Raw genomic sequence first — 72,089 nt, 5'->3', positions numbered from 1 at the left:
GTGTGTGTGCACGCATACTCACATCTGAGTTCGTGTGGGATATGGTCAGATCTTCTTGAGAAAATCAAGCATTCCTATTTCAACATCTTTAACAAGCGATCTCTCATCCTCTAACATCTCCCAGATCTGTCAGTATTATTCTGAGTCCTGTTCTCCGGGATGAAATGGAATATCTAGCTCTTTTTATGATATGAGATAATAGAGATTTGTTACTTGTTGAATTTTGTACAGTTAACCTTAGAAGGGGGGGAAACGGTGGGGGGGGGGGGGGGATGAATGTTTTCAGAGCTGCAAACATTCCAGAAACAGATTCCTTTTTACTAGAAGTTTTTGAGCAAAATCTTATCTACTTGTCAAGTATACTAGACAGGGGCTTCTTACTCACATGTGGAGTGAACTAGATGGGCTATGAGGTTCCTGGTCATTCTGCAACTTTGCAACTGAAGAGTCAGCAGAGTATGATGAAAAAAGGAAAAATTGGATTTGGAAATGAGAGTTTCACCTTTGATCAATATTGCTTGTATAAGGTTACTTAATTAAAGAAGTCATTTAACCTCATTAAACCTCAGTTTCTTCATTACTAAAATGTAGAAAATAATATTGTTGCTGTCTATATTACAAGGTTGTTGTGATTAAATACTTTGGAAAATACTATACAAATGTGAAATATTATTAGCTTAAGATTTTGATTATGCCTCTCCATCTGTTGCAGAAAAGCTAGCAAGAGGCTGATGGCACTAACAAGATCTCCAGGCAATCATTACTGCAAACAATCCTATTGCATGATAGAAACTAATTGCTGAAAATGAAAAAGAATGATAATTGAAGTCATCTATGGATTTTTCAACTGAGAAGAAAAATAGGCAAACCCTAAAATGATTTGGTCATATAGCCATAAAGGTGTCTAAAATGTACATGACAGAGGTTTGTTCTTGTCAATGACTGGGAAGAATGCCCTAATTAACTTTCTGACTGGAGAAGATCCTCAAAGGGACTAGGTGATTCCAAACTTATAGTCAAAATCAGAACTTCCCTACCAAAGTACACATGCCAGAGAAACCTAGTTTATTGTCTAGAATTCTGAATTATTGCAAGAATTGTATTGTCCTCTTCTTGGCAACCTAACTCCCTTGCCTCCTGTTTTGATTGACTTGATGAGGGGATACTGATTCTTCAAACCTCTGTCTTTGTTTTCTTCTTTTTTTGTTATCAACTTCCTATGCGCCTGTTGACTCCCAGGACCACCTGTCCTCTCATATTCTGAACTTTTGAGTACTATGATTCTCCAATTAATCTGCAATAGAGTAATTAGAACCATCAATTAAAGTTTACCACTTTGGAAACAAGACATTTTAAATGACACCTGGAGAATATTCTGCTGTTCAGAAAAGCCTCCAGAATGGTACATCCAAAATCAGAAGATCATAAGCTTATCAATTTAAAATCAGAAGTGATTTCTGTGAATTTCAAAAGTATTCCACCCTATTCAGACCATTCTTTAGAAGATCAGATTTAGCTATTTCCTGATCAATAACAATAGAGATACTTGGAATAACAGAATCAGGTCTTAGAAACTACATTTTCCACCCTACTCAGTGTAACAAGATTAGGGAGGGCTGCAGCAAACTCAAGATTTAATTATTTGAGAATATGGCCTTCAACAGACATGTGCAAAAAAAGGACAGACCTCTGGGTGGTCTTAGATCAAGCTAGAGCCACCATTGGCACATGTGAGATACAGGAAGTGAGGTAGATAACAGCCTCTGGAGTTCTCGTGACTTCCTGGGAGGAGGGCGAGAGTCAGTTGGAGGCTGGCGCTTGGAGGTGGAGGAGCCCCGCAGACTGCTTTCCTTCAGATTGGTCACGTGAGTGATAAGGACTAATCCCTTTCCTTGCCTTGGCTATCCGAGGCCTTAAAGCCCGCTTTGGCTCAGCCTGAGCCAGAGTGGGTCTGGGTTAAACTTCTTTCCTTCTCTCTCTCTCTCTCTCTCTCTCTCTCTCTCTCTCTCTCTCTCTCTCTCTCTCTCTCTCTCTCTCTCTCTCTCTCTCTCTCTTTCTCTCTCTCTCTCTTCCTCTAATAATTTCTTCCTCCTGTTTGTAATTAAAATATCATAAAAATTTGGTAGCTGACTTGAGTGTTTCATTTAGGAATTACATAAGTGAATTCCTTGGCGACCTTAAATTAATATATATCAGTCTTTTAAAGTGATTTCAATATCACAGTTTAGAGGTTATCTAGTACAACTCATTTTATAGGAGGGAAAAGTGAGGCCTGTGACATTCCAAGGTATTTGGAGTAGAAATCAAGGGGACCTGGGAAATTTCAAAATTCACCCTCTTTGCCACTAAAATAATATGACTAGGGAAATCCATCACTTAAATATAATGCTTGAGAGAGAGAGAGAGAGAGAGAGAGAGAGAGAGAGAGAGAGAGAGAGAGAGAGAGAAAGAGAGAGAGAGAGAGAGAGAGAGAGAGAGAAAGAGAAAGAGAGAGAGAGAGAGAGAGAAATGGAAGAGGGGAGAGGAGGGGCACTGTCTCAAGTCATTGACCTGGGACAGATGCCCACCTCACCAAGGGTTTACAGAGAAAATGTGGGACACTGCCTCAAGTCATTGACCTAAGACAAATGCTCAAAAATTCACAGGAAAATCCCTTACTTATAGGAGAATCTTAATGCAATCAAGCTTCCCAGAAGGGATTATATCATTTTTATAATGGTTGGAGACAGAATGTTGAATGGCTTTACAATAGATACATTCAAGCAAATTAACATCTTCATGAAATTGGAGAATAGCTTCAGATGGGACACATTCAAGCCAATCAATATTTTAAAGACAAAGAAGGGAGTAGTTTGGGACCAATTATCTAGGAGGAGTTGATGGGAGGCTCAGTCAAGCCATTGGGCTTGATCTCTGAGAAGCTTCAATAGATATGTATATAATACAACGATACAATAGGAGATACTTCTTAGACAAAAGGGTACTCAAGATTGCTACAGTCAACTTGGAATCTATGTGGAAGAGGCATGAAGAAATCCACAAGGATGTACATATGTAAAATTGTATAGATATTATGTACACATGTAAGTACTAATATCTAACATGCTAACTTTATTAAAGTAAGTCATTAATATTCTAACTACTAACATTAGTGATAGCCTAGTGTATTTGTTTAAGGCATAAGAAACTAGAGACATAGTAGTTCTGAAGTATAGAAGTTAGATTTCATTATGATTGTTGGTTAGCATTTGTAAGTGATAGGAAATTTTCTTAGTGATTATATAGACAGTAGAACATAAGATAATAGCATGTTTTGAATGTTACTGAAATTATTGCATTGATTTGACAATTGTTATTTAATTTGTTATGATATAAAAAAATTTTTTGTCCTGTAAATCCCTTCCCTAAACCATTTTCCTGTCCTACTCTTAGCTTAGCATTTAGATAGATAGAATAGCTAAGTTGAGTTAGGATTTTGTTGTTTTGGGGAGGGTAAGGGTATATTTATAATAGAACAAAGTTAAGATAGATAGATGACAGGATTGTTAAGGTAACTATCACTGAAAAATGCAAGTTGCATTTTTTCCTAATAAAAGGGGGGATTGTGGAAGAGGCATGAAGAGAGAAAGGTTTTGAAGGACAAGACAAGATGCAAGAGACTAAGCTGGGGACATGTTTTGTCAATCAAGATGAAGATTCTAAAATGGAATGTTCCCAGGAGGAGTGGCAGTTGAGCTGATGAGGGGGAGGGACTGGGAGTGTCACTCTCTCTCTCTGTGGCAATTGAGGCTGGCAGTTAAGACTGGCTGAAGATCCTGATTATGCTGGCTTGTTTTTTGAGGCTTTGTGATCCAGGGGAGACCCCTGTGCTCTCTGAGATTTTGACTGACCAAGAGTTGGGGGTTTTCTGGCCACAGAGAGAGGAGAAGAAAGATAAACTTGGCTTTTGAGTTGGTTATCTCTCTCCGAGAGTTTAAGCTGGCCAGGAGAAACTGAGAGACTTTGATGGTGTTGTAAAAGAAGAAAGAAGATCTTAGCTGTTGTCCTCCATTTATCTAATTGTTTCTCTTCTCACCTTTGTTACTGGACTATTTCCATAACTCTCTCAAATTCTCCTTATAGATTAGGGAAACCCTCATCCCACTTTCCTCAGTTTCCTATCCTGTTATCCCAATAAACCCCTATTTGAAAAAGGAAAAGAAAAGAAGATCTTTGTAGTTCACTTGGCGGGGGGGGGGGGGGGGGGGGGGGGGGGGAAGGAAGAAGACAAAGGCTTCAAGAAGAATTGGGAGGTGAAGAGGGGCAGGGAGTAGAGGGTTGGAAAAGGGAGGGAATGAGGAAGGAAGGAGGTTAGGAAATAGATTGATCCATCAGCCATCAGTAGGGATCAGTAGTCAAACCCCAGAGTAAACCCCAGAGCAGTCCTCTGTGTACCAATATCCCAGTGTAGCAGTTCCCTTGTGTGGCAGCCTCAGGTTCCCCTGTAGCAGCTGCTTTCTAGTTTCAAGCCAGAGCATTCAGTCATTGCAACGAGTAATAGTGTCACCACAGATTCACCTCAGTTAATATTCTATTTCTTCTAGAAACCCCAAATTTGTAGCAACTTGAGATCTGAAGGCCCCCAAGTTTGACCTTGTCACTGGAGAGTTTCTCCCAGAGGGAGATCCCAGATTGAATAATAGACCCTAAAGTAAATGATAATCTTAGTTAGGTATGGTTAAGCAAATGCTAAATACTCTTAAGTATTTGTCTTAAGTAGTCTCCCCCATGGTATCAGAGAGCCTTCCCAGGAAGACCATTCCTTGGGCAGGGATCATCCTTTTAGTGTCCATTGTCAGTAGCCCCTTCCCTTACACCCTAGCCTCTGGCTATGATTCCTTTTCCATGCATGACTGTACCCTGTCAGTATAGTTTGAATTCCTAGTAGCTTTGGTCATGTCAATCAATCATATTTCCCTGTCCCTCAGTTCCCCCTGTTACAAGGAAATCACTTTAAAAGACTGATATATATTAATTTAAGGTCGCCAAGGAATTCAGCTATGTAATTCCTAAATGAAAACTCAAGCCAGCAGTCAATCTTTTATGGAGTTTAATTACAATAGGAGGAAGAAAGGAATTAGAGAAAGAGAGAGAGAAAAAGGGAGAGAAGGGAATAGGGCTTAAATACCCCTTCTGTTTAGGCTGGGCCAAAAGGCCCAAGCCCTTAGATAGCTGGGGCAAAGAAAAGAGATCAGTCCCTATTACTCACGTGACCAAAATGGAGAAACAGTCTCAGGGGCCCCCACCTTCAGCTTCCTTCAGAGCAAGCTTCTCAGAGTACACTGCCACCACTCCGTCCAACTCCTCAACAACCACCCCGAGTCTTCAGACCCCCCTGATCTTTAAGGAAACCATCCAAGTTGCCTCCCCTCAGTTCTCACATCTACCAATCACTGTCCATCAATTTCCCTGTGCCAATGGAGGCTCTAGCTTAACCCAGGACCACCCAGAGGCTTTGAACATGTCTGTTGAAGGTCATATTTTCAAATGATTAAATCTTTGCTCCTTTGCTACAGCCCTTTCTAAATCCTGTTAACCTGAGTAGGGTAGAGATTGGAATAATTAAATTTTGATCTAGGCTGCAGCCCTTACTCAATCCTGTTAGGACTGAATAGGGTGGAGATTGATTCCAAGTATCTCCATTGTATCAATTCTAAAATCAATCATGACTCAAAGAAATTCCTGTTCTATGCTTAAGCATAGGTCAAAGTCCTTTCCATTGTTCAGCAAAAGGTTTCTGTCCTAAAGTAATCTGAAGAAGGGAAGAGAAGGAACCTCCCATGCCAATGGGGTTCCCATTCCAATAGACTATCAGTAAGAAATTTTCCAAGTATGAAATATCCCAATGGTGAAATTTCCAACATTTATAAGTCTAAGGAATTTTGAGGTTTACCCCCCAAAAGTATATAGGCTTCCCAAATTCTTTTATTTTTTGGAGCTGTCAATCTAGCACAGTTGGCGAGTTCCCTGGGGTTAATGGCCTGAGCAGCCAGAATCTCGGGGCTCTGTGTGGGTTTGTAGTACACTGCTCTTCGTGGAGGCCTTGAGGAACTATGCCAAATCCCTCTCCTTAATTAAAGAAGTGGTTTTCCTGACTATTTAATAGTTCTGTGCTTTTTCTAGTTGAACAACACTAATTTCTCACTCCACACAAAGGCAACAAAGGTAATAACTAGTGGAGCCAAGACTTAGTTCCATGTCTTCTGACTGGAGATACAATGATTTTTATTCATTTCTTTTTCCTGTTGTATATGGATACCTTTAAGGTAAAAGAGAAGCTTCTGAAGTTCTTTGTTAGAAAGCTGTTTATTTATCCATCATAAGTTATCAACTGACTTACATTTACTTTCTTATTTGAGGGGAAATGTTCCCATAACTCTTCTCACCCCATGGAACTCTAGCCATTCAAATAGGCCCCAGATAAGATAGGAAGAACCTTTCTCTTTGTTTTTTGTGAATTTGTGAATGCCTCCACAAATGCTTGATTTAAAACTGTTTTGTCTTTGAAAAGATACCTTCTGTAGGGAACTAGTTTGCATAGATTCCTTAGAGATGAAGGACCTGAGAACTGAGGATCCTGGCAAATAATCTTACTTAGAGAGAAGCAGTGGGCCAAACTTAAAGATGCAAGTCCCAAGATGTCACCTCCATTTGTGCTCTTTTCTTAATTTCATGTTTTACTAAAGGATCTTACTCTGACAATGCCTAGTTTCAAAAATAGGAGGGGCCATCTCTTGGATCAGACTTGTGTGGGGTGGAAAGTGAGAGGGCTTTGGAAATTTCAAAATTCACCCTCTTTTATCACTTATTAAAATATATTACTGGGAATGTCAATCATTTAAAATATAATACTTTACTGAGAGAAAGATGGGGGGAAGGGCACTGTCTCAGGTCAAAGACACAAGACAGATGCCCAAAGGGGTTTCAAAAAAAATGTGGGGCACTGCCTCAAGTTTTGACCCAAGACAAATGCCTCAAAATTCACCCCCATTTTATAGGCTTATCTTGATGTAATCAAATCTCCTAGAAGGGATGATAACATTTTACAATAGTTGAAGACCATGTTGAATATTTTTACAGTGGCTTTATAATGAACACATTCAAGCTTATTAACATCTTCAAGAAACTGGAGAATTGCTTTGCAATGGATACACCAACAAATCAATATTTTATAGAAAATAAAATAATTGGGACAACTTTGGGAGTTTCTAGATTCCACATTGACACCTACTTGATGAAAATTCTTTCTGTTTCCAGTGCTTTGCCACCACAAAACAATGAGTTGCTATAAATATCTTTTTAACTATCAGTAACTTTTCTCTTTATGCTCTTTTTGCAGTATGGATTGTAATATTTATTGGGAGAGATAATGGAGGATTGGAGAAATGGGCGATAATGGGAGGTTTGTAGTAGGGTATGGAGGATTTAAGGGGAAAGAGGGAATATTGCTCAGTGAAGCAAAGGAGAGAGCTGCCCCCTGCCCAGAGGAAGCAACAGGGCTCTGATAAGGACTGTTTGTTGTTGAATGACTGAACTGGTTTTCAGCTTCCTCTATGCCCAGAAAAGATAGTCCACTTATCTGACTGCGAATTAAAATAATATAAAGTTTAATAACCAGTTGGGATTGGAGTTTTTTCCTCAGCTTATGGAGTTGAGGCCAAGCCCCACCGGCTAGTGGTGGGTTTCTCCCACTCCCATCTACTCTATGTCTGTCCTCGTTTTGTATAATTCAGAATCTTAGCAGTAGACAGAAAGCAAACAAGAACAGTTCTAACCTTCAGAAGCCTGTGTCTTCGGGCTGAACAAAGTAGAGGCACACCACACCAGACTGGGTTGAACAAGCTCCTTTCTCCTCCAACATCAGGAAGGAAATCAAACCCAGCAGGCAGGAAGTGCTAGGCACAAGACCCAACTGCCATTCCCAGTTACCCCTTACCCCACCAACTATTAGTCTAGTTTCCTTTCCACAGGATAGACCCAATAGCAGCATAGTTTACTAGCTTTGGGATCACAATTCCAAATTACTTTCCAGAATGGCTGATGAATTCTGTTGTTTTTTTTTTTTTTAATAATGTATTAAAATACCACAGTATTTGTAATTTTTCTTTTTTTTTTTTTACCAACTTTGCAAATCTGATAGGTATGTGGTAGAATAGTTGCTTTTAATGTGAATTTTGCTATTGATTTGGAACATTTGCAAAACATACCTATAGCTTAGATTTGGGTTTTCCAATTTCAACAGGTAGGAATTTCCCTGATGGTTTGTAAGGTCATATCGAGTCAAATCAATAACTATCTATTAGATATTTACTATGGGATAGGCTCTATGCTAAGTAATAGGAATAAAAAGAGAGGAAAAAAAATCCCTGCCTCAAGGAATGTATACTACAATGGAGGAAAATACATGTAAATACAATGAAAAATTTTATATAGATATCTTATTTAAATATACATACATATATACATAAATATATCAATATATATCATATATACATACTAGTTATAAAAAAGATATACATATATTTACATGAATAATGGTTCAAAACCACAAGTAAACATAAAACATAAATAAATTTGATATATTCATATATGCTAGGTATATATTATATATAATGCACTTAGTTATTTACATGCTGATGAAACTCTCAGTTTCCAATGTTTTGCCACCACAAAAAAGAAGTTACTATAAATATCTTTGTATTCAATATCAATTTATATTATATAAAAAGATATATAGATATATATTGAATATGTAGACATATATTGAAGAAACATGTTATTATGTGAACTTGCCCTCCAAATGACCCCCTAATGGATCTCTTATCCTAAGAACTAAGATTGACATATCTTTATTTATGTAGTTTCACAAGGATATGTTATCTCAGAACTTCAGGGTTCACTGACCTGACCTAGGTCACCATGACCATATGTTAAAGAGAAACATCTGGGAAGCAGAGACTAAGATTGATGTATCTTCCCTTTTGGTGCCTGGATGTCAGTACAACCCCCCTTCCCCTATCCCCTCTATATAAACCAGGTTCACACAATGCTTGGGGTCTTCCACTGCTTCTGGAGGCCCAAGCTATAGGGGTCTTCTACTTCTTGTGGAGACCCAGGCTATAGCTTGAATAAAGTACCTCTTGTGTATTGCATTACTGTGTGTGTTTCCTCCTTGGAATCTGAACTAGAACCAGACAGAACAATATCACATATATCAGACAATTAACATACAGTAGTAAATTACTATAGTAACCCAGTGTTTGACAAACCCAAAGATTCAAACTTTTGGAAGTATTCGCTATACAACAAAAACTACTGGGAAAACTGGAAAAAAGTATGGCAGGAAATAGGTACCATACTTCACACCACATCAAGGAAAATTCAAAATGGATACATGATTTAGAAATGAACAGTAGTGACATAAACAAATTAGAAGAGCATGCAATAGTTTGCCTGTAAGATCTATGAATAAGGGAAGAATTTATGTCCAAACAGACATAGAGAACTTTATGAGATATAAACAAAAAACTATGGCTACATTAAATTAAAAATGTTTTGGACAAATAAAACCAATATAAACTAGCTTAGAAGGCAGATAAATGGGGAAAACTCTTTATAGCAAGTATCTTTGACAAAAGCCTCATTTCTCAAATATATAGAAAATTGATTGAAATATATGAGAACATAAAGCATTTCTCAATTGACAAGTGATCAAAGGATATATGTACAGGAAATTCTCAGATAAGGAAAATGATAGTCATATGACAAATCACTATTTAGAGAAATGGAAATTAAAACAACTCAGAGGTACCACTTTACACCTATTAGACTGGCTAATATAACAAAAAATGAAAATGATAAATGTTGGAGTAGATGAAGAAAAATTGGGACTCTAAGACACTATTTCTAGAGCTGTGAATGATATAACCATTCTTGAGAATAATTTGGAGCCATGACCAAAAGGCCATAAAACTGCATGTCCTTTGACCCACCAATACCACTACTAAGTCTGTATCTAAAAGAGATAAAAGATAGCAGAAAAGGGCCTACTTGTACAAAAATATTCATAGCATCTCTTTTTATGATGGAAAATAATTGGAAATTGAAAAGCTGTCCATCAATTGTGAAATAACTGAATGAGCTATAGTCTGCGATTGTAATGGAATACTATTGTGCCATAAAAAATGACAAGCAATATGATCTCAAAAATAAAAACAAAAAACCTGGACAGACATATGAAGTGATGCAAAATGAAGTGAGCAAGACTAGAAGTTGTACACAGTAGCAACAATAATGTATGATGATCAGCTATGAATGATTTACTATTATGAACAATTTCAGGGATCCAGACAACTCTAAGGGACTCATGCCATAGGAAAACCAAGACAGTTTGAAGCATACCATTCCCCATTTTATTTCCTCCATTTAAAAATTTAATTTCTCCAATTTCCCTCTAGTATAAGTGATATGTGTCTTCTTTAGCCACATAATGAACATGGAAATATGTATTATATGTTAACACATGTACAACCTATATCACAATGCCTATCATTTCAAGGAGGGTAGAGAAGTGGAAATTAGGGTGAGAACATGGATCACAATGTTAGAAAAGTATTATTAAATATTATATCAACATAAAACTTGGAAATTTTTTAAAAGATATTTGGAGAAGGAAATGGTAAACTATTCCAGTATTCTTGCTGAGAAATCCCTAAAATGGGTTGACAAATTATCAGGCATGATTGAAAAATGACTAAATAACATTGCTCTGACTTAATGCTACATATTTTGGACACAAGCACAAAGAATAAAGCAATTTCTACTCATAAGGAACTTAATGAGAAGAATCAATAATACGTATAAAAATATACAGGTTAAAAAGAAAAAATATATATAATGTAGTTGTATATTATTATGAAAGAAAGAATATTAATGATTTAGGCTGCTCTAAGAAAGACTTTGTGCAGAACATAATGGATGAACTGAATCTGAACAGAAGAGAGGGACTCTCTGAAGTAGAGGTAAAGAGTACAATCTAGTTATGTGGAAAATCAATAACATTGAGTAAGGAGATAGAGCAGCCCATGTGAAGAACAGAAAGAAGGTTATTTTGGCCAGACAGCAAAGGGTAAGGGGTGGAAGTTAAAATTTAATGAGATTGTAAAGATAGACTGGAGGCAGGTTATGCAGAGCTTTAAAGGTTAAAAAGAGGATTTCTTATTCACTCCTAGAGGCCATAGGAAGAACCTGGGGTTTACTGAGTAGGGGAATCGCATGATCAGATCTGTGTTTAAGGAGAATTTCTTGGCCCTTAGTGTTTAGGATGGACTAGAATGAGAGACTTAAATCAAGTAGACCACTGAAGAAACTGTTGTAATAATCTGAACAAAAGTTGATCAAGACTTGAACTAAAAGGATTAATGAACTGGAGGAATTCCATGTGAACTGGACCAACCTCCAGGAATTGATGCAGAGCAAACGGAGCAGGATCAGAAGAACATTATACACAGAAACTGATACACTGTGACACAATCAAATGTAATGGACTTCTCTACTAGCAACAATGCAATGATCCAAGACAATTCTGAGCGACTTATGAGAAAGAGCCCTATCTACATCCAGAGAAAGAACTGTGGGGGCAGAAACACAGATTAAAAACAACTACTTAATCACATGGTTTGATGGAGATATGATTGGGGATGTAGACTCTAAATGATCACCCTAGAGTAAATATCAATAATATGGAAATAGGTCTTGATCAATGACACACAAAACCCAATGGAATGGCACTTTGGCTACAGGAGGGGGGTGCAGGGAGGGAAGGGAAAGAACATGAATCGTATAACCTTGGAAAAATATTCTAAATTAATTAATTAAATTCTTAATTTATTCCTCTAGAAAAAAATTGAAAAATAAAAGAGATACTTGAATATAGAGAATGAGACAGTTCATCAGCTATGAACTGAATACCATCATTCTATACAGGGAAATACTAAAAATCTCAATATACAATTAAAGCTTTAAATTTAGGCACTCAGATTTTTTAAAAATTGGTTTTGATAATCATACTCAGTTTTATTGACAGTTTCAACATGAATACAAATGAATATTTACTTATTCATTTGGCATTTTTTTATCTTCCTCTTCATCTTTCTGTGCTTGAAAGTTTTTGCCTCCTTTTTATCCCCTCAGTTCTTCTCACCTGTTCCTTTTCTGCCTCCCCTAACTACCTCCTCCTCCACCCCTCTTCCCTTTCACCTCTCCTCCCCCTCTTCTCTCTTCTCCTTCTCCCTCTCTTCCTCCTCTCTCTCATTGTCTTTCTCCTCTCCCTCACACTCTTCCTTCTTTTCTTCCTCCTCCTCTTCTTGCCTTTGTCCCTCCCTGTCCACATCCTCCCCTCATCCTTCTCCTCCTACTTCTTCTCTCCCACTCAACCCTGTCCCCTTTGCTTCCTCCTTCTTCTGCTCCAAGTATAAACAAAATAAAAGGTATTCTTTTAAAATTAATACTTTTTTATTCTTATATATAACATAACAATAATAAGATAGCTGTGTGAGAACAAAGAAGGGATTAAATGGAAGAAATACTGTGAAGGTAGTAAGAGTAAGATTTGGTAAAATTGGATTTGTGGGTCAAGCAAGAATGAGGAGTAGGTGATAATGCCAAAATTACAGACCTTGGAGACTAGAATAGGGAAGTTTGGAAGTGGAGAAAATTTAAGGGGAAAATAAAGTCTAGTTTGAACATTTTGAGTGTGAATTGTTTCTTAGACATCCAGTTTGTATGTCAAAACTGGTAATGTAGGATTCCAGTTCAAGGGAGAAACTGACACTAGATATACAAATTTTCCCCAAAATCTGAGTACCTAAATTTAATATATTTAATTTTATATTAAGATTTTTAGTAATTTCCTGTATAGAATGATGGCACTTAGTTCATAGCTGATGAACCATCCCATTCTCTACATTCAAGTATCTCTTTTATTTTTCAGGTTTTTCTTTTTCTTTTTTTGTTAAATCTGTTGTAAACTTAAAAGGAACAAGTTGTCATGGAATCATCTTAATGAACTTTAATGCATGATGCTTAATTGTCCCATACTTAAAATCAGAATAGTTCCTACTCTAAAAGAATTCATCCTATTGAATTAAAAAAATAAGACATACCTTTTATACTAAGGAAGAGGACAAGGGTTTGGAACAATAATATCTATATGGCATCAAAGGAGAAAAAATTCTGTGCTAGGTTGAATAAGAAAGAAGATGGAATTTCACCTGGGCCCTAAAGATTAAACAGAATTTGAAGGAGTAACATGCTGGAGTAGAAAGACAGACTCAGAATCAGAAGAGTTAGGTTCCAGAGCAGCTTTGGCATTTCCTATCTTTCTGTGGCCTTAAGTCAATGTAACCACTTTGGCTTCAATTTCCCTGACTATAAAATGAAAGGTTTGGAATAGTTTCTCCCTAACATAACTCTAAATCTATGCTTCAAGAATTTGAGAGCTAGGAAGATCTTAGATTTGGTCAAATCTAACTCTCTCATCTCAGTTTCTCCAGGAATCTCTCAAGGAGAGGTTAAGAGATATCTTCAAAGACACACAAGGAGAAAGATTAAAAAGAATCAGAATCAAATTCAGTGTTCCTACGCTAATTCATTTTTTGAGGTATGTGTGTGTGTGCATATGTGTTTATATGTGCGTATGTATGTGATGGGATTGGAGGGGTGTCAAATCAGCCTCAATTTTTCCCAATTACCGATTTATCTGCTACTATCCCTGGCTTCCAACAGCCCACTCCCATTCTTTTGGATCAATTCTGCTTGCTCATTATCATCTTGAATTCTTCCATCCATTTCCTTATTGTCTAACGACCACCACACATGTTCATTATTAATGAGAATGAATACCATCCTATGTTTAGCTTACAGGTAAGAAGTCTCTCTCACCTGTCATCTGAGTGCACAGGAGTAGCTTTGGCTTACTCAGATGACAATTCTGTTGAAGATGTTTGCAAAAATAAATCCTGTTTACTTGATTGATAGAAAGAGAACATTCCCTTCCAGGGATCAGCCTGTAAAGTGTCATGGGTTAGTGATGGAATGAATAAGGGACGAGAAGAATTGGGTCAGCAGGTATCCCAATAGGAATATCAAATCAGGTACATTGGCTGAGGTAACTACTTTTAGGGAATAAAAGTACTGCTACATGCCTCTGGCAAATATTTTTGGGCAGCAAGAGCCAGTTATCCACAGAAAGTGCATTTATTTGCTAATCTCTTTTCTATTTCCTCTTTACAGTTGGGAAAAGTCAGTGTTGGTTGTAATTTATTTCCTTATGTGAAGATTAAATTAAATCTTCCCCCTGATTGTGAAAATGAAATTAACTCCACTGCCCATTTTTAGATTTAATCACCAAAAGTGTAAATACCCCATTCATACTTGAGTGGGGTAAGGCTGTAACCTATGTGTACAATAGTGGGTGATGAATCAGAATTGACTGACTTCATCCTGGATGGTCCTAAACAAAGCTTTAGACTATGATTTGTCCATGTAAAAAGTGGAGAAAGACAAAGGAAGTGATGCAAAAGAAAGTGTCTTTAAAAGGGAGTTACAACTTCCTATGGAGGAGATTCATCTAAGAATCATCTGAGATCTTCAGAGAGGACTTTGACTTCCTCTGGAGTTCTGAGTTTGAGTTTGAGGCTGGTGAAGAATCTGATTACTGGACCTGAGACCCTGTATGTGGTGAGACTGTCCTTGAATCTCTCCCCTTATGACTGACACATGGCGAGTGAAAGAGCTGACTCCTTTCCTGGATATTTTCTGAAGAGACTAGCCTCAGGAGAGACCAATCCTCTTGAGAGAAGTTTCCTCTATCCCCAGGTACTTGGCTACAAGGGCCGAGTCCTCTCTGGTTAAGTACTAAACTCCCCTGCCTTTTTTGAGCCAGGGGTTTGAACAAAATACTTAGTGCTTAGGCTAGATAGCTTACCTTATCCTCTCTCTGATTTTCTAGCTTCACTTTTTCTATATTTTGTAAATTAATCTCTTTGGAATTAATTAAATTCTTAGCAACCCTAATTTTGAATAATCCAGCCCAACCTTTTTATAAAAAAACAAACATTTTCTCCTTACACTTAACATATTGACCCTAAGTTGTATGCCCCCCCCAAAATATATGATTATCACTGTTTTTATTGTTTCCTCAGATAATATCCTGCCTATATTTTTCTTCTTTCTTTTCAATTTTGAAGCATTTTACTCTTAGCTTTCAGAAAAAAAAATACCCAAACCCAAACTTCCCATGTGGAAATATGTGTTAAAGTATTTGTATTTCCTATGAAACATTTCTTAATCTTAATTAATTAACCATGACTTAATAAAAGGGCCACTATCCTTAGCATACAGACATGCAAGTTAAGAATAACAATGCCATTTGGTACGATGATGTGTAAAACAATGTGAAGAATCTTTTTTTTTTTCTATTGAAAGTTAGTGATCCAGTAAAAAAAAAAGCCACGGAGAGTTACATAAAGTAAAAAAATAACATATTCTTTGACCAAAATTATCCTATGGGCTATAATATGACCAATACAATTATTATCCCATATTTCAGGTGATGCAGTATATGGAATGTTGGTATTCAAGTCAGAAAATTTGATTTTGTGAGTTGTGTTGGTGAAAGCCTGCAAATGGGGACTCAGAGGCAGGTGGATCAAGTGAATCTAGGAGGTCTCAGCTGCAGTAGGGTGAAATCCTTTAGATGTCTACACTGTCACCAAAATGGTGAGCCTTTGGGAGTCAGGGGCTAACAGGCTCTATGTATAAAGGGGCTAATCATTGTAGGTCAGAAACAATGGAGTGGGCTAAAACTTCCATGCTAAATGGCACTGGGATCACGCCTATAAATATCTACTACTCTTATAACTTCCTTAAACCCAAGTTTAAAAAAAAAGACCTGGTTTCAAATCTAGCAATTACTCATGTGTGTGTGTGTGTGTGTGTGTGTGTGTGTGTGTGTGTGTGTGTGTGTGCGTTGTGATCTTGAAAAGTAACTATCTAAGGCCATTTGCTCTAGTTTCCTCCTCTATTTAATGGGAACATTTGTCTACCCACTTCAGAAGTTCCTGAAAATGATTTGAGATGTAATTGACAGAGGAGGGATAACTGAATAAATGAATAGAATATTTGTTAAGTGCTTACCATATGTAAAAGCACTGTGCTAAATATTGGGGATACAAATAAAAAAGAAGCAGTCCCTGCTCTCAAGAAGTTCAGAATCTAATGGGGGAGACAATACATATGGAAGGTTCCAGTCCAAGTCAGATGCTAAAGTCCCATGGTCCTTGGGGTGGGGAAGCAAAGGAGATGTTGATGCCTTATCTTTAATGATATTTCTCCTGATCAAAAGATATTTTTCTAAAGTTCAGTTATTTGCCACAGATAAGAATTTTGTTTGATTAAATCAAATATATAAGAATACAAGAATACAAGTCATTCTTCAGCTAACAAATGAACAAAGGATATGAACACAAATAGTTTTCAGATGAATAAATCAAAGTTATCAAAAATCATATAAAAATTTCTAAATCACTCGATCAGAGAAATACACATTAAAACAACTCTGAGGTACCACCTCACGTCTATCACATTGGCCAGTATGACAGCAAAGGAAAGTGATAAAGGTTGTAGGGGAGGTGAAAAAATTGGGACACTAATGCATAGTTGATAGAGTTGAGAACTGATCCAACCATTATGAAGGGCAATTTGAAACTATGTCCAAAGGGCTATAAAACTGTGCATACCCTTTGATCCTATAATACCATACTAGGTTTGTATGTAAAAGAGATCATGAAAAAGGGGAAAGGACCTATTTGTACAAACATATTTATGGCTGCTCTTTTTAGTGGTAGTAAAGAATTAGACATTGAGGGAATGTCTATTGGTTGGGGAATGACACAAATTATGGTATATGTTAGTGATGGAATACTATTGTGCTATAAAAAATGATAAGCCGAATGATTTCAGAAAAAGATAGAAATATCAACATGAATTGATGCAGAGAAATCATCAGAACTGGGAAAACATTATACACAGTAAAAGTAATATTGTATGGTGATCATCATGACAGGCTTAGCTACTCTCAACAATACAAAGATTCAGTACAATTTTGAAAGACTTATGACAAAGAATGTTATCTAACTCCAAACAAACTGTTGGAGTTGGATGCAGATCAAAACATACTATTTTTCACTTTAGTTTATTCCTGTTTTTATTTTGAGATTTTGGTTTTTTATGAGTTTTCTCATAATAATGAACAACGTGGAGGCATGTAATTTATATAATACATGCATAACCCAGATCAAATTGCTTACCATCTCCAACAGTAGGGATGGAAGAGAGGGAGAGAGACAATTTAGAGCTAATAATTTTTGAAAATGTATGTTGAATACTGTCATTACACACAATTGGAAAAGTAAAATATATTGAAATAAAGAATTTTCTTCTCTGGTTCTTTAGTAGCTGTGGCTATTGTACCTGCAGGAGCAGTTGCCAGATTGCATTAATACGGGAGTTACTTCCAGGATGATAGTGAGGACGCTAGGCTGGAAAGTATTATTGTTGTCCAAGGTTCTTGGGTTCAGGGACCTTGGAGATCTATGTAAGAATAAAATGGGAGATGGTATTCAATGTGGTACTAATGGTCTGACTTATTGTAAAGATGTTGTCTTCTGTCTGTTCCTCAGACTTCTTGGAAAATTATCTTAATAGTAAAAATATTATATTTTAGGAGGTTTATTAAATGATCATTAGAAATCAAGGAATAAAGAGGATACAAAATAAAGACCATGTGCTCATGGCTAATTAGCCATTTCAAAATCCCGGCACTTTGCTTACCACCACCACCATGTTCACTGCATCATGTCAAAAGGAGAGAGTGGGACTCTTCCTGTCCTTGCATTATATCCTCTATCTGCAGGAAGTACGGGCTTTAGTCAGGCTGACTTGCTTGCCCTGTGGATAGCAGCTGGCTAGTAAATGTTGAGAATAGCTAATCTCTCCACAGGTTGTTTCCCAGGATGGAGGCTCTGAATGTTGGGCTGAAAGCACTGTTCTAGGAGGCATAGCTATCCACAGATCTTCTGTGATCATCTATCCAATGAGAATTGTGTACTAGAAGCACATGGATGCTTGGTGAACCTGGTTCTAAGAATGTGTAATAAAGAGCCTTACTTGACCCCTTTAGAGCATGTGTGGTTAGGTATTTCATGATGGATTCCTACCTATTTATATACAGTATGGTGAGGAAAGGTTTCCCACTGGCTTCTGAGCCAGAACTAAGTGTGTGTATAAAAGACTGCCATAGGGAAGGAAGGGATAAAACACATATTTATTATTTACACTGTGCCAGAGACTTTACTAAACATTTTACAAATATTATGTCATTTGAGCTTCACAACAAGGCTGTAATGTCAGTGCTAATATCACCCCCATTTTAGACTTGAGGGAAATGAGGGAGACAGAGGTTAAGTGACTTGTTCAGGGTTACCAAGTAAATATCCAAGGATGAATTTCCTTCCTTGGTGGAAAGTATGAAAATTAAATGAATAATGATTATACTGACCATATATACTTTACTCAAGCTTCCATTTTTTCCCCAGGGATTTCTGATCCTATGAAACCTTGTCATAACAATAATGCTCTAAAAGCTAAGATAAAGCAATCATTATCTCAACCAGGAGCAACCTCAGAGCTTTTCCAGATAAAGTAACTGTTTTTGGCATGTTTTACTAGGATCACCCAAACCCAATCCAGGAATTTACTGTTATATTCTTCCCCCTGAACTATGGTGGTTTTTTTTTTTTTTTTGAGAAATAAAATGCTATTTAGTCCTGTACCTGGTGAGTTCCTTTTCTCAAGAGAGGAGTTCCACATGTATGTAGTTCTGCTGGAAAGAATTAAAACTTAATACCTTTGTCATATCCCCTTCTGCTTCTCTCTCTCTCCCCCTCTCTCCCCTCCCCCCACAGGGACATGGGGCCACACTGTAGGAAAGATTTGGACTGATGTCAGGAAGATGAACTGCTGTTTGTTTCCAGGTGAGGGAGGGTCCTCTTTTACTTGAAGCCACCACCATGACATCAGGAACACCTTTATTTTCAGTCTCTGTTTTTTTGTATTTGTTTTCTATTTTTTCTTGCTATTGGAAATGATCATATGAACATTAAAAAGCCATTAGAGTGAGATGCCAGACATGTAGGAAAGGGATTCCATATCATGATTTGCTGGCAACTGAGTCAGATCTTCATCTTCATAATCCTGAAGGACATCCTTCTTGATTCAGCCTAGCAGTAGACAGACTCAGTTGCTATAGCTTAATGCAGCAAGGGAGTTACTCATCCAGTGTCTATAGTAAATTCAGAGTGTATCTCTGGTAGAATAAATACTTTGTAGCAATTTCTTTAAGTTTGAGCTCATTCTCCCTAAGGTCCAAAATAGTAGAGGACAGAGTATGTTCCTGGTGTTAGGGAAACAAAAGTTTCGTACAATTAACCTTTGTTTGTCATCTCAGCAATGGTGTTAATTGGTTAAATTTCTAGCTGGGTTTAAATAATGATATAGGGAAGATACTAACAGTAATTGGTGATTGACAATTTTATTTAAATGAAGAGATTGAATTTCAGAAGAGGAGTAATGGAAAGACAATGAGGTCTACTTTTAATATATTAACTTTGAGATGCTTATAGGACCTCCATTTTAAAATGTCACATGGGCATTTGATGATGCTAGGTTGAGGTGAAGGAGGGAGACTAGGGCTGGAAGTATAGATCTGAGTTATCATCACAGAAATGATAATTAAACTCATAGGAACTAATGAGATTATTATTTAATTTGGAGAGAAATGAGCCCAGAATAGAGCTTAGAGGTCCACCTATTATTAGGAGGCATGACTTAGATGATGAAACAGCAAAAGAGATTGAGAAAGAATGGTCAGACACATAGAAAGAGAAATAATAAAAAGTAATGTCACAAAAATCCAGAAGAAAGTGTATCCAATTAAGAAAGGATGATTAATAGTGTCAAATGTTCCAGGGGAATCAGAGATGATTAGGATTGTGAAAATGATGCTATTTTTGGAAATTACAAAGTCAATGGTAACTTTGGTGAAGGTAATTTCAATTGAGGGATAAAATTGGAGACTAGATTGTAGAAGGTTTAAAAGAAAATGAGGAGAGGAAGTGGAGGCACCGAGGGTAGATGACTGTTTCGAGTTTGATCAAGAAAGGGAAAATATTATTTAGAGAAGTGTAAAGGATAATTTAGCATTGTGACTTAAAATTTAAATTAATTGGTCACCAGGGAAGATCCCAAATAATAAAATACCCAAGTCAGCTGGAAATTATGGTGATTTTAATTAATATAGAGAGAAGGAATTAAGGAGAAGAGAGAGAGAGAGGAAAGAGTTAATTTAAACTGCTCCGACTCAGGCTGAGCCAGGTAGGAGTTAAAGGCCTTGGCCAAAGACTTGACTTTGACTTTGACTTGAGAGTCAAAGGACAGGGAAGTCAGTCTTATCACTCACTACAAGACTATATCAAGGAAGCTGTCTGAGTGAGCTCCTCCAGGCTGAGTTCTGAATATCTGAATGCCTGCATGTACGAATCTCTGAATCTCCGAATCTCTCCTTCTGGCCTTTACATCCCCTTTTTAAAGATCTTTTCTCTTGTGTCACCTCCCCTAAATTTTCATGTCTATCAATCACAGCAGATGCTTTTCTCCAGGACTGCCCATTCTTTACTTCTCACCTTCTTTGGTTAGATTTTCTCCAAGACTGCCACTCTTTAGTTCTCACTTTCTCTGGTTAAATTATATCTTTTGAGATACTTCACACTTCTTTGTTAAGTTCACCTTTTGTTAGTTACTTGACCTTTTTTGGATTAATTTATCCTTTATAGTTACTTAACACCTTTTTGTATTGACTTAGCTTAAAGTTCTAGCTTCACTATAAGGTGAGAACTAAGTACATTCATTGTTCAATCAGGAGATTACAACTTTATCTTCCCCTAAAGTACTGTCTGAGTAGGGTGGAATAATTTTTAAAGTTCATAGAAGTAACCAGTAAAGAGTGGTATTGTAAGAAATTTCATATTAAGAAATTATAATATCTGCCAAGATGAACCCAGGGAACACAACTATACAATACTTTTCACATAAATAAAATCAGACCTAAACAATTAGAAAAAACATTGATTGTTCATTGATAGACTGAGCCATTATAATAAAGTGATAATTCTATCTAAACCAATTTACCTATTTGGTGTGATACTTAACTATCCAAAAGTTATTACATAGAGCTAGAAAAGAAATAAAATTTAACTGGAAGAATAAAAGGCCAGTAACATCAAGAGAATTAATGAAACAAAAAATCTGAAGGTAGCTTAGCTTTATTGGATCTCAAACTGTATTATAAAGCAGCAATCAGCAAAACATCTGAAACTGGCTAAGAAATAGAGCAGTGGATCTATTAAACAGATTATATACTCAACAGACACTAAATGACCATAATAACCTAGCATTTGACAAACTCAAAGATCCCAGTTTTTTGGGAAAAAAAATTACTACTCAACAAAAACTGTTGGGAAAAACTAGAAAACAGTATGGCTGAAACTAGGCACTGACCAACAAACACCTCATTCCATATACCCAGGGAAAGTCAAAATAGATATATGATTTAAAAATAAAGGCTAAAACAATAAATTAGAGGATCATGGAATGATTTACCTGTCAAATCTATAAATGAAGAAAGAATTGATGTTCAAACAAGATCTTGAGAACATTATGAGATGTAAAATAGATAAACAAATACATTAAATTAAAAAGCGTTTACACCAACAAAACCAATGCAATCAAGCTGAGAAGGCAAACAACAAACAGGAAAAAAATCTTTATAGCAAATGTTACTGACAAAGGCCTCATTTATCAAATATATGGAGAACTGAATCAAATTAATGAGAATACAAAGCATTCCCCAACTGACAAGTGATCAAAGAATATGAACTGGAAATTAATTCTCAGATGAAGAAATTAAAACTACCTCTAGTCATATAAAAATGTTCCAAATCACTATTAATTAGAGAAATGAAAATTAAAACGCCTCTGAGGTACCACTTTCTAACTATTCAACTGGTTAATATAACAAAAAAGGAAAATGACAAGTGTTGGAAGAACTGTGGAAAAATTGGGACACTAATATACTATTGGTAGAGTTGTGAACTAATACAACCATTCAGGAAAGCAAATAGGAACCAAGCTCAAAAAACTGTGAATTCCCCTTGACCACTACTAAGCCTATATATCTTAAAGATATCAAAGGTAGTAGAAAAGAACCTACCTATTCAAAAATATTTATAGCAGCTCTTATTGTAGAGGCAAAGAACTAGAAATTGAAGGAATGTCCATCAGTTGGGGAATGGCTGAATAAGTTGTGGTATATGATTGTAATGGAATACTATTGCACTCTAAGGAATGACCAAGAAGACAATCACAAAAACTACCTGAAAATACATATGAAATAATGCAAAACAAAGTGATCAGAACTAGAGCAACATTGTGGACTATAAAAAAAATAACATATGTTGATCAACTATGAATGATTTAGCTATTATCAACAATGCAAGGATCAAAGATAATTCCAAGGACTCATGACAAAAAAAGGCTATTTATTGTCATAGAAGGAACTGACGGAGTCTGAATGAAGATTGAAGCATGCTATTCTTTATTTTTTTCTCCATGAATTTTTCTCTAGTATAAGCAATACTTGTTTTCTTTCACAACAAGATGAATATGGAACTATGTATTGCATAATAACACCTGTAAAACCTATCTCATATTACCTGCTGTCTTGGGGAAGAGGTATTGAAGGAAGGGAGAGAATATCAGTCACAAAATATAAAATGATTATTAAAAATTGTGCTGACATGCAAGCTGGAAAAAAATTAACAAGTGTAATGATGGGGAGTAGGACAAAAGAACCATTGGGGGAAAATGGAAGTTTAGAGTTCTACAGTGTATGAGGCAAGAACAACAATTGGGAACTGAACAAGGACTTCTGTGAAATTCTCCTGAGGAACAGGGTCTTGAGTGCTGAGACACAGAAAGGGATATAAGAAGGAGTTGTTTCTCAGGGCCATTCAAGACCACTCTGAGGAATTTCTGTCACTGACAGAAATCCCAACATCAAGGGCTCCTGTTTAAAACATTGCTGGTTCCTGTCAAGAAACCTAATTTCTTCAAAGACTTTCATTACCTGAACTATTGAGATACTGGACTCAAATCAGTGAGCAGAGCTTTCTCCCCTATTCTATCTCTCCCCTGGCTACTAGAAAACTGTGTATTTTAGTAATTAGATTTATTTAGAAAGAGATTTGGGGTGGCTTACAACCCCTCTAACTGTTACCCTTTGCCCCAATCAACAATTAAATCAAACAAGCAGTCAGATAGCAAATTCAATCTCATTTCTTTACATCTAGAGAGTAAACCCATTGGCAGACTTCATCTTGTTGCCAGTTTTCAAGAAGACAGGAGGGGGAGGCTTGTGAGTACCCCAAAGCAGTGCATATCCGGATTGAGTTCCCTCATATCTCTCCATGTAGATAAGACTCCCCACCTCCCTTAAGGGTACACACAGCCATCAGGACAACAAGGGGCAAGCCTTCACCATGGGGAGATCTCTATTTTGTCTCCCTCAAGTAATTCAGGGACCCTGGGAAGGAGTAGTGAGGGAAGCCATTTTCATCAACCCTTTCCTCACTGACTTCAATTCTCATTTCTCCATCTAAGGAGTGTGTGTCCCCTCCCCCCCCCAAAAAATTACACAAGTATGAAAAAAATAAATGTCACTCAGAAGATACTAAAAACAAAAAAGCAATTACTATGGCCTGATATAAAAAACTGCTTATACAGGATAAGGCAATCAATCTATATTTTGACAAATCACAATATTATAGATCCTTTACTGACCACACATGCATTATTATAAAAAAGAAAGAGCTAACTCATGACCAGTCCTCACTGGTCTGGAGAGAAGCAGGGAATTGTTTAGATTAATGTTACCCTGTTTCAGTCAGGGATAGGAAAAAAGGGAAGTGCTTAGCTCTTAGTTGTTTATGTATACAGTCTAAGATGAGATTGTATAAATAAGGAGAAAAAGCAACAGAAAGAATCCACTTAAAAGTCATTTCTCTAATAACATAACTAAGAGATAAGTAATCATTTAATGGTATAATTGTTCTTTACTGAATTCTACATTTTTTCCTAACAAGTTAAAATGAAATTTTATTAATAATTATTAATAATAAAATTAATAATAACTCTTTTCTGAAGTTAGTTATCATGGGGGGAAGCCAAGTGACTCAGTGGATTGAGAGCCAGATCTAGAGATGGGAGATTCTTTTGGCCTCAGATAATTCATAACTTTGTGACCTTGAACAGGTCACTTAACCCCCATTTCCTAGCCCTTACTGCTCTTCTGCCTCGGAATCAATATAAAGTACTTATTCTAAGGAGGAAGGTAAGGGTTAAAAAAATAATAAAATTAAGGTAGTTATCATAACAGTAATTAGATGTACAGTAGGAAGTAACACCAAGTACTTATTTTGACTTTGTAGGACTCCAGTTCCTTAAAAAACTATTTAACAGTTGCTTCATAAAACATGAGGAAGCAGTTTGAACTTAGCTCAAAGAGTTAAATCAATTGACATGTCAATTAATAGAGAATTCATCAACACATTGAGAATTATTTTGCAAGGCACTGTCAAGAGAAAAAAAAAATCTGAATCTGCTAGACATGTAAAATAACTGTAATCCCTGGGCCATTAGCCAGGTTTTTGGTTGTCTAGACAAGTTTTATAATAAAATAAGTTCTCTTTAAGTCATAATTTGTAGTTGCAGAAATATTTTTGTAAAGCAAGCACATTTCTAGTAAATGAGGAACTGCTTTATTCCTGATTTAGAGTCTATCCAGCATCACACACTGGTACATAGTTTGTTCTAGATTAGGCTCTCAATTGATTTTTATATGATAGTCCAATTTTGGTATTTCGATTAAGCTTATACATTCCCTAGAATAATAAATAATACAAATACATAAAATAAAATATACAGACTTAAGAAGCAAATCAATACTATTGAAATACAGCTATTGAGATATTAAAACAACAACCACAAGCATAAATTCAAGGACCCCAGGTTAAGAATAACTGATCTAGAGGAACAATTTTTATCCTTATTTCTCTTCAGGGATTCTTTATCTGCTTGTTTAATGCCTTCTATGTCCTAGTAATTCATCTCTGTACATGCTAATTTTTAATTTAGAATTTGGGGTTTCTCTAAGTATAGAAGACAAAGTTTCAGAAAATAAATGCAACTTGTACATAGACATACTTATAAGCTATTGGAATATATAGGGGTTGTCTTTAGGACCTTAGGATTATATACTCAATATAAAGTATTCAATTTCATTAAGTGAGGCATTCATTTTCATGATATATGAATGCTAGATACATAGTAGGTTACATATAGAAATCTAATGTTTCTGACTAATTTACAAGAATTTATTGAGTGTTATCTGCTTTATACTATGCTGTAATTCAGTGTAGAAAATGAGTATGGCTCCACATTAGGTTTCAGAATTGGTGCTATACTGAGGCAGCTAAATAGCGCACTTCCCCTGAATTCAGAAAGACCGATGTACAAATCTGATCCTTACTAGGTATGCAACTGTTGGCTTCAGTTACCTTAACTATAAAATGGAAATAATAATAGAGGTGCCTGAACTGTTTGCTAAGCCATAGGCAGAGGAGACTGAATCACCACCATGAATGGAGGTCTCTTCATTTGCAACAAAAAAAGGAAGAGGACTTCATTTCATCTCCCTGTTCTACAGAGATGACATTGGTGGCATAAATACTTTCTGAGTTAATGTGATACATGCACAGAAGCATATGTGGGTGCTTGTGCTTCACCAACATTCTACGAGCACTAGCTTCTCCCATATCAAGTGCTCCAACATCTGGCTGGCAGCCATCACCAAGTAAAACGCCAATGCAGCAAAGGCCTTTGAGTTCTACTCTAAAATGTGTGACATCATGGCTGCCTACTTTGGCAAGATCCATGAGGAGACCATCTAGAACAATTTGGTGCCCCTCTTCGAGCTACTGGATGAGTTCCCGAACTTTGGCTACTCACAGAACTCAGAGACTGGAGCTCTGAAAACATTCATCACTCGTCAAGACATTAAGAGGAAGAAAAAGGGAGAACAGGCCAGATGACAGTGTAAATTGGTTGGCTACATATAGGGCATCAAATATCATCCCAATGAGCTCTTCTTGTATGTGTGTGAGAGGGTCAACCTCCTCAGTCTCTTCAAGGGCCCATGCTGAGTGCCTGTGTGTCTGCTCGAGTTGTGATAAAGAGCTCTCTGAGTGAGTGGCTTGCCAGGGTGCAAGTTTGGGATGGAAGATCAGATTGTGTTTGAGAAGGAGGTCAAGAGCACTGCTGATGAGATAGGCAAGAGTCAGAAGTAGTCCACTGCCATAGATGACTGTACCTTCTACTAGTTTGTATGGCTCACCAGGTTTGACTTGGAATGGAGCAAAAATTTCATTTCCCAGCCAGAGAGTTTGAGCTTATGGGATATTGGACCATGATGCATGTCATTCTTCCATTCCAGGGGGATCCCTCTGGAGGTAGAATGGACCATGCTGGAGGTCAAAGTGGTCAGTAAGTCCAATTTCTGGCTGGGAAAATTGAGGTCCAGATCCCAACATGGCTGAACACACGTGGGTCTCTAGTGATCTGTAGAAAAGGGAAAAGGCAAGTACAAAGTCAGCAAGAAAGGTCATGGAGAAGATCAAGGACTTGTCAGGAATGAAGGAATCCCAGCTGCTACCAACCAGTGACAAAAAGAAATGGGCTTGGCCTCTCTTTTCCATGAACTTTGAAACACTGTTTGTATCTGAAGGTAGGCTATTTAAAGGTGTTTGAAGCCCAGCTGAACTACAGAGACTAAGGTGTCATCCAATAGGTGCACTCCACTGGTCACAATGGTACGTACCAAAGCAAAAGCCAATGATATCCGTCTGGTTATGGTCTTGTTTTTCATGGACCAACCTGGCTCCTTGCTGGAATGGAGGATAGCTGTGCTGTCTGACTCAACTCCCCCTTCCTCTTGTCTCTATCTTGCATCATTGCACTCTTCCCATGCATAAGCCCTAGACTATATTTAGACCAACCCTACCAGGAAGGGACTGAACAGAATGATCCCCTTCTTACTGCAGACCCTCAGAGATCCTAAATGACCTAAATCCTTATTTTTGTCCATCCCAGTCCATCATTCATTTGATCAAAATTAGGCAAATGTCTCTTTTGTGCCTTGCCTCTTATCCTCTCTCCAGGGTGGGGGAAACTAGCCTTTGCACTTCCCTGAAAGGCTAGTAACTGCTTCCATCCCTCCCCCCTCAGCCCTGGTCTTTGGGATAGTGTGAGCATCATCTTGTACCCTTGTGACTTGTCCAGTTATCAGTCTAATAAATTATGTAGAGCAGAGGTTCTAGGCTTAGAGTCTCTCTGGGAACAGGGGATGAAAGCTGGGTCAAGGTTGGAAAAAATATAAATATATATAAAAATATAAATAATAGGAAAATATAAAACCTCAATAGTCACTCCTACCCACAAGTAAAGATGAAAATCAAATATTATTCAACTTGACTAGGAACTATAGCTCTCTGGGGGGCTGAGTGTGAGTGGATATGATAAAAGGAGCTATGAAAATGACCAGCTTCGATTCATCCTCTCCTGTATATTGTGCCCTCTGATTGTGTACACTTTTAGCCTTACCCTTCAGAAAAATGCCTCCATTTGTGAACTGTAAAGGAGAAATGGTTTGGGGATGGGAAAGGATCTAGGAGAGAGACAGCTGATGTTTAGGGGTGGCTCTGAGAGAGGAGAAGGGAGTTTAAAGATTTTTCCCCTTTCTGCCTTCCCTCCTTAACTATGGCTGCCCTCCCAGATTTATGCTTGTTTCTTCCTATGAAGATGTCTCTCCCCTTGATCTGTTCACTCACACTTGATTCACAGCTTGGGGCAAAGATAACTACTTTAATGTCACTTAACTCAATCAGGGTAATACAAAGGAATAACAGGCAGGGAAAGACTGGGAAAGGGAAATGGGGGAAGGGAGTCCCTTTCTCTAGGTAAAACCTTTTCCCTCCCTCCTCGAGTTTGGGGGGAACTCAGGCTTTGACAGCCTGAGCCCCCTGAAAGTCAGGGTGACTGACCCTGGGTTTGGCCCCTTGGCCACAGTTCAGACCCAGGGCATCAGGAACTGAGGTAAAGTCTGACAAAATGCCTTTCTCAGGTTTCTCTTCACTGAGTCTCTTCAATTGGGAAATGTTGGGGGGAAGTCACAAGCAGGAAAAAGTGGGTAACCCTCAGGAGAAAGTCTTATTCAACCTTCCCTCTTCAGCTTCTCCAAACTGAGAGACCAACTGCTTTTCAGAAGGGAACCTTCTGCTTCTCAGGATTCCAGCCTCCTGGGGCCCCTCTCCCATTGAAGTGATCAGATCCACACACTCTTCAGCCTGGCAACTCTTCCCCTAGTGCCATCCTCTGTCACAAAAGCCAGGTATGAAAAAAGAGGTTATTCTTAGGTTATTTTCATTCTTAAGGAATGACCTGATAGTGAAGTGGGGCACTTCATAAAGTGAGTCCAGATACTCAGAAGTTCAATTAATGGAACCAATATTATTTATTAATAATATATACCTAACTTCAGGGTAACCTTCCTAGTAAAATTACACCAGACTGAAGTTACAGGGCAGTTTTTATAGGGTGCACGATACAAAGAAAGTAATGTTCATTATGAGACATAACCTTGATGGAGCAAGCAGCCTTATCATCTAGAAGTTAAATTGGTCAGTGGTGTGGAGTACAAGGCCTTCCTAGCTACCGGCACTAAAGGAATTATTTTCTCATTGAGTCTAACTATTCTGAGCTGACTGACCTTCACAGGAAAGCTCAGTTCTGAATTCTACTTTCCCAGGGAAAAGTAGATTTTTCTGGTCAATGACTTAGTTTACCTCACTTTAATAGGACCTTCATTTCAAATGTAATAATAAATAAGTAAATAATAAATAGAATTGTCAACTTGGACAAAGAACCATTAAAAGGGTTAAAAAAACTAAATCTTTAATCGGGTAAGAGACAAGTTCTTAATATTTGGCTGCCACACAGTCAAGAGCTTAAAACCACACCAAACCAAAGCTCTGGGACTCTGGGAACTGTGTCTCTGGGAGAATGTGTCATCAAAGATGATTCTCCAAGGAGTGGCAGAACTTGGGATCTCATATACCTTTAAGATTGATTAGTTGTAATTAGCAAAAGGAAATGATAAACTCAAGGCTAGATGAACAGAAAGAGGCTAATGCTTTACACTTGATACAAAAAGGTGTTTCTAACAATGGGTGAAACTCCTTAGACTTGATTGTATACTTATCTTATCTAAACTGGGATCATTTGCTCAGTTTGGAGTAAGATCAGTCTGGGACTTCCCCCAAGCAAGTTCCTAAGGGACTGGGGCAAAATTGGAGCTTTCAAAAACACAGTTTACACAGGCAATGGGAGTTGACACCTTTGCTGAGAGAATAAGGGGAGGAGTCAAACAAAGGGAACCTTATAAATGAGCACAAGTTTGTTCTGTCATCTACTGGTACCAGAAATTGGAGAGAAGAGCTAGAATTACCCTTCCTGAGTTCAGTATTCTTGAAGAAAGCACTAGAAGGTAGTAATATTTTTCTTTTCTTTACATTTAGAAAAATGAAGATAATCTTGTTTGATTTGTAACTGGTGTGTGTGTGTAACATGTAATAAAGGGGGGGAAAGAGGAGAGATTTATAAGAAAGGAAGAAAGGGTGAAAAGGGAATGGAGTCTTCTTTCTTCTAGGCAAGGACAGAGTAAGAGGAGGTGTTGTTGTTTAGCCAGAGGAGAGAAGGAGGATGGATTTTGTCTTTCCCCCCTCAGCCCTCTCTGACTAGACCCCCTCACTATGGCTGCCTTCAACTCCTACTGCCAGGCTCTCTGGGATCTTGGTTGAAAGAGGTTTCAGGTGTTAAGCCTCTTTCTTCTGGAGGGAGAGAGACCACTTCTCTCCCCTTCAATTCAGGCTGTGTTCTAATAAAGCTGGAGTCAGTTCTGGGTCCTACTAACTGAGTTTATTCAAGGGAAGCAGGAAAGAGACAAGGCTGATGAAGGGTAAGGATTGAGAATCAGGAGGGAAAGAGGGAGAGGGTCTCTCTCTAATGAACACTTTTCCTCCCAAAGTTAGACAGCTCAGGCCCCTGAGGGGTTCAGAGTAGAGAAACCCTGGTTTCTTGGCTGGAACAGAAAATGTCCCCAAATTCAAGGTTCAAAGGGAGTTGTAGAGATCTTCTTTGTGGACTGCTTGTCTCTCAAAGTCCTTGTCCACTGGCTGGGGTTTGGGAGGATCTGGAATCAGGAATTCAGGGAGAAAAAGATCATTGACTTTGAGATTCAGTCACAATGAGATTCCATCAGTCAAATCCTCTCCTCCAGTACTCTCTGCCAAGAGTCAGTTTCAACTGCCTAGATCAGCTTTTTTTCTCACTCCAAGGTTCCAAGTTCTTTTCTGCCCATCCCCTCCTTTGATGCTTGCAGGATTCTTGCAGCTCTTCCAGGCTTATTCCCAAACTTTCCAGATTTCTCTCTCTTACACATATATGGCAGCTTAATTAATGAGTATGAAGTTTTGGGGAAAGCCATAAGGATTTGTTATTTCACCTACCCTAATCCTATCTCATATAATTAAAAATATAATTTTCCTGACCCCTGGAAATGAGTTCATTTATTCCTAAACCAATTAATAAGTTAAGCTAAACTAGTGAACTTTGGTAAGACTTAAGAGGAATTAAAGCGTTCTTTTTTGCAGAACATGGTAACCCTGAATTAGGGAATATTGGATAGAATACAGGAAGAAGAGAAATGGTAGATGAGACCTCCATCCTTTGAGGGTTCTTGAAAGAGAGCACTCAGGTTCAGCTCTAGGGCTACTAGGTTCTATGGTCCCCTGGACTAAATGCATGAATATATGAAAACAGTTTTTTGTCTTATTCCAAATGGTTGGAGATAAAGAAGTAGGAGAGACTCTGGGGCTCTTGAGAGACCAGTTCTCTCCGCCAGAGGGAAGGGCACATAGTTGCCTCTGCATCAGAATTTAGATTGTGTCACATGTTGGCTTCTGGGTAAAGAGCCACTATCTTGACAGTCTGGTCAGGAATTGGGGGACAGGAAGGGAGCTGAACCTGGAAAAATCAACCATCAGCCAGAAAGAAAAAAAAGAAAGAAATTTAATTGCCTAAACCATGATTTTTCAATCTCAGGACTTCTAGTTTCCATGTTACATTAAGAAGGCAGCCCTAGACTTTGGAATTCTTACCTGTTCATTTAGGATGTACGGGGAATATGGATCTCTTCTAGTCCAGGACTGCTACTACTTCTCAGTCCCTAAAAATGTCTGTTCTATAGATCTGAGATGTTCTAAACAATATTAATGAGCTGGTCCAAATGTAACTGACTTTTTCTCTCCAGGCCCAGGAACATGTCTTACAAAACCTTGTTGGAAAGCCTCAAAGTGGATCTCAACTGCACAATCTGCATGGGCTATTTCATGGACCCAATGATTATCAACTGTGGCCATAGTTTTTGCAGAAAGTGTCTTCTTAGGTGTTGGAAGGAACCCCCCAATCCAAATACCTGTCCAACCTGTGGGGTAATCATCCAACCTGAAAACATCCTGAGCAATAGGAAGCTTCAGAACCTGGTTGTCAGTGGCAAGCTACTTAGATCTCATTTACTACAGAACAAGGACCTATCCAGCTGTGAGCAACATGGGAAAGAGGAAACCTTATTCTGTGATGATGACCAAAGCCCCTGAAGCAGTGCACTTCAAAAAGTGAGCCTGGACACCCAGAAATTCAAATTTAATGGAACCAATATTTATTTATTGCTGGCTAGGGCAAACCATCATAATAAAAGCTACACCAGAATGAAATTATAATGCAGTTTTTATAGGGTATAAGATACAAAACAAATAATTAATGAGACATAACTTTGATGGAGCAAGCAAACCTTATCACCTAGAAGCTATATTTGGCAGTGGCGTGGGGTACAGGACATTCCATTGTATGTCTTATCCTAGGCTGGCTGCAGTAAAGGAGCTATTTTCTCATGGATCCTGACTATTGTTGTTTTGGTGCTGAGCTGACTGACCTTCACAGGAAAGCTCAGTTCTGATTTCTACTTTCCCCAGGGAAAAAGAGGTTTTCTGGTCAATGACTTAGTTTACCTCACTTCAATCCTTCCTTTTTTAATGTATGTGGGTCAAACCCTTGACCCACCTTCCATGGGCACATGAGGGTAGTGAGACCACAAGACAAAAGTTTGACTGCCATTAGGCGACAGTGGACAGGACATACCACAATTAATTAAGTAGGGCCCAATACCAGGTCTCTGGGGGATCAGATGGAGATCATGAGCACAGGGCGAAGGGGAAAGGCTCAGAGGCAGAGCAATAGATGTGCTGGCAGTGCAGCCCCCTTTTGGGGCTGAGCAGTTTTGTCTGTAAAACAAGCTTTATCATGGTGCCCTGGTTTCCCATATATTATTTACTGGACCTCATGAGCCACTGAGAGGTCTATGAGGGAAGCCCCCAGATCCCCCCTTCTCTGAATTGTGACTTTGGGGTTTATCTGGTTCCACAAGGCAGGGGTGTCCTGCCCCCAGTGTAATGGAGAAAAGGTTTGGGGATGGTAAAGGAACAGGATCTAGGAGAGAAACAGCTGATGTTTAGGGTTGGCTCAGAGAGAGAAGAGGTTTGAAGATTTTCCCCCATCAGACTTCTCTCCTCAGATATGGTTGCTCTCAGAGATTGGCTCTTGTCCACTACTCAAGACTTAGATGTTTCTTCTTAAGAAGATGTCGCTCCCCTTGAAGCTGTTCATTCACACCTGATCAAAATTTGGGGAAAAGATAATTAATGTCAATTAACTCAATCAGGGTAATATAAAGGAAGAACTGACAGGGAAAAGAATGGGAAAGGAAAGTGGGGGAAGGGAGTCCCTTTCTCTAGCTAAATTCCTTTCCCTCCCTCCTCCAGTTTGGGGGATACTCAGGCTTTGGCAGCCTGAACCCCCTGAAAGAAAGTCAGGTTGACTGACACTGGGTTTGGCCCCTTGGCCACAGTTCAGACCCAGGGCACCAGGAGATGAGGTAAAGTATGACAGAGATTCAAAATGCCTTTTCTCAGGTTTTTCTTCCAGTCTTTTTTTTTTTAATTTTAATTTTATTTTGTCAATTTAGAACATTATTCTTTGGTTACAAAAAGAATATTCTTTACCTCCTTCCCCTCCACCCACCCTTCCTGTTGTAGACATGTACAATGTTTTCCTGGTTCTGCTCCTTTCGATCTGCATTACTTCCTGGAGGTTGTTCCAGTCTCCATGGAATTCCTCCACTTTATTATTCCTTTTAGCACAATAGTATTCCATCACCAACATATGCCACAATTTGCTCAGCCATTCCCCAATTGATGGGCATCCCCTTGTTTTCCAGTTTTTGGCCACCACAAAGAGCTATGAATATTTTTGTACAAGTCTTTTTGTCCATTATCTCTTTGGGGTACAGACCCAGCAGTGCTATGACTGGATCAAAGGGTAGACAGTCTTTTATCACCCTTTGGGCATAGTTCCAAATTGCCCTCCAGAATGGTTGGATCAGTTCACAACTCTACCAGCAATGAATTAATGTCCCTACTTTGCCACATCCCCTCCAGCATTCATTACTCTCCTTTGTTGTCATGTGTGATAATTAAAATGTTTTGGGAGCAAGGGAAATATATATATATATATATATATCAATTATGACTGCTGAAATATGTTTTCTACTGTGTCTTGGTTTTATATAAATATAAGATGGTCGCCAGGGAATATATTCCCAATTTATGAATATGCCCAAGCCAACTGGGTTTTATAGAGAAATTTAATTTATAATACACTGATTAATCAATAGAAAAAGAGAGAAAGTAAGAAAGGAATAAGAATGAATAAATCAGTCAGTTTTATCACTCACCCAAGATCTCTCTAGGTAAGGCTTCTCATGCCAACCTCAGGCTCCCCCTTCAAGAGAGCCTCCTTTCAAGAAATGTTTCCAGAGAATTTTCCTCCTTCAGAGCCAGCCTTCTCTCCTGGTCCTCCCACAGAGCAACCTCAGTCCTCCTTCAGAGCCACCTCGCTCAGAGCAAAACCTCCTCCTCTCAGAGCAAAAACCTCTTCTCAGACCCCGCTATCTTTAAGGAAACCATCTAAGTTCCCTCCCCTCAGTTCTCACATCTACCAATCACTGTCGAGATGTCTCCCCTGTGCCAATGGTGGTTCTAGTTTAACCCAAGACCGCCCAGAGGTCTGTGGCTTTGCACATGTATGTTGAAGGTCATATTCTCAAATAATTAAGTCTTGATCCTTTGCTGCAGCCCTTCCTAAATTCTGTTACTCTAAGTAGGGTGGAAATTGTATTTTCCAAGACCTGGTTCTGTCATTCCAAGTATCTCTATTGTATCAATTCTAAAATCAATCATGACTCAAAGAACTTCCTGTTCTATGCTTAAGAATAGGTCAAAGCCCTTTCCATTGTTTAGCAAAAGGTTTCTGTCCTAAAGTAGTCTTATGTAGGGAGGAGAAGGATCCTCCCATGCCAAGGGTTTTCACATTCCAATAGAGTTCTTACTATCAGTAGGAAATTTTTTCCAGTATGAAATTTCCCAATGGGGAAATTTCCAACATTCATAAGTCTAAGAAATTTTAAGGTTTACGCATGTTAGCCAATCTGCTAGGTGTGAGGTGATACCTCAGAGTTGTTTTGATTTGCATCTCTCTGATTATAAGAGATTTAGAACACTTTTTCATGTGTTTACTAATAGTTTTGATTTTTTTAACTGAAAATTGTCTAGTCATGTCCCTTGCCCATTATTAATTGTAGAATGGCTTGGATTTTTTGTACAATTGATTTAGCTTTTTATAGATTTGAGTAATTAAACCTCTGTGAGAGGTTTTTGTTATAAAGATGTTTCCTAATTTGTTGCTTCCCTTCTAGTTTTGGTTACATTGGTTTTGTCTGTACAAAACCTTTTAATTTAATGTAATGAAAATTATTTATTTTACATTTTGTGATTTTTTTTTCTAACTCTTCCTTGGTCTTAAAATCTTTCCCTTCCCAAAGATCTGACATGTATACTATTCTGTGTTCTGTGTTCACCTTTACTTATAGTTTCCTTCTTTATATTCAGGCCATTCACTTATTCTGAGTTTATCTTGGTGTGAGATGTTGATCCAAACCTAATCTCTCCTATACTGTCTTGCAATTTTCCCAGCAATTTTTATCAAATAGTGGGTTTTTGTACCCAAAGTTGGGATCTTTGGGTTTATTATACACTGTCTTGCTGAGGTCACTTACCCCAACTCTATTCCACTGATCCTCCTTTCTGTCTCTTAGCCAGTACCATATTGTTTTGATGACCACTGCTTTATAGTATAGTTTAGATCTGGTACTGCAAGGCCCCCTTCCTTCACATTTTTTTCATTATTTCCCTGGATATCCTTGACCTTTTGTTCTTTCAAATGCACTTTGTTATGATTTTTTCTAATTAAGTAAAAAAGTTTTTTGGAAGTTCAATGGGTATTGCACTAAATGAGTAAATTAATTTGGGTAGAATTAGAAAGAGAAATTCCATTTAAAATCACCCTAGACAATATAAAATACTTAGGAATCTATCTGCCAAGAGAAACACAGGAAGTATATGAACACAACTACAAACACTTTCCACACAATTAAAACTAGATCTAAACAATTGGAAAAACATCAGCTGCTCATGGGTAGGACCAGCTAACATAATACAAATGACCATCCTACCCAAATTTCTTTCCTTATTAGCATAGCAGAGCCAACGTCCAGACGTAGGGTATCACAGGAGCTGTGTGAGGTCTTCTGATGCTGTTCTTATTCTTCTCAGGTTCTGCCACAATTCTTGGTGACTTTGGGGTAGAAACGGTGATTAGGATCAATGAGGGATTTTGTATGGCTCAGAAGAGAAATATCTGATCAGCCTGTTCCCCTTGACCTTCTCCAGCAGGAGAGAGATCAACTGTCTCCCCCTGGCATCTCTTCCCTTCAGATTCCAAACCTCCTTCACCATCCCCTGATGTGGATGCAAACCTCTGCATGTCTTCCAGACTCTGTCCCTCAAAGTCTCTGGATCATTCCTCTTGATCACATTAGCAAGTTGCATACATCAACTCTTTTGAGTGAAAAATTACCTCAAATTGTGGAGTAAAATCTCCCTTTTCTGCTCTGAATTTCTCTCCTTTTCACTCCCTTGGGGGCCCATCCAAGGAAGAAAGAGGAAAAATCATTGAACAGGTATTTGCTTGGAAGTTTGCTGCTGGAGCATATACAGTCTCTTGGCATAGCTTGTCATGCTAGAGTTTGGAAGGTTTGGAATGTGGGTGGAGGGAATGGGGAACAGTCACTATTAAAAGAATTTCTCTTTGTGAAACTGTATCTCATACACTTTTTGCCCCTTTCTTTTAATCATACAGCTGGCCACACAAAAACAACACAGTGATATTTCCAGTTGTAAAGGAAGAAAAAGGGGCATAGACCAAGAATGGCTGTAAATCCTCACCTATCCAGGTCTTACTTGACATAAGGACAGCTGGGAGGTCACAGCTGTTTTACCTTCAGCCTGACTTAAATCCTGAGTATTGTTAGAATGAAGCAAGGAGGATTTTGGAATTCTACGGTTGCTGACAGGACTAGAAAGACAGTTGGAAGTCTTCTGGGAGAAGAAGGGTGGGGGTGCTGAGGGGATTCTGAAGATCCCCTTGGTCTTCTACCTCAGCACTAAGAGCTGAAAGTTTCAGTTTCTGCGTGGCTGAAGATCTTCTGAAGCCATCAGTGAAGGCCTTTGCTTCTTGCCTTGAACCAGCACCTGCTTTCTCTCCAGAAATCCTACCACTATTTCCTCTACCTGCTGCAAAGACCCCTGAGGGATGCTGGTTTGGACTCTCCAACCAGAGCCCAGCCTTCCTGGATCCTCCTGGACTCCCAAAAGCCTGTTTCTAGATTGTTCCTTTAGGATATAATAGTATTAGACTATAGAAAGGGAATTTAGTTGGGAAAGGGGCAGAGATATTTTTGGGCATAGACATTGGCCCCTTGTACCAATGAGGGCATAGATATTCTGACAGGGCTACCTCTACCCTCTTCCTCTCAACCCATTTACTTTATCTTCTTAATAAATCCATTTTTTAGCAGTCAGATTCAGTTTGGCCTAATTCATAAAGGGAAGGGGGCTTAAGTAACTAGAAACAGGCCTCTAGCCAGAGACCTGTCCCTCTGTGGTAAGGCCACATATTTTCCTAATGTAATAATTAAAATAGTGGAAGACATAAACTGTAGTAGATATAAGAGTGGTTGTTAAAATTGTGACCGCAGAAAATATGGTTTCAAGACAGTGTCTTGTATTTAAATCAAATATAAGATGGTCACCAGGGAAAAATTCCCATTTATTAAATATACCCAAGTCAGCTGGGTTTTATAGAGATTTTAATTCATACAAATGAGAAATTAAAGAAAGAGAGAAAGAGAGAAAAAAGGAAATAACGAGAAAAGGATAGGCTGGCCCAGGCCAGCCCTGGCCAACCCAGGCCCAAGCCCTAAGAGAAAGATCAGTCAGTCCTTTATCTGCTCACCACAAGATTTGTCCAAGCAAGGATTCTAGTGTTCAGAGACACGAGGCCAGCTCCATCTCAGCTGACTCCACCAGCTCAATGAATCTCCCTCTCTCTCCTGAGGCCTCCTTTTTAAAGGGACTTTTCTCCTATGTCACCTCCCCTAAATTCTCACATCTACTAATCACAGTAGATGTTTTTCAAAGGACAGACCATTCTTAGTTCACACCTAAGAAGGCTTAAAATTTTGATTAAGTTCACACCAGAAAACCTCTGAGTAAGTTTCTCACCTCTTTGCTTCTTCTAAATTCACAAGTTGCCTGACCTTTATAGGTACTTAGCACCCTTTTGTATTAGATCTAAAAATAGGCACAGCTTAAGAGTTTTTTGCCTTATTATAAGTAGGGGTTTAAGTACTTTTCATTGTTCAGCAAAGAGTTTACAACTTTATCTTCCCCTAAAGTATGCTTAAGTAGGGGTGGAGTAGAGTTACCACATTCCTGGTCAAGTACCCAAATGGGGAATGGTCTTAACCAAACCTTATGAAGTAGGGTTTGAGAATTTTTAAGGTTCACAATAAGGGGAAGGAAATATAGAAACCTTCCTCTAGAGATGCTGACTGAGGAAACTGACATTTCATCCCCTCAGCCACCAAAACAAAAAGGGATTCAAGAGATACAGACTACTAGTGATCACTTGAGAATGAGAGAGAGGAATTGCCTTTCCCTCTCTCATAGATTTTACTTCAACTCCCTGATCTTACTCCCTTCAGGGTGGGAGAGAGGTGCTGCCATTTCCTCTCTCATAGGCTTCATCTCATCTACTCTACCTGCTCACACAGTCCTCCCCTTTTCTCACCAGTACAACACCTCAACCAGTGAGGGAAACCTTTATTAATACAACAAGAAGAATCCCTGTCTTTACAGTATGATGATAAGGGGTGCCCTGCTGGGTCTGAGATGGTCTAGTTGTGGGAGGGGCCTCTGTTGGGAGAGGTGGGGTACAGAGGGCTTGATGGGGGCACCGGTGGTGAAGACAGAGGGTCTGGAGAAGGAGAGGAAGAGGGTGGAAAGTGTGTGGGGAAAGGTGGAGAGGGTGTTGGGGGTATGGGTTTCCTATTGACATAATGGGGTGGCTCTTCAGGGTCTTCTTGGAGCATAGGAGGAGGCTTGCTTTTTTTCTCCTCAGGGAGTTCTGCTCTTATCTCCTTGAGAGAGGTTTGCTCTTTTCTCCTTGGAGAGTGAGGTGGCTAGCAGAGCAGCCTCCATTTTAACAAAGTAATTTGGTCCCAAAAGGCAACTTTTCAATTTCTTTGGGGTGTCAGTAAGAAAATCAATCCAAATATCAATGTAGAGGATCTGATCAAGGTGGCCTGTTGTCCCATACACCTTTCTCTGGACTGGGTAGGCCACAGAGATCTGTAGTCCCCTCTGGGTGCCATTCAACCCCATATGTGGATGATTCCAACTCACATAAAGTGCAGAGCATACCAAGGGAAACTTGAATTCCATAATCAGCTGCTGCCTTTTTAAACAGCTGAAAGTTCTTAAGAATGCATGTTAATGAGGTCTGAGAGTCTGATGAGGACTGACCCATTATAGCAAACCACACAAAGACAAAGACCCAACAGAAATCCACAAGACACACATTTAATTTCACACTCATACACTGGAGCCTGACAGTGATCTGAAGTTCCAAGAGACGTCTCAACTTGGAACCAGTCTATGGGCTTAATGCCATGTCCAGAGAACCACCAGCCTTTACTGGATCCAGATTTACAGAACAGAATAGAACTTTGGAGATAAACAGATCTCTTAGAGCAATATCAGTACAGAACCTTCGGAGCTCTGAGAGAGAAACCAGAACTCTTGGGTAACAAAACCTATGAAACAAAACAGAACTTTCAGAGTACTCTTAGAGCAAAACCAGAACTCAGGGTAACAGAACCTTAAGGCAAAACCAGATCATACTCTAGAGCAGAACAGATTACCAGAACAGATGGTTCTAATACTTATCAAAATTTATCTAGGATCTCAAATACCAGAACCAGGGGTGGACTCTGGAGAAGGCATTACTCACTTCCTCAGATTTCTGTCCCAATCCCTTATGGGATATGGGGATTGCATATCCTCCAAGTCCAGATTGAGAAATACCCCCAAAGGGGATAAGGGTTCAAGACTCCTTCACAGGCTCTGGCCCAGCTGTAAACCGTGAGACCAGAGATCTCTCCCCCACTCAAGCACACACACATACATATGCTCTTTCACAGCAGTCTTCTATGAAGTACTTACCTACTGGTCCTGGGCCTTGAGATCTCGCTGGGGACCTCCATCTGATGTGGTGCAATTCAAAAAGTGAGTCTGGACACCCAGAAGTTCAATTAATGGAACCAATATTTATTTATTGCTGGCTAGGGTAAACTTTCATAATGAAAACTGCACTGGACTGTAATTTTAATGTAGTTTTTATAGGGTTCAAGATACAAAGCAAATAATTAATGATACATAACCTTGAAGGAGAAAGCAAACCTTATCATCTAGAAGCTATTATTTGTCAGTGGCCTGGGGTACAGGACATTCCATTGTATAGCTTATCCTAGGCTGTCTGTATTGAGGAAGTTATTTTCTCATGGATCCTGACTGTTATGTTGTTTTGGTTCTGAGCTGACTGACCTTCACAGGACAGCTCATTTCTGATTTCTACTTTCCCCAGGGAAAAAGAGGTTTACCTCACTTCAACCCTTGTGTGGGTCTTGCTTTTTAGCTGCAGAACACAAGGACCATAAAGTCCTTCTTTTGGGAAAGATTGTTGCTTGGTACATGGTAAGATCATTTGTTTGCTTTCAATCCTAGAAGATATAATGTCTCTGCATATTCAAATTTCTTCATGGTCAGTTGGGAACTTTCTTGGTTTAAAATAGAGATTCGACTAAGATTTGTTTTTTTATTATAGGAGAAGCTCCAGGAGATGTTAACTATTTTAAGGAGAAAGAAGTATTAAAAAAATATCCTGAATTGTGAGAAAGTGAGAGAGGCACTCTGCAATGTAAGTGGCTGGCTTTTCTTAGGGATGAATGTGTAAGACACCCTGTCTCTTGGAGTTGTATGGAATGGTAACTAATGAAAAGGGCAGAAGAAGTCAATTTCTACAAAGGGATAAATTCATATTAAAGATGAAAGATCTTGACACTGTTATTCATGAGTTATTTGTTGTGTAATTTCTAGCCACAGGAATGCAAATGATGAACAAAGTCTCCAAGCTATAAAGAAATAGGTTTATTGGGAGATGGTCAGCCCCACAATAAAGTCAGACTTCTGGTCAAGACCAAAAGACCCCAGTCGCTGTGAGAGACCTTCCTATATACCCCAAAGAATATCACAACTTATATACCAGTACAAAAATAATTCAGGACAGTGATAAAAACAGAGAGATGTGGATTGGTTGCAGTAATCAGGAAATACTTCTCATTGGTAGAAGTCACTTGATAGATAAGGGGTGGGGTGGGGAATCCTGAACCCTACTTTCTAAGCCTGATGATGTCAAGGCTGATGGATACTGAGATGACTAGGGTAAGGAGGAGGCAAAAGCCTGATGATATATAAGGGGTGTATACAAAGATGAAAGGGTGTCACTAGGCTTCTAACAGAGGCAAAAAGCCTTTATGCTAATGACGACCCAGTCACAAATTCAAGACCATGATTTCTGAGGGTGCATGATATAGCAATCTTGAGACTAAGGCTAAAACTGAGGCCTATGCTAACAATGATTAACTATATTCAAGCAGTTTAAAACTTATACTAAAGTGATCACAAAAGGCCTACTTAAATCATGTAATTAACTCAATACTACTTCTAACATTAAAATCTAGTCCTCTAGTAAGGGGGTAGGGTATTTTTCTCTCACAATATGGATCCCAAAGTTTCAAAAAATATAATCTATAATCATATATATAAGAAAAAAAATTTTTTTTCTACTGGGATTTAGATAGTTTTGGGGGGGAATAAATCTCTAGTGTAGATTTGAGGAGTCATCATTTATTCTTTTATACAAAACACTCCCTCTGGTCTTTGTATCATCAACTATTCCTTAGGAAAAGAGTGATTGCAAGTGAAAAATTTGAGGAAGACCTATAGTAAAGCTGTCTCTAAACACAGCCCATGTATCTATCTGCTCAGGCTGACAAAAGGAAGTAAACACTAGTACAAATGTTTGATGTTGTAAGAATTGGAAATAATATTTCTACCCAGATATATATTTTACAAAGTTTATTGGAAAGGGCAGATTATTCCTCTAAGTAACCTGACCATGTGGTACCTAACCTGCATGTCTCTTCCTCTTTCCCTCTCAGCTGCCTGCTTCTTGACTTCTTCCTTCTTTATTCTCTTCTGGCTTCACCCGATTCTTTTTGGTTCTCTCCCCAAGAAGCCCAAACCTTTTCCTTTATTGACCAACACAAAACCTGGCACAATTGTGGTATGTGAGGAATGTTTGATGAACAGCTACTCAGGAGGGAGAGGGGAGGATCTTCCTTGACAAAATGTTGTCCCTGACAATGACACTCATTGACTTTTCTTCCCTTCTTTTATTTCAATTTCTTGGTGACAGTTCCAGGGACAGGGTCTCAAAGAGGTGTTTATATTTGGATATGAGAAAATGCACCAGTTCTTGTTGGAGGAAGGGCAGCTATGCTTGCAAGAAATGGACAAAGAAGCAATAGAAGTCTTGGCAACTGAGAAGAGCAAGGCCAGATCATCTCAAAAGATCCTCAATCTGCAAATGATGCTCAAGGTGGGTACTTCCAAAAATGATTTGTAGGAGGTTCTTGTAATGGCTAAGGAGAGTTTCAGAATCATTGCATAGATTCAACCAATTAAATTTGTTTCAATTAAATCTATGAAATGCACTTATATTTTTTATGAGAAAGCCTTGGCTTTAATCTGGTGTAATAGCACAATATGTTGAGCTGAGATTCTCAAAGAATGAACCAGGAAAATAGGGTTGTAATATAAATTTCAACAGTTGTGCTCCAGGTGGTTCAGAAGTTTCACTTGTCATATTTGAATGTCCTCACTCTCCAGGAGAAGGCCATGGTTCCTTATAGCAAAGAATAATATTATATTCTGAGGAAATAGAAAAAGAAGAAAAACACTCAATTAATTAAGCTTTTATAAAGGGTTTACTATGTGCCAGGTACTTTGCTAGTCCCTTGGAAAAAAAGGTCAAAGAATGGAAACAATCCTTCCATCCAAGAAGCCCTTCACTTAATCATAAAGACTATAAGAATATAAATAAATATAGAAAAAAGGATAATAAAGACAAGTTAATTTGGAAGTTAAAGACCAGTGATGTTGAGATTTGAAGGTGTTGTTCTTCTTCCTCTTTCTCTTCCTCTTCCTTCCATTTGGACAGGACCAGTGACATTACAGAATTGGATTTAAGGGAGGCAGAGTTGCACAAAATCTCTGAAGAAGAATTTTGATCTTAAGTTATATGTTGAAGAAAGAGAGAAACTCCCTGAGGCAGAGTTGAGATCCTTCATTCCTTGATTGGGGGATGGTTAGTGCCATGGTTTCAGAAAGTTTGAGATCTTTCTAAAACATTGGGGACTACATTGATTTAAAATAAATGTTTAATTAAGACTGGGTTTCTCTTGCAGAAGGTGGTCCAGATTATAGAAAGTACTTTAAGAGATAAAAAAGGATGAACTTGAAATCAAATTGGAATGTGGGAGAGAAAATGTATTGTTACTGTTATAGACATATTTTAATGACTAACACATAGAAAAACTTTCTTTTAACAAAATCTGCTAAAATATGTATATGAATAATTAGCTTTCTGATAAGCTTTGCACAGTTTTGGAGAGAAACTATCTATGGTATACATTTGAGGATTCTGTGTTTAAAAGAAAGCTTTCTTTCTCCTTTCTATCATGACTACTCCTTATCACAAGAACCTTTAAGAGACAACATACCTTGCTGTGAGCTTGAATATGCAAAGTCTGGGGAAGGCAGATAGAAAAGCTCTATCTGGAATCATAGCCCATGATTCTTCTCAGATGGGCAATAGGAATTAGTAGCTAATAAAAATGTTTGGTCCTGACCATGAAAGCTATTGACTCTTCAATTCTTTCCTTTTTCCTAATCTCTGGTGACAGTTAGAGGGCCATGCTATGAAAGAGTTAGTTCTGCTTGATTTTGAAAAGAAGCATCAATTCTTGGTGAAGGAAGAAAAACAAAGTCTGGATCAGGAAGTAAGAGACAACTTGGCAAAATTTGAAAAGAGCAAGGCCAGACTGAGACAACATATCCACAATCTGAAAATGGTGGTGTCAGCAGCAGAAGACAATTTTGAGAAGCCTTACATTGATTTGATTCTGATGAATGCCTATGATAAAAAATTAAGAATGGTTAGAACAAGACAAGGGAATTGGATTGGGGGAGGTGTGGCTGAATGATATATCTATTCAAGTACTGGATCAGCTAGCCCCTTGGGGGATTAGATTTGTTCCACAGAGAGAACTAGGTCATTGGCCCCTACATTGAATAATAACAATAATAGTTATTCAAATTTATTTTCTGCTTTAAAAATCCAAAATGATCCACATCCATTATCTGAATTTTGAATCACAATAATCCTTTGAGTTTGATAACAGAGTTATTATCCCTATTCCAAGAGGAGAACATTGGGCTTCTGAGAAATTGAGAAGCTTGCTTGGAGTCATTTAGATATTTGGTGTCAGAGACAGTATTTTGAGCTCAGATCTTCATGATCCCAAATCCCATATCTACCCAGTGATGCTCTCACTCTACAGAGATGTTGTCCAAAATGATTCATCTCCCTGAAAAGGTGGTGATTTCCTGACTACAGGAAAACTTCAAAGTGGAGGTTTGAGGTCCCTACTAACTCTAAATTCTGTCACCCCCAGTCCCCCACAGTAAACAACCAATACAATTAACATCTAATTAGTATGGGATGAGCAAGGGTTGATGACTTTTTTGATTCTTTGGACTTTGAACTAGTTGGATAAGTATAGAGTCATACTAACAATAATTCAATCTTTGTTTAAATTTCTAGGTTCTGAAGGTCATATTCTCAAATAATTAAATCTTGATCTTTGCTGCAGCCCTTCCTAAATCCTGTTACTCTGAGTAGGGTGGAGATTGTAAGTTCCAAGACCTGGTTCTGTCATTCCAAGTATCTCTATTGTATCAATTCTAAAATCAATCATGACTCAAAGAACTTCCTGTTCTATGCTTAAGCATAGGTCAAAGCCCTTTCCATTGTTTAGCAAAATGTTTCTGTCCTAAAGTAGTCTTATGTAGGGAGGAGAAGGATCCTCCCATGCCAAGGAGTTTCACATTCCAATAGAGTTCTTACTATCAGTAGGAAATTTTTCAAGTATGAAATTTCCCAATGGGGAAATTTCCAACATTCATAAGTCTAAGAAATTTTAAGGTTTACAGTTCCATTCCGTTTTCATCTGTGGAAGATGTGACAATGTCTATTTAATATCAGAACCCATATTATTTACTCATACCCACTTTAGCAAAGGAGTTATAGCCTCTTAGACCCCAAATCTTTTTCCAACTTTCTGTCTGCAGTTCTCTTATTCTACAAAAATTACTAGATGGACTGTCCGATGAATTTTCTGTGGAGGAGAGGAATTGGGGAAGTGTGACTCTCTATTCAATAGAATGATTCCCTCATTTTCAAAAGGGGGCCAGATGACATGAAGTCAATGAAAAAATGTTCAGGGGTTGGTGCTTAGCAAATCTACAATTAATTTAATTATTTATTTTAATAATTCTACTTTCCCTAGAAAATAGTTGACAGGGAGAGAAAGGACTGCGGGGAATATTATGTGCTCTCTGAAAATGACAATGTCATGGGAACTTACAAAAAAAGAGTAGATGAATAATTATAATTTTTTTCCTTCCTCTAGAATGCAAAGGGTACATTGGATAGTTAAGTTTCCATTTTATGACAATATGTCAGTCAACACAGTTCGTAAAAGAGTTGGCCTGGATAAAGGTAGCAATTGGGATCCAAAGAACAAGAGCCTACTAGATTTTTGATCAAAATACCTCCTTTAGATCTCTGTACAAACTGTGTAACTTTTTGTGTCCTATTTGTAGAAACAAGGACTCCTTCAAGACCCAATGATTGCTTCACTCAAATGAACCAAGTGCATTATCCCTGGCATGACAGAAATACTGACATAAGTCAACAATTGAGACTTCAATTGACCCTTCAGAATTCCCAGGAGTTTTCATATTATTTGCAACATGCTCTGTTTTGGCACTATTTATTATGGAACTATGTATGTCTCAAGTTGCCTCTGAGAGATTACAAACTCTGAGGACATCATTCTTTGGAAGAAAAGAGTAAATCAAAAGCAGATATCAATAAAAAAACAGATTTTTCCAAAGATTGAATATTTAGCATGCCTGATTTTTAAAATATGTACTGAAAAAAGTGTCATGCCAGTGGTAGAGCTTTTCTTTTTTTTTTTCAAATATATACTATTTCTGTGGCTATTTCTCTATATCTTTCCATAATGGATTACTGGTTGACCATAATTCATGGTGGGGCCAGTGTTGCTAAATCTTCAGTGAAAGCTTTAAAACATAGGGTCTAACATAAAGCTAATACTGGCAGAATCTCTAAGACCATTCAGTTCAGCCCCATCATTCTTATTATTAATAAAATTGAGGTCCTAAAAAACCAAGTCACTAAGACTAAGTGAGTGACTGAAGTAGGACAGAAATCTAAAGAGTTACTGTAAAATTCCAGTGGGTATACCTAGAGTCTCATACTGTGAAGTTCTCTCAGGTTAAGGAAATTTTTTCTTTGTTCTTAACCTCTAGCCTCTGGAACCCAAGGTGGTTGATCTCTTTTCTTTTTTTCTATAGGAGATATAACCCAGGATCCAGAAACTGCCAGTCTATATCTAATTCTGTCTGATGATTTGAAGAGTGTCACATATGCTTATATCCCAGAGGATGTGCCTGACAACCCAAAAAGATCTAACTTTGATTTTTCTGTCTTGGCTACCCAGAGCTTCACCTCAGGGAAACACTACTGGGAAGTAGACATGGGGGGTAAAACAGAGTAGGAAGTGGGCAGCTGTAAAGAATCAATCAGAAGGAAGGGCAATGTCTTTAGGTTATCTGGGGATGTTTATTCTGTAATAAGCTTCAAAGTGGGAAATTATTTTTATCTCAGTCCATCATATTATACTCAGATAAAGCAGTGTATTCATATGATGGGCATTTTCCTTGATTATGAAAGAGGGCATGTAGCAATTTACAATGCTACAGACCAAAGACTAATCTAGAGTTATTCAAATGCCGTTTTTCAGGAGCCTCTTTATCCTTTCTTCAATCTTCACTTTCCAAATGAGGATGGCATTCTTGGATCTCTACAGATCTTCTCCATGACTAACTAATAGAATGTGATGAAAGATGACAATTACTCAAATGAGATTTTCAAATTTAAGCAACTAAAAACAACCCCTAAAACAACTTTTCTTTCATTAGAATCCATTTTGAATGTGTCAATAAAGTTATGTATCATTTACAAAAACAATAGGAATAAGATCTATCTTATTTATCCTTGGTATCAAAACATTTTTATCAACACCTACTATTCACCACTTCAGTGATAACAAACAGTAATGAAGTAGGGTAAGAACAGACCAAGAATCAGGCTTGTAATTTAAAAAATGTTAGAAAAAGAAATAAAAATCCCTAATTAAACACCAATATTGGAAATTTTGAAAATCAAAGGTGAGAATAATAATACTGAAAGTAAGAAAACTATTGAACTAATAAATAAAAGTAAAAGTTGGTTTCATAAAAAACAACCAAAAATTAGCTAAATAATTGGTTAATTGAAATAAAAAAGATAAGAAGAAAAACAAATTACAAGTATTAAAAATGAAAAAGGTGACCACCAACAATGAAGAGTAAATTGAAACTATTATTAGTAATTATTTTACTCAATTATATGCCAATAAATTTGATAATCTGAATGAAATGGATGAATGGATATAAAAATAGAAACAGCACAGTCTAGAAGAAGAGGAAATAGAATACTTCTTAGAAAAAGAAATTTCAAGCCATCAATAAACATTCCAAGAAAAAAATCTCAGGTCCAGATCAATTCACATGTGAATTGTCAAACATTTAAAGAACAATTAATCCCAATACTATATAAATCATAAAAGGAGTCCTAGAAAATTCCTTTTATGAAACAAATATGATGTTCAAACTAAACGAGAAAGAGCAAAAACAGAGAAAGAAAATTATAAACCAATTTCTCAAATGAATATAGATGCCAAAAATTTAAAGAAAAAACTAGAGATGATTACAGTGATATATCACAAGAATCATTTACGATGACTAGGTGGGATTTATAGCAATAGTGCCTGGATGATTCAATATTGGGAAAACTATCAGCATAATTGACCATATCAATAACAAAACCAATAGAAGTCACATGATTATCTCAATAAATGCAGGAAAAGCATTCAACTAATACCATTCTTACTAAAAACAAATGGGAATAAAACAATAAATAGTATCTATCTAAAACCACCAGCAAACTTTATCTGTATTGCAGACAAACTGAAAGCCTTTCTAATAAGATCAGGAATGAAACAAGGATGCCCATTATAATCACTTTTTAAAATATTGTATTAGAAGAGCTAGCTATTGTAATAAAAGAAACAAAAAGAAATGGAAGGAATTAAAAATAGGCAATGAAGAAAGAAGGCATCCCTTATTGCAAATGATATTATTGTATACTTAATTCTAGAGAATCCGTTTAAAAATTAGTTGAAATAATTAAGAACAGTAACAAAAAATTGCAGTATATAAAATAACCCCACCTAAAAAAACATCGGCATTTCTATATGTTACTAACAAAGCCTAGTAGTAAGAGATAGAAAAAGGAATTCTATTTAAATTAATGTTAGATAATGGAAAATACTTGGCAGTTTACCTGCCAAGACAAATGTAGGAACTTTGTGAACTCAATTACAAAATACTTTTCATACGAATAAAGTCAGATATAAACAAATGGATAAGGGAAGAATTTATGATCAAACAAGAGATAGGTAATATTATCTGATGCAAAATGGATAATTTTAATTCTATTAAATTAAAAAGGTTATTTACAGACAAAACCAAAGCAAACAAGATTAGTAGAGGAGAAAACAGCTTTTTTGTGTGTGTTTTTTTTAAACAGTGAGTATCTCTAATAAAGGTCCCATTTTTCTAACTCAAATTGATAAAAGGATATGAAGGGGCAGTTTTCAAATGCAAAAATCAAAGCTGTCTATAGTCACATGAAAAAAAATTCCCCAAATCATTCTCCATTAGAGAAATGCAAATTAAAACAACTCTGAGGTACTACCTCACACCTATCAGATTGACCAATTTGAGAGAAAAGGTAAATGATAAGTGTTGGAGAGGATGTTGAAAAACTGGGACACTAATGTTTTGTTGGTGGATCTGTGATCTGATTCAGCATTCTGGAAAACAATTTTCAACTGCCCAAAAGGCTTTAAAACTGTGCATATTCTTTGATCCATTGATACTTCAACAAGATCTATATCCCAAAGACATAAAAAAGGGTAATGCTCTTATTTGTACAAAATATGTATTGCAGCTCTTTTTGTGGTAGCAAAGAATTGGAAATTGACAGGGTGTCTATCAATTGGGGAATGGCTAAATACGTTGTAAAATAGGATTATTATAATGGAATCCTAGTGTGCTTTAAGAAATATTGAGCAGGATTATTTCAGGAAAAGTTGGAAAGACTGAAATAAATTGATACAAAGTGAAATAAACAGAACCAGCAAAACATTGCATATAGTAAACAGCAATATTTTTTGATAAATTGTTAACGACTTAATTATTCTCAGCAATATAGTGATCCAAAACAATTCCAGAGACTCGTGTTGGCAAATGCTGTCTGCTTTCAGAGGAAGAATTGACAGTGTGAATGAGGGCACAAAATGCATTATATTTATTTCTCTTGCTTTCTGTCTCAGGGAGGGGTGAGGAATGGTTATGAAGGAAGGAGAGAATAGAGAACTTAAAATTTTAAAAGAGAATGTTAAAAATTGTTTTTTTAAATTAATTTCAATAAACATTTCCCAGGTCCAAGAGAAAATATGAAAAGGGACTAAGAAGGACAGAAGGAAATGGCTGCTTCCTTCTCTGTAGCTATATATCTCTATTTATATGGATCCACATCTCTCCATATAGTGAGAGATATTTCTTTCTCTGCCTCCCTCTCTTTCAGTCTCTGTTTCTGTCCCTGTCTCTCCCCTTTCTTAGTCTCTCCCCCTTTCCATAGGAGTGGCAGAGCCTGAGCCTACTGGTCTGTTCTCCAAGCCAAGGGCAGAGGAGACTGAACCACCACCATGATTGGAGGGCTCTTCATCTTCCACAAAAAAGGAGGACACTCATCTCCCTGGTCTACTGAGATGACATCAGGTGGAATGCTATAAGATGCCTTCTGTCTTCACACTGAACTTGGAGATGGGAGTTCTGAAAACATTCATCACATTAAGAGGCAGACAGAGGAGAAGTTTCAGATCACCAGCCAGCTCACAGGGAAAATTGGTTGGCGTCATATAGGGCATCAAATATCATCCAAATGAGCTCTTATTGTATGTGCATGAGAGGGTCAACCTCCTCAATCTCTTCAAGGGCACATGCTGAGTGCCTGTGTGTCTGCCCGAGTTGTGATAAAGAGCTCTCTGAGTGAGTGAGTGGTTTGCCAGGGTGCAAGTTTGGGATGGAAGATCAGATTGTGTTTGAGAAGGAGGTCAAGAGCACTGCTGATGACATAGGCAAGAGTGGTGTGAACTTTAAAATTACTCCACCCTACTTGGATGTACTTTAGGGGAAGATAAAGTTGTAATCTCCTGATTGAACAGTGAAGGTACTTAGTTCTCAACTCATAGTGAAGCTAGAACTTTAAGCTTAGTCTATTTTTAGGTCTTAATTTTTAAAATTATTTTATTTGGGATTTTCCCCAGCGACCAATTAACTCTAGATCTTTAAGTCACAATCCTAAAATTATCTTTACAGTGGGAAACAGTCCATCACCATTCATGTCCACCAGTTTGTATGGCTCACCAGGTTTGACTTGGAATGGAGCAACAATTTCATTCCTCCAGACATATTGTGAGCTTATGAGGTCCTGAACCATCATGAATGGTTCCATTTTGGGAGAGATCCCCACAGAGCAATCTGGAGGGTTACTAAGTCAAACTTCCGGCTAGGAGAATTGAGGTCCAGATCCCAACATGGCTGAACACAAGTGGGTCTCCAGTGATCTGCAGGAAGGGAAAAGCCAAGGACAAAGTCAGTGAGAATAGTCACATGGAAGATCAAGCACATGGCAGGAATGAAGGAATCCCAGCTGTTACCAACCAATGGCAAGAAGAAATGGGCTTGGCCTTCCTTTTCCATGAACTTTGAAATATTGTTTGCACCTGAAGATGTGATACTTAAAGGTGTTTGAAGTCCAGCTGAACTACAGAAATCAAGGTGTTATCCAATGGGTGCACTACACTGGTTGCAGTGGTAAACATGAAAGGGAAAACCACTGCTCATTGTCTGCTTATGTTCCCATTCTTCACAGACCAACCTGATTGATCCTGAAAAGGAAGCAACCTGAGCTGTCTGCCCCAGCTCCTCCCTGTTGGTTCCTTCCCTTTTCTGCATCATTGCATAGCCCCTGTATAAACCCCTAGACTAGGTCTTGTCCAACCTTACCATGAAGGGGATGAATAGAGGACCCTTGGATTCCTCAAACCTCATTTGTCTGACTCAGACCAATCCTGGGCTACGTTCCAGTTTTGTAACCAAAGTCAGACTAGGGTCTATTGGGTAGATATGCCTTTGACCCTCTCTCAAGGGGGAGTGGAGAAGGATATGTTCTGCCACAGTCCCCAGAAGAAGCACTTGCCTGAAAAAAAGCAGCAAATGCTTTCTGTCCCCACCCTGCTCATTTGCTTCTCTCCCAACCCTCCTATTCTCCACTTCCCTCCTCTGTTACCCCTTTCCTCCTTCCTTTTCCTCCTCTTTCCTCTTCTTCACCCTCCTTTAAATTTCTTTTCCTATGTCTAATATTCCTTTTAATCTTTTTTACGCCCTCTTCCTTCCTACCCCCTTTTCTTTCTGCTCTGATTCTCTTCTGAGGTTCTTAATTCAAGACAACTACTCCCAAACCTCTATACTTACCTCAAACCATAAATGAAGATTAAGAAGAAATATTAATGAAATTTGCTAGCGATTACAGGACTGGCAGGAGGATGAGTGGAAGCTACGAAGTTGTCCAGCTTCATTTTATCCCCTTTTTCATCTTTAAGGGCAACAGAATCACCCTCTTGCCATGCTGTACCGGTAGGCTATGTTGCCCTTCAGCCCCACCCTGCAAGAGGATGCCTACAGTTTTGGGCGCAGACTCTACATATAAATTATTCTCAGGCTGTCCCTAAGCTATGACCTGATAGGACCTTTAGTTCAAATATAATAACAACAATAAGAAGAAAACGAGGGAAAGTAGTGGCTGTTGTCCTTGGTATTAGCTCCAGGTTAAATGAATTATGACCAGGACTCAGACAGGGCTGCTGCTAAAACAAAGGGCTTCAAGGAGTAGTCAGCCATCAGGTTACTGCTTCCCAAACTCTTCCTTCTTTGATTCATTCATTTATTTATTTGTCTGTTTACCAATTTGCTTATTTATTCAGTTTTTATTGGTTTCCTTATGCATTTCAAGCAATTTTCCCCTTAATTTTGAGAGCCATATTCTCTCCCATCTTCCAGCCCTTTCTTTACCCATCGAGAAAGCAAGCAATAAAACATATCTCTATATTAGCTATGATGAAACAAAATAAGGCAAGAAAAATTAAAATAAAAGGTGAAAAAATTATGCTTTCTTCTACAGACTATCATTTCTGCCTCTGGAGGTAGATAACATTTTTCATCATAAGTCCTTTGGAATTATCTTAGTAGCCAGTCTTTCAAAGTTGATCATCATTACAATATTGATATTACTGTGTACAATATTTTCATGGTTGTACTTATTTCACTTTACGTTGGCTTCCAAATCAATTTCCCCCTCCATAATTTGGTATGTCATATCAGTATGTTTTAACAATCATATTAAAAAACTTCTCCACCTATTCCTCACTGAGAATCCCCTCAATTTCCAATTCTTTGTTACCAGAAAAAAGAGCTTACATGTGTATATATATATATTTGCATATAGAAGTCCTTTTCCTTTGATCTCTTTGAACATTAAATGAGATAAAATTTTAAAGTAATTAGTTTTGTGGTATCTGATACATGTAAATGTCCTCCATAAATGTTAGCTATTGTTGCTATTATTAATATTATTATTTTGTGACCTTATGGTCACAATGGCAAGCCCATTAAGCTCTATGAACACAGTTTATTCATTTTTGAGGTTGAAGGAGTTGGAATAGATGGCCTATATGCTAGTTCTAAATCAGTGGTTTAGAGCTGATGGTCTCTGATGTACCCATCATAAGCAATAATAGAGGTCTTTGAAATGTCTATTGATAGGATCATTATGAAAACATCATTTGCAGGCTATATTCAGGAAGAGCAACTGGATGTAGTGAAATTCACGTTTCAAAATAGATATGTTCCACCAGAGTTGCACATGACTTAAATTGGGCCAATGATTTATTTTTTAAATGTCTTAATGGTGTCTTATTGTTTATGAGAATTTAAAGATCAATAGGATTGTAAAGTAAAAGATATTATTTCTAGATATAGATGATAACATATTAAGTAAAAGAGACTTACCTTGAAATTGGTATCATCTTTTTCACATATTACTGCTACTAATTTGTATAGAAATATTTCAGAATCACTTGATCAGTGCTAGGAATTAGTAATCAGTACTGATTAATCCACAGTCATAAGTATTGGCATCATCTTGATGTGAAGAAAATGTGATTAAATGTGTATCCTTTTGTTAGTACTTGCTAGAAGTATCTCCACCACAATAACCCTAAATGTATACCGGAAACATCCTGAAGTATGTGACGATAATATAATCTCTGAATAACCTTAAATCTTTGTCTGTAGTCTCTTAATAGATATCTATGCTATCTTCCATTTTCATTTTTAAAAAGAAAGAGATGGAGGGGGAACAGAGTATGGCCTATGTGAAATTCAGTATGCATTTAAGGACTAATATGCATTTGTTATTGTTCTACTATATCTATCATATAGATAATATACTAACAGAGGTGAATTCCATAGTGGTTTTTACTTTTTTTCAAAAGGCAGAAACAAAATCTGCTAAAAGAAGGACCAGGTTTGACACACTTCACTTCAGGGGTGTTTTCTGTCAAGCCATTATAATGGAGAATTCATATTTTAAGCTACATTCTTGCTAATGCCTTTTTATGGAAAAAGTAAATGCCCTGGTTGGGAAATATTACGCTAAAAAAAAAATAACAGACAAACTAGGAGAGGGAGAATGGCATAATTTTTAGTGTCATTATGCAAAAACAGTCTACCTGGAGGGCAATAACATCTTCTGCCAATCATGGCTGCTCTAGCACTCACACACCTCAGCATTGAAATGTAGCCAACCAAAATGAAAGCCTGTTAAATACCGGATTTGTGCTGGGCATATGTATGTGTTTATGCTCAAAGGGTTATTTTGACTTTTAACAGCATTTAGTTCTGAAATAGTTTTGTTGAAATTCCCAACTCTAAAGAATGTAGCCTAGTTCTATTTGAGTGTTGCCAGATTCCTAAAATACAGAGTTAAAGAAGATGTGAGAATCAAGTATACACCTTAGGGCAGAAATTTGCCTTTAAGTAGAGAAGATGTCTCAAGTTAAGGGTTTTGGGAAAGCATAGGAATAGTTTATATGGACACAGTCTCTTATTATAAAGAAATTTCTGTCTGCTCCTTCTCCCCCGCCCCCAAAAAAGTGTAATGATTAAAATTAGTCTTTAAGACTGTATGTTAAAATATATTTATTTATTAGTAAAAGTGAAAGAGAGAAAGAAAAACCACTAGGTCACCCTAATTGTAAAAACAAACAAACAAACAAACAAACAAACAAAAAATCCAGTACCCAGCCAAGGTTCAGGAAGGAGTGTTCAGTACTAGTACTCTTGTTAGGAAGAATTCTAAGCCCTCAAGAGAAACCTGATACTGCCCAGCTCCTTTTCTTTATAAGGTCAATGACATCACTCCTACTGAGGCTCTGTGATTGGAGCATTTGGGTCATGAGTCCTGACCTCAGACATATCACCTGACCCTTGGGGACCTCTTCCTAGCCCTTTCAGGAAGTCAGGACTCCAGGTGCCCACACAGTCCTTTAATCAATAACTTCTTGTCAGTCTGACTTAATGTGCATGAATGGATAAGGTTTTACATTTTTGTAGTTATTTCACACGATAGCATTCAGATCCAGATTCTATCCTTTGCTACCTGAGGGTGAGGGTACTTTATCTGTTGATTGTTCCAGGAGTAATTTGTGTTAGCTGTGAAAACTCCTCATAAAACTCTAGTTTAAAGGAAGAGAATGGATTTTTCTATTCCTTAAAAATAAAAAAACAATTTGGTTTCATAGGTAGTTTCTAAATCTAGTTGATTAAGTATTTTGTACAAAGTAGTTTTCTTTATTTTTATTTTTTTAAAAACTTACCTTCTGTGTTAGAATCAATACTGTGTATTCCAAGGCAGAAGAAGGGTAAAGGCTAGGCAATGGGAGTTAAGTGACATGCCCAGGGTCACACTGCTAGGAAGTGTCTGAGGTCAAATTTGAACCCAAGACCTCCTGTCTCTAAGCCTATCTTTCAAAACATTGAGCTATCTATCTGTGCCCTGTAGTTCTCTTTAAAACATCAGGGAAGGGTTGACTGACCCCTTTTTGGGAAGATAGCAGAATAGGTCAAAAGCTTAACTCACCAAATACCCACACAAATGTTTAAGAATAGTGCTTCTGAGTGAACTTTAACAAAAGTGGTTGAGTGTCAACTGGGTTTCAGGAAGCCCAAATATACTCCTATCCTTTGAAACTTGCTTTGAGGAAAGTCCCAGACTGACCTGCCTCTGGCTAAATAATGAACTTCTATTATTTAATGATCCCAGTTCAGGTAGGACTAGTAGACCTAATCAAATGTTAAGTACCCTTTTGTCTTAGTAGTCTCTCCCATTGTATCAAAGTCCTCTCCCAGCTAGCCCAGTCCTTGGCTGGACTCTTTCTTTAGTATCCATTGTAAAGTATCAGCCTCTCCCTGATAATCCTATCTTGGACTTCTCATTTCCTTGTAGCCATTGTAAAGCCAATTACTCATACTTCCCTGTCTTTAGTTCCCCCAAAGTTATATAAGATCCTTATATTCTATTGTTCTTTGGAGAATCATCTAGCTCTGTGGTTCTCTCAGAGACACTGTCCCCAGAGTCCCCAAGTTTTGACTCTGTGTGGTATTTAGCACTGGGCTCTGTGTGGTGGCTGATGGGAAAGAGAATTCTTTACTCTGTTTTCTATTCTGAATTAACACTAATTTAAGTACCTCACTAGATTGTGAAGACAGGATTAACTTTCCTTTGTCTACATTTTGATTGAATCAATACAAACTTGGATTAGGTGGATTCTAATTTTTCCTCAACTTCTCTCATTTGTTTTTTGTTTATTTTTTTTTAACTCTTACCTTCAATCTTAGAAACAATACTGTGTATTGGTTCCAAGGCAGAAGAGTGGTAAGGGCTAGGCAATGGGGGTTAAGTGACTTGCCCAGGGTCCCACAGCTAGGAAGTGTCTGAGACCAGATTTCAACCTAGGACCTCCTGTCTCTGGCTCTGGCTCTCAATCTACTGAGCTATCTAGGTGCCCCACTCTCATTTGTTCACACCCTAAGTAGGGTGTGAATTCACTAACTTCTAGTTCAAAACCTATGATCCAATGATATACCACTTTTTAGTTATTCCCCAATAAATGGACAATTTTTGTTTCTAGTTCTTTGTTCCACAAAAACTCAGTACCAATTTAAATAAGTTTATCCACTCTTAAAGGGATTGAATATTTACAAATTAAAGATCATTTCCCCCTTGCCTATTAATTATCATGAATGAGGATATCTAGCTACCTTCTTTGATAATATATAGATCTTTAGAGGATAACTAATGAAAATTACCAGATATTGGAGGAGGGTTCCATTGTGATAGCTGGGTTCTGAGTGCTTTTCTTTTGTAAAGAATGAATTAGAGATAATTCAGTTGAGAGGTCAAATATGTGTGAAATTGCCATGTAAGAGAATATTCTTATGCACATAAGATATAATGATGCGTTAGCAGACTCCTTTATGGGTGGGCTGTTCATTTCATTTAGCAGCATAGGATTCCAGCACATGACAGCTCTATGGGCACCCCATTGAGTGAAGAAAAAGGTTAGTCTACACCCACTCTCTGTCTCACAGTTACCAATATGTTGCCAAGTTTACTCCCCTTTCCCAAACCTGACTCCCCAATTGCCAACCAGGAACACTGCAGCTAGTTCTTGTTTTTTTTCTCCCTTTTTTCTTTTCCCTTCCCCCTACCTATTAGATTACTTTGAAAATCTTTATTCTTTATTTTGGCATTCTTCCTAGTTTGTCCTTGTGTAACACATTTGACTGGTATTAGTAGAAACTGATCAGGAAAAGTACAGGACAAATACGGAAAGAAAGAACTTATGTCTAGCAGAGAGAATCCAGAGGAATCATATTTCCTGTATGCCATTGTAGTTTTTGCTGGAATTTATCAGAAGAACTTAGCCAAGGAACCAATTCAACTCTGCCTCAGATAACTTTGACTTTATAACAATAAACATTTGCTATATATTTGTAGAAGTAATAGTCCTATAAAGACATGTTTAAGCATCTCATTTTCATTGTATTTTGGTTTTAATTTATACGTAAATCCCTCAAAACTAATAACACATTAGATATTTTCAGCTTAAATTCTGAGACTATTTTACATGTTTATAAAATATACATTGGAGCATTACATTATAATTGTTAAAATTGCTGACACTGATAATAATGGAGAAAATGGCATTAAAAACCACCCAAGTCCAAAGATTGACAGATAAATTCCATAAGATACACTTTAAGTCTTTGTCTCCAAAATGTTAGATTATCACAGAATCTCAGGGTTTTAAAGGATCGTCATGTTATTATCTTTAACCTCTATCTTACTAAGAATCGGTCCTATGATAAACCCAACAAATTTGTCATCTAGGTTTTTCGCTGAAAGAGACTGTAAGAGTTTAGGAGATATCCACATCTAAAAAAAGGCCATTCTGCTTTTGGATACTTTTGTCTAGGAAGTTACACCCCACTCCACCCCCCACCTTTTTTCCTTTTTTCCATCCTACTTCTTTATAGTTTCTGCTCTTTGCTTATAGTTCTCAGAAAAGCTTAATCTCTTTTCCACAAGAGAATCTTTTAATGATTTGTGGATGAATGTCTTGATAAGCTTAGATGATCCAATATTTGTGTTTTTGTTACCAAATAGGTTGACCCTTTAAGAAAAAAAAAATCACCAGAGTTTTAGACCCAACTTCTTATCTCTAGGTAATGAGGGATAATGAAGGGTTCCCTAAAAAATGGGAGAAAGGCATCAGTGTCACAACAACCACAAAAGAGAGAGTTTGAAGATGTTAAGAGAAATTCTGTCCTTTGTCAGAAGTTTGGAAGCTTTAAGTGACATAGAAAGAGAATAAGGATCACCAAACACTTGGAGTCAAATCCTCAATATGAGACTGCCTAAAATATTCTGTTGAATTTATTTACCCCATTTTATAGTTTTATAGTTGATAGTTTGTTTTTGCTCATTAATAGAATGTGGACTCTGAATTTTCTATATCTATTTGGTGCATTTTGAGCAGGAAGCTTTCATTTTATTTCTCTCTACTATTCTGCCATCTTTACTCTACCTTCTGCAATAGGTTTATAACGGATTATCCTGCCTCAGGATCTTTTCCTTTCTAACTTAATCTATACACAACTGACTTAAAGCACAGGTATGGTCTTCTACTCAGGAAGCTTCAGTGGTTCTTTCTAACAGCCAAGATATAATATAAACATCTTCATGTGACATTTAAAGCCCTGGCTCTGACTTATATTTCCAGACTTACACAACATCCTCACCAATCATATAGTCTATGCTTCAAGATGATCTCACGGCATGTTATTCTTTATATATGACACTGTTTTCTCTCTCTGGCTTTGGGTTGTTGCCCAGGCCTGATGGGCCTTTTGTAATAGAGAAAGTTAGTCTGGTGGTAAAAAGAGAAAGAATGGAGACCTCTCCTCTCAAGGTAGGGTCTAGGAGAGACAGCTGCTGTTTAACTTGGCCAAGGGAGAGAAGAGGGGAAGTGAGTCTGTAGTTCCCCTCTTCAGCCTCCCCTCAGCTATGGCTGCTCACCTGAACTGCCTCTTGACTTCTCTCTAATACTGTGATATATAGAGAGCTTCCCTCCTCAGAGAGAGAGAAGTTACTCTCCCCCTCAAGCTGTAACTATTTCCCCACTCACATTATAATCAGTTGGGAAAGACAACAACTTTTATTCTAACTGATCAATTGGGGATAAAACAAGGAAATGGCTGCAGGAGGGGTTTGTGAGTAAAGGGTTAAAAATAATGTCCCTATTCTAGCTATCCCTTCCTCCCTCCTCAAGTTGGGGAACCCAGGCCTTGGCAGCCTTGGGCCCCTGAGAAATTCAGGCTTGGATAGCCTTGATCTTGACTCCACTGGACACAGTTCTGATCCAGGGCACCAGGAACTGTGAGGTGAGCTTATCAATTGCTTTATGTCTTCTCTAGCTGGCCACTTCAGTTAGGAATTGGTGGCCTAGGGGGAAAGATGTCCAGTCACCAGGAGAAAGATTTACGTCTTTTCTCAGGAGCAAGTCTTGACCAGACCTTTTCTGCAGGCTATCTCAGAATCGAGAGAGCTAACTAACTGCCTCTCCACAGAATCTCCTGCTCTCTTAAGATTTCAGAATCTCTCCTGGGGCCCCTCCCCTTTTGTGACTGAGGCTCCAGCAATTTCCCAGACTGTAACTCCAGTTATTGGGTTTGAAACCTCTATTACACTTTCTTTCTCACCTCCTATTAGAATCCTGTGACAAGGAAATAACTTTTAAAAGACTGATATATATTAATTTAAGGTCGCCAAGGAATTCAGCTATGTAATTCCTAAATGAAAACTCAAGTCAGCCGTCAACCTTTTATGGAGTTTTAATTACAAACAGGAGGAAGAAAGGAATTAGAGATAGAGAGATAGAGGTAGAGAGAAAGGGGAGAGAAGGGAATAGGACTTAAATACCCCTTCTGTTTAGGCTAGGCCAAAAGGCCCAAGCCCTTAGGTAGCTGGGGCAAAGAAAGGAGATCAGTCCCTATTACTCACGTGACCAAAATGGAGAAACAGTCTCAGAGCCCCCACCTTTAGCTTCCTTCAGAGCAAGCTTCTTAGAGCACACCGCAACCACTCCGACAAACTCCTAACCCCCCCCCCCATCTTCAGACCCCCCTATCCTTAAGGAAACCATTCAAGTTCCCTCCCCTCAGTTCTCACATCTACCAATCACCTGTCCATCAATTTCCCTGTGCCAATGGAGGCTCTAGCTTAACCCAGGACCACCCAGAGGTCTCTGGCTTTGCACATGTCTGTTGAAGGTCATATTTTCAAATAATTAAATCTTTGATCCTTTGCTACAGCCCTTCCTAAATCCTGTTAACCTGAGTAGGGTAGAGATTGGAATAATTAAATTTAGATCTATGCTGCAGTCCTTCCTCAATCCTGTTAGGACTGAGTAGGGTGGAGATTGATTCCAAGTATCTCCATTGTATCAATTCCAAAATCAATCATGACTCAAAGAAATTCCTGTTCTATGCTTAAGCATAGGTCAAAGTCTTTTCCATTGTTCAGCAAAAGGTTTCTGTCCTAAAGTAATCTTAAGAAGGGAGGAGGGGGAAACTCTTATGCCAATGGGGTTCACATTCCAATAGCCAAGACCCACTATCAATAGGAAATTTTTCAACTATGAAATTTCCCAATGGTGAAATTTCCAACATTTATAAGTCTAAGAAATTTTGAGGTTTACAATCCCCAGCTTTATTCAGTGCTTGTCTCTATAAGGTACACATCTCAGAATGTTAGTCAGTTCCCAAACTCCTTTTGCACAGAATATGTAAATATGCATTATCATCATCATCATCATCATCCAAGATAATTTTATCAGGGAAAGCACTAGGAGATGGGGTGTATCAGGAAGATCTTCAGTGTAGAAGAATATGCTTCATCAAAATTCTCTTGGAAACTAGGAATTTGAAGAGGTGGAGAGAAGGGAGTGTATTATAGCCATGGAGGACCATCAATCAGCTCAAATATATGGAGCCAGTGGTTATGAAAAGACAAAAGGTTCTTCCAATTTCTGGCTGATTACATTTTTACACTGTTTTCCAAGAAATGGCATCAAACACAATGCTATGTGTGAGGAATAGCAAGAAGGTCAGTTTAGCTTACTGAAGGATGCAGGAAAAGGAGTAATGTATGAAACTGGACAAGTAAAATAGGATCATATTATGAAATGATTTTAAAATGCCAGAAAAAAGTAGTTTATATTTATCTTAGAAGGAATAGGAAGTCATTGGAGTTTACTGAGTGATTCAGTGACATGGTCCAAGCTTTGCTTTAAGAAAATCACTTTGGCAGCTATCTCAAGGATAGGGAAGATGAGGTGAAGAGATCAGTCAAGAAACTGTAGAAATTGTACAAGTAAGAGGTGATGAGGACTTAAGCCAGGATGATGGCTGTGTGAATTACAGTTTATATATATATATATTTATATATAAACTTGTGGACATAAAAAAGATATCTGGTAACCACTTTGACATGTGGAATAAAATAAGAGGATTTGATGATAACTATAAAGTTGAATCCTGGGTCTTTGGAAAGAGAATGTATTATCTATAGAAATAAGGATGTTCAGAAGCTACACGTGAGTTTATATATTATATATACATATTATATATTTTATATATGTATGTATTTATGTGTAATTTACTTTGTAAAATAACTTGATATGGGGCTTATGTTTTTGTGGCATTTCAAAAATTTTTGACTTTGAAAGTGGACTGATATTGGAGGAAAAATTGGGAGTTCACAACAAAATCCTCTATTTTCTCAAGGAAAAAAGGGGGAAAAAAGGTCTTCAGTTAAGAGGATGAAAGAAGAAAGGCACAATAAGCTTAAGGATAGATGTTTTGGCACAGTTTTTGTGGGGAGTGGAATAGAGAATCAATCAAGGAAGAGTTAAGGGATTGTTTTGTTTCAGTAAGGGCCCAGGTATGATAAAATAACATGGATTTGGAGGGGATCATTCATTTCCACTGTGAGTCTCTTTAGCTCTGTTTAGCAGCAGGTAGGTAGGCGTAGCAGAGGCAGATAGTGGGAGTAGTCCAGAGTTTTGGTTTTATGAGACATAAAAAGTGATAGGATAAATCTTAATGTTTCGGTCTAAATTCTACTTCCAAGATGAAATAGAATTGATCTGTATGTGTCACTGGGGTATGAGTCAGTTAACCCCTAAAAGGACCTGTTCTTCTTTAGTGCTCTCAGATTCTGGTATCAGTACAGAACTGTAGACCAAGATGGTAGTGCTGCTGAGTGGACTCTTGGGAATCTGTGAATGTCAGCTGGTTCTGGGGCCATGCAGCAGTTGTGTGAAGGAAGAAAAGAGAACCAGTGGGATAGAATTAAAGACAATCTATTCTCCTAGGGTCTTTTAAACTATAAACTGGTTCAGAATGAATTATGATCCACTTGCCTCCCCACTCCTGCCATTCTCCCAAATCAACTCAGCACCAGATGCCCTGAAATGGAATCAGACTCCAAGGCAAAGTTGTCTGGTGCTATGAGTGAGTGGGAGTTTCCAGAGATTTTCATGCCAGTCCCTTTGCCAGGCAGGGGGAAGACTGGACCTGCTGGAGCATAACAACATTGATTAGGGAAGAGATCCTTATCAAAGTGAAAGCATATACACATCCACCCTCCAGACAACCTTTTGGCTGATGTTCTTGCCAACTCTCTGCTCCTTGCCCCTTAGCTATTGCAGTGGCTATGAAAAGATAAGAGGTTCTGCTAATCTCTGGCTGATTACATTTTTATATTGTCTTCCAAGAAATGGCAATGAAATTGGATATTTTCTTTTTCCCCTCTGCCTAGTAACCCTCTGCTTTTTTCTATGAATACTGTCTCTTAACCCTGTCCCTTCCATTCACAAGTCTTTCTCTTGTTTTATTTTGGTTCCTTTAGACTGTTGCATAAATTTAAGCTGCTACTAGAGGAAAAAAAGAACAATCAAAAAATTTCAGGATCACTAAAGTTACTTAAATTTGTTGATTCATTTTTTAGTTTTGGCAAACTCTTCTGGATCCCAGATTGGAATTCAGGAAAATGAATCTGTTTTGCCATCTACCTTCCCTCATTTATATTTAGAAAATTAAAAGCAAGAGGTAGTACCTGCATACTGGTAAAAGGATAATTTTTTATAGTTGAAGGGGAAAAAATACATGTTCTTTCAAGAAACAGCAAATTGGGTTCATCTTATGTTTGTGTAAACAATGGTTGTGCATGGTTCATTAGGAATTTATTTCAAACTGATATAGTATTCCAAGCTACACTCAAGAATCTAATTTAGGCCATATAACATGCAGCAATGATTTTTGGGAAATATTTCATTTAAAAATGATTTTGGAGGGTACAAAATAATAATCTCCACAATAATGGAAATAGTTTCTATATATGACAGTGTTCTTTATGGGAACAGTTAAAATTTAGTAAATCATAATACATGCAAGAATTTCTCAGCGGCAAAGAAGAGTGGAAGAAGTCTTTCAGTGAGCTCACTCTTCTTTCTTTTCATTTTGTGTCTTTTAAGAAGAGATAAAGACACATTTAGAATCCGAAATTCAAGCATTGCTTTTCTTCAGATAGATGGCTACATATTTCTTTAAACACTTGGCTTTAAGGTAAAAAGTTTTCATCTAAGTTTTGTACAATGTATAATCATTTACAAAAATAGCCTTGTTGCAAATAAAATCAAAGAAGCTTTTGAAATCAGACATCATTGATTTCATTCTCTAATACTTCTTTTTTAAAAAAAAATAATTTATTTAGTCAATTTAGAACATTATTCCTTGGTTACAAGAGTTACATTATTTCCCTCCATCACCTTCCCCCCACTCTTCCCACAGCCGATGCACAATTTCATTGGGTATTACTTGTGTCCTTGATCAGAACCTATTTCCATGTTGATGTTTGCACTAGGATGATCATTTAGAGTCTACATCCCCAACCATATCCTTTCGACCCATGTATTCAAGCAATTGTTTTTCTTCTGTGTTTCTACTCCCACAGTTTTTCCTCTGAATGTGGATAGTGTTCTTTCTCGTAGATCCCTCCAAGTTGTTCAGGATCATTGCATTGCCACTAATGGAGAAGTCCATTACCTTCGATTGTACAACAGTGTATCAGTCTCTGTGTATAATGTTCTGGTTCTGCTCCTCTCACTATGCATCACTTCCTGGAGGTTGTTCCAGTTCCCATATAATTCCTCTACTTTATTATTCCTTTGAGCACAATAGTTATTCTATCACCAACATATACCACAATTTGTTCAGCCATTCCCCACTTGAAGGACATTCCCTCATTTTCCAATTTTTTGCCACCATAAAGAGCACAGCTATGAATATTCTTGTACAAGTCTTTTTCCTTATTATCTCTTTGGGGATACAAACCCAGCAGTGCTATGGCTGGATCAAAGGGCTGACAGTCTTTATTAATTTGAGTAATCAGAGGTTTTTGTTATGAAGATTGTTTCCCAATTTGTTGTTCCCTTCTAATTTTGGTTGCAATGGTTTTGTTTGCACAAAACCATTTTAATTTGATGTAATCAAAATTATTGACTTTAAATTTTGTAGTGCTCTTGCTTGGTTTTAAAGTCTTTCCTTTCCCAAAAATCTGACATGTATACTATTCCGTGTTCATCTAATTTGCTTATAGTTTCCTTCTTTATATTCAAGTCATTTACCCATTCTGAGTTTATTTTGGTGTAGGTGGTGAGATGTTGATTGTAACAGTTAAATTAGTTTTTCTACTAAAAGTGTTATATTTTTAGCGGTTTATTAAAGATTATTAGAAATCAAAGATACAAATCAATAAGCCACATTTCTAGGGCTGATGAGCCCATTCAATTTCACTTACTCTACATCTTGAGAGATGTGTGTGCTTAGAAGAGGAGGCAGAGAGACCCAAAGTAGGCGGAGAGTCAGTTTAAATACAAATTTTGTTCTCGGCTCAGGCGGGGATCTCAGGTGAGATTATAGGGCATTCTGGGAAGTGCCAAGGACTTCTGGGGATTGAAGTCTAGGGTTCAAATCTCCATTTTTACATTACCCAAACCTAATCTCTCCCATAGTGTCTTCTGATTTTCCCAGAAGTTTTTATCAAATAGTTGGTTTTGGTCCCCAAAACTGGGATTTTTGTGCTTATCATAGACTGTCTTGCTGAGGTCATTTATCCCAAGTCTATTCTACTGATCCTCATTTCTGTCTTTTAGCCAGTACCAAATTGTTTTGATGACCACTGCTTTATAGTATAGTTTGAGATCTGGGACTGCAAAGTCTCCTTCCTTCAATTTTTTTTTTCATGATTTCCCTGGATATCCTCGATCTTTTGTTAATCCAAATGAACTTTGTTATGGTGTTTACTAGTTGAGTAAAAATGTTTCTTTGTTAGTTCAATGGGTATTGCACTAAATGAGTAAATTAATTTGGGTAGGATTGTCATTTTTATTATGTTAGCTCGTCCTACCCATGACCAGTCTATGTTTTTCCAATTGTTTAGATCTATTTTTAATTGTGTGGAGAGTTTTTTGTAGTTGTGTTCATATAGTTCCTGTGTTTGTCTTGGGAGATAGATTCCTAAGTATTTTATATTGTCTAGGGTGATTCAAAATAGAATTTCTCTTTCTAATTTTTGCTGCTGAGATGTGTTGGAGATATATAGAAATGCTGATGACTCATGTGGGTTTATTTTGTATACTGTGACTTTGCTAAAGTTGTTGATTATTTTCACACAGCTTTTTGGTTGATTCTCTGGTGTTCTTTAAGTAGACCACCATATCATCTGCAAAGAGTGATAGCTTGGTCTCCTCATTGCCTATTTTAATACCTTCAATTTCTTTTTCTTTTCTAATTGCTAAAGCTAGTGTTTCCAGTACAATGTTAAATGATAGAGGTGATAATGGGCATCCTTGTTTCACTCCTGATCTTATTGGGAAGGCTTCTAGTTTGTTCCCATTGCAGATGATGTTTGCTGATGGTTTTAGATATATACTGTTTATTATTTTTAGGAAAGACCTTTATATTCCTATACTTTCTAATGTTTTCAATAGGAATTAGTTTTGCATTTTCTCAAAGGCTTTTTCTGCATCTATTGAGATAATCATGTGATTTTTGTCAGTTTGCTTGTTAATATGGTCAATTATGTGGATGGTTTTTCCTAATATTGAAACTTCCTTGCATTCCTCATATGAATCCTACCTGGTTATAGTGAATAACCCTCATGATCACTTGTTGGAGTATTTTTGCTAGTATCCTATTTAAGATTTTTCCATCTATATTCATTAAGGAGATTGGTCTATAGTTTTCTTTCTCTGTTTTTAACCTGCCTGGCTTTGGGATCAGTATTATATTTGTGTCATAAAAGGAATTTGGTATAACTCCTTCTTTGCTTATTCTGTCAAATAGTATGTATAATATTGGGATTAGTTGTTCTTTGAATGTTTGATAGAATTCATTTGTGAGTCCATCTGGACCTGGGAATTTTTTCTTAGGGAGTTCTTTGATGGCTTGTTCAATTTCTTTTTCTGATATGGGGTTATTTAGGTAGTCTATTTCTTCCTCTTTTAGTCTAGGGAATTTATGTTTTTGTAGATATTCATCCACATCACCTAGATTGCCATATTTATTGCCATTTAATTAAGCATAATAATTTTTAATGATTGCCTTAATTTCCTCTTCATCAGAGGTGAGGTCTCCCTTTACATCTTGGATACTGTCGATTTGGTTTTCTTCTTTCCTTTTTTAAATTAGATTGACAAGTACCTTTGTATTTCATTTATTTTTTCAAATTATCTGCTTCTAGTCTTTTTTATTCAATATCTCTTTGACTTCCTCAATTTTTTAAATTTTTCCTTTGATTTTTTAGGATCTCTAATTTAGTCTTCATTTGAGGATTTTTAATTTGTTCACTTTCTAGTTTTTTAATTTGCATGCCCAATTCATTGACTTCTGCCCTCCCAAATTTGTTAATATATATGAACTCAAGGATATGAATTTCCCCCTGAATACTGCTTTGGCTGCATCCCATAGATTTTGAAAGGATGTCTCATCATTGTAATTTTCTTCTATGAAGTTATTAATTGTTTCTATGATTTGTTCTTTAACCAATTTTGGAAAATTGTATTGTTTAATTTCCAATTAATTTTTGATTGCCTCTCCATTTACCCTTATTAATTATTATTTTCACTGCATTGTGATCTGAAAAGGTTGCATTTATTATTTCTGTTCTTTTGCACTTGTTTGAAATGTTATGCCCTAATACATGATTGATCCTTTTGAATGTATCATGTGCTGCTGAAAAGAAAGTGTATTCCTTTTTGTCCCTATTTATTTTTCTCCACATATCTACTAACTCTAATTTTTCTAAGATTTCATTCACTACTCTTACCTCTTTCTTGTTTATTGTTTGGTTTGATTTATCTCATTCTCATAGAGGAAGGTTCAGGTCTCCCTCTTGTATAGTTGTTCTATTTCATCCTTGAGCTCCACTAGTTTCTCCTTTAGCAATTTGGATGCTATGCCATTTGGTGCATGCATGTTGAGTACTGATATTTCCTCATTGTCTATACTGCCTTTTATCAGGATGTAATTACCTTCCCTATCTCTTTTGACTAGATTTATTTTTACTTTGGCTTTGTCAGATATCATGATTGCAACTCCTGCCTTCTTTTTATCAGTTGATGCCCAATAGATTTGGCTCCATCCTCTTACTTTGACCCTATTTGTGTCTACCTTCCTCATGTGTGTTTCTTGTAGACAGCATAGGGAATAGCGTTTTGGATTCTAATCCACTCTGCTATTCACTTGGATTTTATGGGTGAGTTTACCCATTCACATTCAGAGTTATGATTACTAGCTGTGTATTTCCTAGCATTTTGATTTCTACTCTTAGCCCTGCCTTTTCTTCTTTTATTATTTCCTTCTACACCAATGTTTTGTTTTTAATCAGTCCCCTTAATTGCCATGCTTATTTTACTTCCCTTTCTACCCCCTCCCTTCTTATTCCCCCCTTATTTTATTTACAGTCTTTTTAATCTATGCCCCACCGTCTCCCTCCCTTGTACTTCTCTCTCCACCCGTCCCTTTGTTAGCCTTCTACTTCCCTTTAGGGCGCCAATCAATTCTCTGCCCCAATGCATTTGATTGTTCTTCTCTCTTTGAGGCAATTTCAATGCATGTAAGAGTTGAGTATTTCCTATCCCTCCAACCTCTTTACCCTTCCAGTATATTGATGTTCTCCCCCCCCCCCCCATGAGCTTCTTTGTGACATATAAATTTATCCCCTTTTGTTTCTTTTCCCATTTCTTTTACTATTAACCTCTTTTGTAGCTCTAGTGGTATATATACATACATACATAAATACACATATTTGTATTTATGGATACATATATCTGTATACATATTTATGTCTTGGCATTTCATCCTAAACAGTTTGTCATTGTTCCCTCGAAGTTTAATTCTTCTAGCTGCCCAGGTGATAATACAATTTTTAAGAGTTACCAATGATCTCTTTTCTTATAGGGATACATATCATTTCATCTTATTGAGTCATTTAAAAAATGTTTGTTTGTTTTTCTTTTTTCCCTCTTTCTTACTTACCTTTTGATGATCCTCCTGAGTTCTGTGCTTGGGCATCAAATTTTCTGTTCAGGTCTGGTCTTTTCTTTACAAATGTTTGGAATTCTTCTATTTTGTTAAATAACCATACTTTCTTCTGTGAGAATATAGTCAGTTTTGCTGGGTAATTGATTCTTTGTTGTAGACCTAGTTCTCTTGCTTTCCAGAATGTCATATTTCATATCTTTTGGTCCTTCAGTATACATTCAGTCAGATCCTGTGTTGTCCTCACTGTGGTTCTATGGTATCTGAATGATGTCTTCTTGGCAGCTTGTAATATTTTTAACTTGGTCTGGTAGTTCTTAAATTTGGCTATAACATTCCTAGGTGTTGTCAGTTGGGGATTAAGTACAGGAGGTGAACTGTGGATTCTTTCAATCTTCACTTTTCCCTCTTGTTCTAGAATGTTGGGGTAGTTTTCTTGGATAATTTCCTGTAATATGATGTCCAGGAGTTTTATTTTGTCTTGGTCTTCTGGTAGATCAATGATTCTTAAGTTGTCTCTCCTGGAACAATTTTCTAAATCTTCTATTTTGTGAATGAGGTGCTTCATATATTCCTCAATTTTTTCATTCTTTTGATTTTTTTCTATGGTGTCCTGCTTCCTTGTGAAGTCTCTTGTTTTTATTTGTTGTGTTCTGGTTCTTAAAGACTGGATTTCATCCCTGGCTTTTTGGTCATCCTTCTCCTTCTGGTTTTATTTTCTTTGGAGGTCATCTTTCATCTTCTTTGCCTCACCTTTCATCTCCTTTGCCTCATCTTTCATCTTCTTTGCCTCATATTTCATCTCCTTTGCCTCATTTTCAAGCTGGTTGATTTTGGCTTTCAAGACACTATTTTCTTGTTTTAGTTCAAGTTCCTCTATTTCTAGATGACTTATATTAGTTTCTAAGTTCTTTTCCCAGTTGTCTTCAGCCTCTCTTAATTGTGTTTTGAATCATATTTTGAGTTCTTTTAGAGCCTGTATCCAGTTCCCTGGGCCTGTATAGAAGCTGTCAATTGTAATTTCTTTTTTTCTTTTCTTTTTTGTTGTTTGCTCATATTTACCCCTTCTTTACTCCATGGCATTGCCTGAACTCTTGCTCCTCTCATTTTTTTTTGTGGTTTTGGGCTTTTTTTTCTGCCTTCACCCTTCGAGTTTTGTCAGTAAATATCTTAGTGCAGTCTGTGGGGGAGGAGTTTTGGAGCTTGAGCTTCCCTGCCCTCTGAAAGCTTTGATCAGATTAAGTCCAGCTGGGTTGATGAATATGCCCTTAGACCAAAACCTTGGGAAGGGGGGTGAAATATAGATTGTCTCTGCTGCTGCAACTATGCCTCCCACTCTATGCTCTGCTTTTCTTCTCTAACTGCTTCCCCCTGCCTGTGTTCTATGCTCTGAGCCTGTCACAGCTTTGCTCACAAGGTACTCCCTCTAGACCAACACCTTTGCCAGCCCAGAGTTTCCAGCTACCACTGGAGGCTTAGTGCTGTAGGTGGGGGCAGGGTCCCAGGACCTTCCTTCTTCCTTCCCCTTAAAGTATTTTCAAGTGTTCTCGAATTCTGGCTTTTGGGGGCATAACTTTTAAGTTGAGTCCAGCAGGAGGGTTCCTTTGCTCTGTCTTGTTGTTAGGTTTGATTTTCAGTCCCCTAGAAACATTTAGTTTGTAATTGGTAAGGAAGGGTTTTCATAGGCCTGAACTTTTACTGCTTCTATGCTGCCATCTTGACTCTGACTCCTCCTGGGCCTCCAATACTTCTGAATGATTAAAAATAAAAGTAGATGTAAAAAACCAGCATTCTAAAAAAAATAGATGAATTCTATCCAGTTTTTCTAGTCTTGAAAACGTTTGACTTCAAAACTTCTTTCCCTAAATGGGACATACTTTCCCAAATTAATTTTTTTTTAAATTTATTGAGCAATTTATAAACAGGTGCTGTGGTAAAAGAGATATAGCTAGAGGCATTCTGGTATTGTTGTTCAGTTGCTCAGTAGTGCCTATCTCTTCATGATCTCATGTGCTATAGCTACCCATGGGGCTTTCTTGGCAAAGGGATACTAGAGTGATTTGCTATTTCCTTCTCTAGTGGATCCTGTGCATCCTTTTGTCAGGCAATCAGAGGTTAAGTGACTTGCTCAGGATCACATAGCTAGGAATTTTCTGAGGCTGGATTTGAATTCTGGTGTTCTGGTAACTGGGGAAAATTCCTCTAGTCTTCTGGATTGGGAGGTGATATATCTAACATGATCAGACCTGTGGACTAGAGACAGAGATGTAAGAGATTAAGAAACCTCAAGGGCATAGTACAAAAAGACAATAGGAGTTGGGTTAGAGAAGTCTGTGTAGAAACTAAAATTATTGGAGAGAAGATGCTTGGGGATTTGTATAAAAGGAAATGGAAAGCACAGAGGAAAGATCACTCAAATGAGGTAAAGGAGGTGGTTTCTGAGGGAAGGTATCAGAGTAAAGGTCTGAAAGTGGGAAGAGGAAACAAGGATTATGTCGATTCCTTAGTCTTCCAGGCCCTGTGTGACAGGAGGCAGCTGGGTAATTTAGTGGATGGAGCATTTCACCTGGAGTTAGGAAGATCTAACTTAAAATCCAGCTTCAAATACTTATTAGTTCTGTGACTGAGAAAATCACTTAGATTCTGTTAGGCTTAACCCACTGGAAAAGGAGAAGGAAACCACACATGTACCTTTGTAAAAAAAAAAAATCCCATGTTAGTCAAAAAAATCCCATGGATGAGTGTGATCTATAAAGAACTAAGGGGTGTATGGGGTGCTCAGGGAGGGGTAGTATCTTTGGTATAGAGGGCTTGTCGTACCCTCCTAGGGCAGCTCTCCAGCCTCTAACCCCCACCTGACACCCAGCTCTCACTTGTGGCTCCCAGTAGCTGCTAGCATGCGGGAGCGGCCACACCCCGGGCAATGGCTTCGACAGGCCGGCTAAACCTTGTGAAGGTAGCCATCGGGTCATCGACCCCTGGTGAACCAGGGCTTTGCTCACCCAGCATGTGAAGATTGTTTCAGCGGAACAGGCGGAAGAAACCAACAAGAAGGTTCAACGGCTGAGATGGCGACGCAGCAAAGCACTGTGGAGTGCTTAGGGCGTGATGGAGCACAAAGGA

General features: G+C 37.7%; 2 pseudogenes; both read left to right on the top strand.

The window, feature by feature from the left end:
• The first annotated feature begins 25,909 nt into the window (after window positions 1–25,909).
• On the top strand, window positions 25,910–27,118 carry LOC100617394 (AP-2 complex subunit mu-like; annotated as a pseudogene).
• Window positions 27,119–38,904: 11,786 nt separating this feature from the next.
• LOC103099357 (AP-2 complex subunit mu-like) lies at window positions 38,905–51,562 on the top strand (annotated as a pseudogene).
• Window positions 51,563–72,089: the final 20,527 nt, after the last annotated feature.

The sequence above is a fragment of the Monodelphis domestica genome, chromosome 3 (genome assembly GCF_027887165.1).
Source record: "Monodelphis domestica isolate mMonDom1 chromosome 3, mMonDom1.pri, whole genome shotgun sequence".
NCBI classification, from domain to species: domain Eukaryota; kingdom Metazoa; phylum Chordata; class Mammalia; order Didelphimorphia; family Didelphidae; genus Monodelphis; species Monodelphis domestica.
This window is presented reverse-complemented; position numbering and strand designations above follow the sequence as displayed.